This window comes from Centropristis striata, chromosome 9 (assembly GCF_030273125.1).
Source record: "Centropristis striata isolate RG_2023a ecotype Rhode Island chromosome 9, C.striata_1.0, whole genome shotgun sequence".
NCBI lineage: Eukaryota > Metazoa > Chordata > Actinopteri > Perciformes > Serranidae > Centropristis > Centropristis striata.
Window position 1 is genome coordinate 28904619 of NC_081525.1, and position 72089 is coordinate 28976707.

General features: G+C 38.6%; 2 protein-coding genes across 4 annotated transcripts; one reads left to right on the forward strand and one right to left on the reverse strand.

The window, feature by feature from the left end:
- Positions 1-542: 542 nt before the first annotated feature.
- On the reverse strand, positions 543-13933 carry LOC131978029 (intestinal-type alkaline phosphatase-like). Its single transcript, XM_059341527.1, has 11 exons — positions 13831-13933; positions 13029-13154; positions 9876-9991; positions 7240-7414; positions 6115-6287; positions 4956-5090; positions 4771-4846; positions 3374-3508; positions 2364-2555; positions 2009-2125; positions 543-817 (listed from the first exon to the last, which is right to left on the reverse strand). The coding sequence occupies exons 1-11, from the start codon at positions 13922-13924 to the stop codon at positions 543-545; spliced, it is 1614 nt and encodes a 537-aa protein (XP_059197510.1). The 5' UTR covers positions 13925-13933.
- Positions 13934-29416: 15483 nt separating this feature from the next.
- On the forward strand, positions 29417-36480 carry srek1ip1 (SREK1-interacting protein 1). Of its 3 annotated transcripts, none has more exons than XM_059341904.1 (5): positions 29417-29533; positions 30678-30725; positions 31948-32103; positions 34549-34627; positions 34737-36480. In XM_059341904.1, exons 1-5 carry the CDS (start codon positions 29521-29523, stop codon positions 34966-34968), a joined length of 528 nt encoding a protein of 175 aa, XP_059197887.1. In that variant the 5' UTR covers positions 29417-29520; the 3' UTR covers positions 34969-36480. The 3 variants fall into 3 exon arrangements, with proteins under 3 accessions (XP_059197887.1, XP_059197888.1, XP_059197889.1); XM_059341905.1 differs by having other exon boundaries at positions 31948-32094; XM_059341906.1 differs by having other exon boundaries at positions 31948-32088.
- The last annotated feature ends 35609 nt before the right edge of the window (positions 36481-72089 follow it).

Here is a 72089-nt window from a genome sequence, read left to right on the forward strand (position 1 = left end):
CATTAAAGCAAATGTTTAATAACTCTGAGTGAGCAGATTGCTAGTGTGAAATTAACTTTGGAAAACAACACAAGGAAAATAAATCTAACTAACTAATAAAATAACTAGTTAGTGCAAGTTAGTAGTCATGATGCAAATACCAGTCTGAGATAGTCCTTGTGAAGTAAATGCAGATGGCTCTACAATGGCAGCAGTTGCGTGTGAAATATTGTTTGCATATTTGTTTATGTTCTAGCCTGCAATGCCTTCCTGTTTGTTAGTTTGCATTTGAATAAGAGCTACTACATGCATGTGTAAGCTAGCATTTGGATGCACTCCAGGTTACAAGCTCATGCGATTGTGCATGCACACTGTGTGATTAAGATGTATGTGAGTATATATGTTAACGCATACAGTACTATATGTTATCCCTGTGTTCTGACTGGCCAGCCTGTGTACATACAATGATTGTGTGTGCATGTTTAGTGCATTAGGTGTCTGAATTGCTGCATGCATATGATGTATTTGTGTAGGTGTGTGGTGATGTGTGTGTGTTTTGCGGGTCATCTGAGTAGCCAGAGGAGAGTGAGCAGGCCAAACAGGAGGCTTGATGTTGCGTGCACACACCCGCTGGAGGTGTGGCTGTGGGGGTGAGGGGGGCAGTTCGTATAGGGCTCTAAACAGGCAGCGTAGGCCATGACGTGCGCTACATAGTTCTGCTCTTTCACCCCATGGAACAGGTGAGCCATTGGGCCTTTGGCGTAGATGGCTACATCCTCCCCGCCGTGCGTCTCAGCATCCAACGGGACGGCAGCCTGCTGCATGTACTCCTCATCGTCTGCAGAGAAATGAGTGTTACAAAACACTGTTTTAGCCTCGCTGCTTGAACTGTTTACACAAAACAGACGTTTTTATAGGCTATGTCACCATAAATAAGCCATGATGTCAGTCCAGATTAACTTCATTCTGCACTGTGACTGTGTCACCCACAACCCAGACTATTTACTGAGACATCATAAATAACCCTGTTTGCTCACATCACAGGATTCCCTTTGTTTTGTTAATCCAATGTCACCCACTCCAGAGAGCACCTTTGCATAGCATCAAGATTACATTCACCTCATAGATGTTTTTGTGGCTGCTGCCCATTAAATGGCTTCTGCAAATGTTCTGTAATTCAGCTAATTAAGTGTAATTGCAACATTTTCAAACCCAAAAGGTAATTTGAGTCTTTTTGATGAAATTACATTTATTGCCTGGCCTTGATTCAAAAATGTTTTTCCTCAACCAAAAACAAAAATACAAAACTGGAAAACAAATAGGATACAAAAGGGTCCTTGAAGCTGTGATGTAAACTGAATGTAGTCCAGATAAAGGGCCCTTTTCCATGATTTTGGATTCTGGCAAACATCTGTTGTAAAGCCTTATCATCTTTGGCATATCATACCTCTAGTTCTCTTTATAAAGGTTGCAAAAGCCTGGCAGCCTTCATCAGAATACAGTTACTGACTTTTACAGCACTTCATATTTCTCCAGATGGATACATTACGTTTTAGAAATGAATCCCTCACTTGTAATTCCATGTTTAGTTAAGGGGCCAAATGACGTGAGTGTGCACTTCCAAAAACATAAAGTGAAGTCAGTCCATTCAAAAAGACAAAATTGGGGGTTTTAAAAAAAGGTAATTCATCCCTGGGTGGAAGTATTTCCACCTTCAAGTATACACACTCATGCAATGATTAAAGCGAATGATGCAGAACAAGAGGAGGAGGAACCGGGTCATTGCTGTCCAGTGTTCCACAAAGAAACACAAATAGCCTTTTCTGAGTACATGGACACTGTAGGGCTTACGCAGAGAACAGAACAGAACAGACGACAGCACAGTGGATGCCATAAACATCATAATTCATCTTAGCTTTCCAGAGAAAAACACAGGCATGAGTCAGCCACAACCACATCACTTCACGCTGTCTGTACACACATCAGCACAGACCAGTGCCACATATGAAAGACATTAGTTTGTGCTTACAGTAATCCACCATTGTGATGTTCCCTCTGGTTCCATTTATATGGACATAGCCAGGGCCGTTGGCATACAGGATGCTGGTGAAAGGCATTTTGTCATCAGCTTTCTTTGGTGCCAGACCTGAATGACAAAAAATGGTGGTATCTTTTCACTTAGAGGGAAAACAAGTAAGGAGATGCACATGTATTTTATGAGACAAAATTTGAGGCTTTCAACTTGCAAGTTACATAACCACAATCTGAAATATTATGCAATCACCTCAAGAAACTGGTCATTCGAGGCTATTTCTACAATTGACGACATATGGTTTACATCTGAATATACATCTACTTCTTTTTCTTTGTGTTTTGAACCCTACCAAAAATGGGATTTCCTCGAGGTGTGTTACCACCAAAGGTGAAGACGTGGGAGTGGTCAGCAGTGACCACAGTGAGTGTATCGGATTCCCTGGTCAGCTGTGCAGCACGGTGAATGGCTCGGTCGAACATCACAGCTTCTGTCAGTGCCAGTTTGGCAATGCCGTCATGGTGGCCATGATCTATTCTCCCTCGTAACAGAACAGTACAAAACAAGTAAATTAGACCTGACCCAAAACATCTACTACACCGTGTCAACTCACAATTACATAAGTACAACACTAGACAATTAACAAGATTAATTAACAAGATAACACTCTCCTCATTATTGTACAACCCTTGGTTTTCCTTAAAATACAAATGTACAATACTCTGGAATGATCATTTTAATAGTTTTCCTCTCTGAGTACATACAAGAGCAGTTTAGTTGCTGCTCTGATTGCTCAGGTCACTAAGTAGCACACACACTCATACACAGGCAGACACGCATGCATGCACACACACACACACACACACACACACATTTCTACACTTTTGTTTTATTTTACTTTTAATATTATTATAATTTTGCTTAATTTTTATGTGTCATTATTTTTTTGTTCTATTTTTCTATTTCGTAATTACTTGTTTTTAATTTAACTTGTGAATTTTAATATAGGAAGGGGCCCTGTATAAGCTCCTTTTGTTGTTATCTCTTTATCCTTTTCTTTTGTCTTATTATTGTGCAAAATAAAAAAAACTTCAAACTTCAACTTCACCTCCACTAGACTCATTGTAGCACGAGCAGGTAGCAGTAGATTTTGTCTTTGACTGTTTAAAAGAAGGTGCCACAGACTGATCAATCTGAAATATCATTTTTTCCCAGAAAGCATACATTCTCTACATTTACATCAGGTTATAAATCAGGCCTCATAAAAGTCATAAAGTCACCAATATGTCCATAATTCTGCATGATTCTTTATTTCATGTTGGATGGTAATTGACGTTAGAGGACTGTTGGTATAGTACTCATCTTCCACAAACAGGAAGTATCCTTTGGGATTCTTGCTGAGGATTTGTATGGCCTTCTCTGTCATCTCCACAATGGAGGGGTCACGTGTGCTGTTCCGGAAAACCTCAAATCTCATGTCCTTTGGCTCAAACAGACCTGGAACCACCGAAAAGAGGCGAAGAATATTATGAAGGCACAGTAGAATTAAAATAATTTAATCTGAACTTCACAGTTAAAATCCAAGCTGCTTTCAGGATCACAAATCATAAATAGATCACAAATGACTGTGTATATTATTTCTATTTTGAAAAGCAGTAGTTCTGATTCAACATTCAAAATGCTCAGACAAGCAACATGCTCCAATTTTGCTCATAATAAAAATAATCCTTAATTACTGCCATTAAGTAAACATGAAAGAGCTCTTTTATAGAAGTTTACACACACACACACCTATTTGCAACACATGCACATGAAAGCAATACAACTGTGGATAACAATTATCTTGCATCTGTATCACTTTCATATGTATCATCATAGCAAGGAACAAGCCCTTTGGTCTTTATCTCTGTAGCGATAATTCCAGCTAACTGAATTTATAGTGTATCAGTGTAACTGCTTTACATGGTTGTAAAGATGAAAGCTGATGTTACTGGAATGATCTTTTTTCTGAGTCACTGAAAAGGTTTCGTAACCTAGATAAGAAGTTCGAGTAGTGCATTGAGTGTGTGTGTGTGTGTGTGTGTGTGTGTGTGTTCTTGTACTTCCTACATAGTGAGTTTTTAACCAACAGGGTGAGGACATTTTTGCAAAGTGAGGACATTTCGGCTGGTCCTCACTTCTTAAAGGCTTTTTTGAGATTTCAGACTTTGTTTAAGGGTTCAGGTTACAATTAGGTTTATGTAAAGGTAACCATGTATTAGGGTTAGGGTCTAGGAAACAAGGTTATTAAAGTTAACGAAAACGAAACAAAATAACAAAAACTAGAATTGAAAAAAAATTATCAAATGTATACAAACTTTATCATGTGGTTACAAAACTAACTAAAATTATAGTGAAAATGTCTTTTGTTTTCGTCTTTGTCAACTTTTCCATACATAATGAAGATGGATAAGACAAGGGAAATAAAGGCAAACTAACTGATTTTGAAAACAAAAAATCACAACCCAATTAAAACTAAAACTAATGAAAAATCCAAAACTATTATAACCTTGATAGGGAATTCACTTATCCAATTTGGGCCCTCACAAAGATAGAAGTACAAGAATGTGTGTGTGTGTGTGTGTGTGCGTGTGCGTGCGTGCATGTCAAAGGTTTTCCTGCTTGTTTAACAGCCTTGTGTGCCTTGTGCATGTTGTCAGTGTGTTTTATATAGTGTAGTAAGCTCAGCTTGATACCTGTGTTAACACATCTGTACCCACCCATGAGTCTGTCAGTAGCTTTCACATTTATCTCATCAAACTCCTTCCTGTGCCAAACATAGTGTGACTTCTTGTTCTGAAAAACAAACCACAGGACACTTGAATCAGTGACTCATCTATTTTTCTGTGACTCATCTCTAAAAGTATAAGGAAAATATCCAAAAAGAGATGTTCAATAATCCTACCGGTTTAGCCTTCAGCCACACGTCAATGAGGTTCCTCTTGTCTTTGCGGTCCCCTTTACGGGAGTTGGAGGTAGGGTACTCGGGATCTGGGGTGCCTTTTGGTGTCATGTACATCCTCCCTCCACCCAGGATCACCTTAAAGAGACACCAGACAGAATAGGTTTATAATATTTAGTAACCTATGTTGGTCATTTTAATGAGGAATTATACAGCCCAAACAAAAGATGACCATTTTCTAAGAACTGCATTTTTTTAATCTACCAGGTGTTTAACTACATTCACCAGTAATACCAAGTTGTGGAAGAAGTATTCAGATCCCTTACTTAAGTAAAAGTACTAATACCACACTGCAGAATTACTCCACTACAAGTTAAAGTGATGAATTCAAAATTGCCTTCAGTAAAAGTACAACAGTATTAGCTTCAGTAAAAGTACAACAGTATTAGCATCAAAATGTACTTAAAGTATCAAAAATAAGTTACTCGTTATGCAGAATGGACCCTCTCACATTGTTTCATATATTTCAAATATATTATTGCACTACTATTATAGATGCATTTATGTATACAGCATTTCACTGTTTACCAATTTTACTACTTAATACATTTATTAGGTTTCATTTATTAACATGCGTCATAATTTTAAATGTATCATATATTTTTCTAAAGTTGGTAGCTAGATGTAGTGGAGTAAAAAAAGTATAAAGTTGCATATGTGGAAATATTCAAGAAAAGTACCTCCTAATTGTACTTAGGTACAGTACTTGAGTAAATGTACTTTTATATTAGATTAGATTAGATTCCACTTTATTAATCCCACAGTGGGGAAATTTCTTTGTTACAGCTGACCACAAAAATTGCACACAAAATTATTTCCCTTTTAGATAAAGATAAAAAATAAACAATCTAATATAAAAAGAAATTTAACAATATTCAATACACAATATACTATATACAACATAGTGCAAATTAAGTGAAGTGTGTGCGGAGTGCAAATTATATGCAAAATGTGCAGAAAAGAAAGAAAGAAAACTACAACACGTTCAGGTTGTGCTGGTGTTTTAACAACTGGTAATACTCTATGAGTCCTGAGGATCAAGATGAAAAAATTTGTATGTATTAAAAAAATCAATGTGGCAAGCAGAATTGCTCTTACATACATCAATGTCAACATTGGTGACCATTTGGGTTGCGATGTCCACACAGCCCTGTCGGCGTGCACTGAAAGGAAGATCTGCATCACTGTACCAACTGCGGCTGACTGAGTGGGCGTAGGCAGCAGCTGGGGAGGCATGCTGGACACGAGTGGTGGTCACTACACCAACAGATTTACCTGGACAACACAGACAAACACACCCAAATCAGAGGACAATCAGACACAATGTAAAAGTTGCAGTATTCTGTGACATGAATGCAAATTAACCAAAAACAAATGACAGAGGAATCTAAATTGTGCACACTGGACATTTGCTTTTCCAAAATGTTCTTGGACATCCTGCTCTGCTGAAAAATAATGATCCTGACTCAGTTCTTATTGGGTGTAGCCACAGTCTTAAGTAATGCAGCCCAGCGTAGGGGTTCAGAGAGGTTTCAGTCAACTGTACAACACATTCCACACACAAAGAAAAGCATGTTACTACAGCAATAAATCAGTGAGAAATTGAAATCACTGCTCTTTACATTTATTGTTTAAAGTTTACTGGTCTAATTAGCAATTATCTTAAACTTGGAAAACTTGGAAAGCTTTTTTGGCGCCAACCTTTATCTTTACAACAAAGTACTACCTCCTGGAAACTTTGTACAGTTAAAACTTTATGGCTTTAAACTCCAGCACCTTATAAATTATTTATTTATAAAATAAAATAAGCTTTCCATGTATCTGTTACTACTATATCCATGGCACATGTAGTGCACTGACATAACGACACAAACAAGCATAAAAACTATCGAGGGGCCAAATAACATATATAGAAAACACGATTCAAACAGTAGATCTTGTTCCAACAGATTTATGACTATCATTTTTTTTTTCAAGTACAGACACCCACACATGAATCATAAAAATGCCTTCAAACATTGCACACCAATGATACAGGAGTCAATGCAGGTGAATGTCAAATGACATTTTAATTAGATGTATTCTGGACATCTGGCTTATCAGATTATTGTTTTATTCCTCCTATTATATTTTATATTGCCATTGCATATCTTGAGATGAGAATGCAATTTATACCAGTTGACCTTTCGATTACATGCGGTGCACCCAACCTACTTAGCGTGTTTACCTTGTGCTTTAGCACGCCGTAGTACTGAGTACACCTCATTCCCAAAGGTGGTGTTGCACTCGTAGGCCACAGCGTTAGCGCTGAGCCCCAATGTCTTGGCGTTGGCCTTCACCCCACAGTGGTAGGCTGTAGCCGTGCTAGCGCTGTCTGCTACCTGCTTGTCCACACTGTAGGTCTGTGGAGCAGAAAAAAGAAAGGGCAGGAAATAAGCATACTGTATATAGGTTAGAGCAGTGGTTCTCAACCTTTTTTCAGTGATGTACCACCTGTAAAATATTTTTTCAGCCAAGTACCCCCTAACCAGGGCAAAGCATTTTTGGTTGAAAAAAAAAAAGACTTAAAAACAAGCCATCAGTGTCTGATTTATTAAACTTTGGAACTGATAAACACATACAAAATTCAAACATTTGGAAAAAAACCTATTTTAAACATACTAAATGTAAATAATCCATGACTAAATTTATTGCAAACACTTCTCACCACTAAAATGTAGTGACTAATGTAGTAAAAACAGTGAGCATATAACCATTTAAAACTATAACTGCTACGCTTCAACCACGACTCCATCTTTGAGTTTTCAAGTGATTGACAGGTGATGCCAGGTGGCATATGACAGGTTGGGTCCAACCATCCTGGTATGGGGGAGACTCTGGGCTTTAAGGAGAATGACATTGAATAGCCTACTGAATATAAAATTCATTTTATGAACTTATACTTCTATTTTCCTAAAATATTTATTAAATTGTAATTTTTAAAGGATTTCTGTATGAATGCTACTTTTTAAATGTATATTTTAAAATCTCACGTACCCCCTGGAGTGCCTTCACGTACCCCCAGGGGTACACGTACCCCCATTTGAGAACCACTGGGTTAGACCACAGAGCCACTAAACATACTGAACACTCAGACTCATACTTCAGTTACAATAATTTAAGGATTATACTTGGTCATGAAGCTGAATCCATCTTCCATCTGACTTTGAATGAGTTTTTACCGTTTCTACCACAATGTCAGTAATTTAAACTAAAGTACTGTTTTTAGCTAAATCCCTTTAAACCGTCTTCAAACAAAGGTTTGAATACTTAAGTTGGAGCTGGATGGTATGAGGCAAGATTTGACATGTTAAGAGAACAAAGCATGTGAAAAATGGACACACAGTCATACACTAAGTTACTATGTTAACTCACTCTTTTTTATCTCTCCATGTGTCACACTGATACCAAGTACACAGAGCAGGGCTCATCATTTAAATCAATCCACTGATATCAGTGTTGATAGTGTGTGTGTGTGTGTGTGTGTGATATTCAGAGGCCACAGAGTGCAGAGACATAGTAAAACAGTGTAACTTTGGCCTCTTTCAATTTCTCAGCTGTAAAGCGTCTTGAGAAGCACCTATGTGAAAAGTTAGTAAATTACTACTTTGCCATTGTGACTGTACCTTTTCCCATTCAAACGTACAAATCTTCTTATTTAAATCAAATGTTTTTTAGTAGATTTAGTAGTAAAAATAGCAATGGAAAGATACACTATCGCCCATGAAGTTGGAATAATGTTGTTATCAGACACAATTCTCTGTTAACTGTGTTTTCATTTTCGTTGTGAAGAGATTGATAAATACAGTTTTGAGAAGATATACATTGTTTCTGTCAAGATTCAATCTCATTGTCACAATCATTTCATGGAAAGAGGTAAAAAATGATTTTATTCCAACTGTATGGGCGACCATGTATAATGAAAGATAATCCGGAGAGGAACATAGATAGGTGTTTACTGTTAAATGATAAATGTGTATATTTATTTCCCAACCAACTATCAAAAAAAATATTGTGGAGAGAAAATAAGTAAAAAATCTGGTTACGCCTTAAATTATACTGTAAAAAAACCCGGTTGGTTTTACGGTAAAAAAAAACTTCAGCTGTGGTTGCCAGAACTTTACTATAATAAATATGGTAGAATTGTTTTAATATCACGGTAAAATTATAATTGCACAGTTGATTTCACATTTAAGATTGCCATTTTATTCCATTTTTTACCATATAAATAAAACGTTTTTCCATCAAAAGGAACGCTGTTTGGCCATATAATTGACAAGAAAATACTTTATAAATGCTGCATATATTAAAGATTTTACCTATAAATATTACAGTATATTTTTGTTAGAGACAAGTGTTTAGTACATTTAACAGTTAGAAAAAGTATTTTTTACAAAAGATAAATGCAAAAATTACAGTGATGGCTTGTTATATATTACTGTATATTTGTACCAGTGTATTTTACAGTGGAGTAATGTTTTTGTTTTTTTTAAACTGTAAAAGATACTGTTTTGTCTGATATATACATTTACGGTGTTTTATTGTTACTGAAACTGAATTAACTCATTTTTCATTTTACGGTCTTCTACTGTCATGGTTTAGCAGTTTTTCACTGTAAAATCTACAGATTTTTTTTTTTTTACAGTGTATGCATATAGTGAATGAAGCTGAATATAAATAAGCTCTCTTTCTGAGAAATACTAAATAATTCATAAAACACAACTGAACATGCATAATAAAACACTAAAGACTCTTTCAAGTTAGAAATCTTATTGTAGTGCACACTTTGGTTATTGCTGTGGGTCAACAGGGTCGTGCTGTCACCTTTGACAAGGCCACGTATGGGAAGGTGTCCATGGCCAGCATTGTCTCCTCCCCTGATCTGCCCTCCATCTGACCTCGCAGGATTCGAGCTGCCGACACCGTGGACACACCCATCCCTGGGAGACAATGATTTACAGGTACAGGTACAGGTCACTGATATGGTACGTCTATCTATTTTTTTTTTAGCTTCACTATCTCACTCAACTGACATATTGAATGACATATTCTCTCAATCAGTTCAAATCACAACTCAAGACATACCTGTTCAGACTTGCTCACTCCACCTGATCCTCTGCACCAACCCCCCTCCTTTATTATAATGTATTTGTAAATGTTTTCTATGATGTATCCTATTGTATTTGGTTTTAATGTATTTCTAATCTTATTTTAATTTTTATTTAACAAATTGTATGATGTTCTGCATTGTTTTATCCATGATCTAAGGCAGCCTTGAGTGCCTTGAAAGGTGCCCTATCAAATAAAATGCATTATTATTATTATTATTATTATTATTATTATTATTATTATTATTATATCAAAGAAACAATGATTAAGAAATCTCTAATCTGAATGTATTCACGTAAGTAAAAGGTGAGGTTGTTTCGACCGGAATACTGTCCTCGCTCCAGTTTGTGAACAAAAATCCAAACCAAAAATATTAAAATGTGTTTGTTTGAAAAGCCCAGACTATATTTGTTGGATTGAAGGAAAAAATGATTCAGTAGTTCTCTAAACAAACATAAAGAGGCCATTAAAATCAACTGAATCCACAAATGGACAGGGGCATTCAAGGCAGTGGTTTTCTAGGAGAACCACATTTTAAACAAAATCCTCACACAGACCAACTCTGACTCTTCCAGGCAAGTATTCAGACCACTATTAGTAGAACATATGAAATATAAACATACTTAAAATGCTGCTATGTCACTATTTGGCATATGTGACACAAAACACTTGCATTGCCTTTTGATTTTCTTAAAATAATTAAGGGACCTGTTTAATCTCTTCCTGTGGTCCACTATTGGATTTCACCCCGGACTTTGAAAACTATACTTTATGTAGTCCATGTTACAGTGATGCACTTAACTCTCCCTTCAACATCACAGCCATAAAACTGAGAACATGCTTTGGGCTGGGCATTACTGGAAGGATGCACAGAGAAAACTCAGCCTCGACCACCCAGAAATGTGACGAAGCAGGTTTGATTTAAAGCAGATATTCAAGTAGTTAACAGGAAAAACACTTTTAAATCTCTGTGCCTTTAAACGGCTCCCCATACAAAAAAAATCCTTTCATGCCTCACCAGCTGTAAATATACCACACCAGTGACAATTAATATGAAAAATGTTCCAATCAAATCTGATCCAGATGGAAAGTTTCCTCGACTGACGATTACGTGTTCCGTTGGTAAAGAATACATTTAGTGAAAGCCAGACTACACTGCAAAGACATGTAACGTGTCAGGAGTGGATCTTAAGACAAACAGCCAACTCCTGTCACTTTAAAGACACCCTGTGAGGTTTTTGGTAATAACATCATGGTGCAATGTTTTATGCGTAGGACCTCATTTTCTTTGAATCATGCACCCATGAGGACACAGTTGTCAAAGCTCACGGGTGGTGTGACTCACACCCTGCAGTTGGTTTCACAGTTTTCAGCTGATTGCCAGTTCCTGGTGCCAGCAAATGCAAATATGTTAACAAAGGCAACAAAGGGGGAGGATGCTAGTAACAACACATGGATGTAAACAATTCACAATATAAAAAAACCTAACAAAAAAAAGCTTTGCAAACGTTTTGTGAGAAAGAAAATGCAGTCACACAATGCAAAGTTCAAAAAGATAATATACAACAACATTGACAATCTTTTGGAGCTTGTATCTTGCCACCTCCAAGCCCAATATTCACTTCCCCTCTGGGCTTAGAATGAAATATCTGGCTATGTAGCTACAAAATGTTCCACTCTGTTCACAAGCTGGTTCCTAACTTTACTAACCAAAACAATGGGCTGAAAGACTCAAAGGCTACATCCACAGTAATCCGTTTTCTTTCTTAAATGAAAATGATCTCTGTCCACAAAAAAACATTTTACTGTATCAGAAAAAATCTCTGAAAAACACACATCACATGAGCATTCACATACACTGGGCATGCTGCAGCAATGTCTACATTACTCTGTGGTGTTATGCCAATAAAAATACAGAAAATATGACACAGGAAGAACAGTAATGGCACAAAGTCAAACCAGAGATTTATCTCCTTGGACCAGTGAGGAGTTCGAACTGTAGCTGAAGTAACTTATGAGTTTAAGGCAGTAAAGGCGACAGAAAACATAGATTTGGAGGTGTTCCATAGCAAATACAGAGGAGCAAATACATGCGTTGGGGGCATGTAAAACACTGGAGGTAGCCGTGGCAATGAGAAAGAGGTCCCCATGAGAGGAAGAGATCACAAAATGTATATGGACCTAGCTAAAATTGCAGGTCATGACTGATTATATGGGTGTTCAAAACGTTTTTTTCCAGTTTCCAGGTTTGGAAACACAAGATTAGTGCAGACGAAAGGCGATATGTAGCAAAAGTTATGCATTTTTAACATTTTTTTTTTTGCGTGGATGTAATCCAAATGTCTTCGTAAAGTCAAATGGAACTGCTAAATTTCACTTTGTCTTTGATCCATTTTTAACATAGACATATCAGTCAGGGCATTTTTTAAGTTTCGGCAACTAAAACTACTTGGTTAAGGTTGGAGAAAAATCCCTTTCTTCAATTAAAGGGAAGCAGGGTTGGCTGTTAGTTGGAGATGAGATGTGAACTCTTTCCACTTCAGTCATTGCTCACACAACTCCAAGAGATTTCTGGTCAAGTCCACGTATACGTAATCCATTTTTAGCATTTGAACAATGACTAAAGCTGTCCAAGGTTTTATAACCACTTGCTCATCAGCCCTCTCAAATCCAAACACACCCCTGCACTGCCACTCACTCACAGTCTGTTGTCCCAAACACTTTCCTTCAATCGTTCCTGAGCTCTGCAAACACACTATAACTGAACATACTTGAGGATTATTTTGCATTGCACAATGAGGCTGAAAGTCGTGACATTTTCAGACTTCAATCACAACAAAGTCAGTGATTAATGATAGAACGGCCTACCGTCTCCGAGGAACAGGATGAGGTTCTTGGCCTGGTGGTCCCGAGGGCGGAGTTTCAGCGCAGCATCCAGTGTTGCCCTGGCCTGAGCATCCCAATAAGCTGGTTCCCTCTCAAGTTCATACAGCGCTGCTCCGAGGAAAAACACACATAGATGAAGAGTGAGATGTGTGTATGGGGAGCTTGGATCAATATGGGGGGATCACAGAGATTTTGCAGGTAGAGAATCAGGTATGTGTGTGATATTGACTGCTTAGTATGTGTGGGTGTGTGGTGTTTGCCTGCCTAGAATAGTAAAGCTTCAGTACGGATAAGCTTCAAGTGTGTCTGTGGGTGCCAGCACAGTCATGCATCTCTCTCTGCCTCTTTCTGACACTTTGAATTATATTTGGCCTTGGGTTAGACAAGAGCGGAGGTTTCTCAAGAGGTGTCAAAATGACAAAAACAGCCAAGAAGACACTTTGGTTTCTGTCCGTTCATGCCCTCTGAGAGAAGAAAGTCAAACAGGAACATTCCTCCGGCCACACGGCAAAACAGCGGAAAGACAAACAGCCCATCCCTCATTTTACATAAACAGGTAGACACAGGTAAAAATATACTCTCACACACTTTGTGCATCTATTACACCTACACACCTAAGTTTGTGCTCACGAACAGCTGAAGTTCTCAAGCACAAGTCTGTCCCCAAACATTTTCCCAGGCTGAGGTTACCTGCTTGAGTCCCTCTGCGCGTCCATTTGTCTGCCCACAAAGTGCTACTAATATCCCACCGCAGGCAGCAATAATAAGTCTGTCGTCTCCTCACCTTGGCTCTCCATAGCGGCCCGGCCCACAGCCAACAGTATGGGGCCCAGAAGGATGAGCAGGAGATTGGGGGCCCTGCGATGTGGCGTCTGCATCTCTAATCCGGAGCGACCTGGAGGCTGGAGAGGTTGACACAGCCGGGTTTTCACAGCAGCACAAGGAGACCAGAGGAGGCACAGGCAGAGAGTGTGTGTGGCTGCTAAGACCTCCGGCCCTGCCTTTTTAAAGCCCCGCTGGGTGTGTAGTAAGGAAGGGCCCACGCCAGCTCATAGGCTTAGAGCCACAAAAGTGGGAAGAGAAACTGTGAGTGAAGGAGGAAGAGCCAGGGGAGAGAGAGAGAGAGAGAGAGAGAGAGAGAGAGAGAGAGAGAGAGAGAGAGAGAGAGAGAGAGACCACACAAGAGCGCTGGAGCATCACAGCCCCTCTACTCACTTTGATTCCTGAAAATGCACCACCCCCATTTTATTGTTTTAAAAAGGTTACTCTTATTTAGGTCTCCCTCTCTTCCCTGGCTCCCCCACTCTAAAGCATGTATGATAGAAATTTGAATGGCCCTTTGATGTGGTAAATGTATAATGGGGCTTTTTCTGCAGCAGCCTTTCACAGGGAGAGAAAAAAATGGCTACCCAATTTGTGTTGGCATCCATCATGATACAAATCATAACTGTGTCTTTTTCCATTTCTTTCCCCCCATCCCCTGGAAAAACAGTCCAAGGGAAGAAAGGGAACGAGGTCCAAGCTATTCTTGAAAAATATCATGATAGAGTCTTGATGTGCTCTGCTTTTCATGTCAGGAAAATGGTCGTGTTTCCATTTCCCCCTCTGAATTTTTGCATTTAAAAGACCCCGATATTTTCCCTCTCTCACCAAGTTGTCTTGGCACTTTTTTCTGTGGGAAGTGAAGCGGGGTTAGCATTTTTCTTCCGTGAGGTAGTGGAGACCGCCTGCAGAATGAAAATGTCTCTCCTCTTCGCAAACACAACAGTTAATGTGTGAAATGAAGTGAGTTGGGCCAACTTTGTTCCACACGGCCAGAAGAATCAAATTCCCGAGGAACGGGTCTCGTCTCGTGAACCCGCGAGGCTGAATCTTGTTACAATTCAGAGCTCTGGAAGACCTCTGCTTTCTGCCAACCACTCACCCATTGCCAACAGGGGTTTGCAGTTAGTCACATGTGCCTAATCAAGACTGCAATAAAATCATAGCAGCAATCTGGGTAAAGAGGCCTCACATGATGCGGCCCACACCACATGAACTGGAAATACCAGCGGCAGTGTGGAAGAGCAGCAGATCTTGTGGAGGCATGTCTGTCTGTCCATTTGTTATGGGTTTGCCCCTGAGAGAAAGTCTATCTTATGTTGGGAAAGTCAAATTAGCTTCCTGAAAAACAAGTGTAAACACCTGGTGGCTGTTTTCAGTCTCAGCGTGGATCATCCATCCACCAAAGTGCTTACTGGCTTTTGTTGGCTGATTATATGGCAAGCTGTAATGATCGTGGGAAGGCGGTAAACTCCTGGGAATTTAGAAGACTAATGTAAACAAAGCAAAGTTCATGAAATCCAATGCTAATGTATACAAATATTCAGTAACAAAATCATTTTTTTATCTAACCAATATCGAAAATGAAACCCATATTATTGATCTTATATTTAGAGGTTATGCATATTTCTAACTTGATCTACTATATATCTTAAAGGACATGCACTTGTTTACATTTGTACCACCTACCCACCTCCAAAGGGTTGACATCTAACCTCCCTGCAAAAATATATCATGTTTTTATTCCCTGAAGCGAAGTAGCCATGACTAGTAATAACCAGAATCCATTGAAATAAATCACACGGTGCATGCTCGAATGATTGCTATATATATATTGCCACATTGCTATACATATAAGAATTCCCTCCCGTGGTCTCTGATGGAGAGCAAGTGAAAATGAGATATTTATAGTGTAGCAGATGGTGACTTGTGTACACTATTGAGAAGAGCAGAGGAAACAGTACAGTGGGGGGCTTCTCTTCATCATGTGGTATGTTCAAACTGATTTCCTGTTCTATCCAACCCATAAAAAAGCACCTGTTCATGAGTCTCAACATAATCCAACCTGGTTAAGAATAATCATAATCTATAATGAGTACTGATACTAACTCTTGCATTTGTATGTTTTTTTGCTGTTGTCTGCTCTGTTGAGAGTTTGTTTGATTCATTCATTCATAATTCTTTACAGATTATCCAACCTCGGGTCAGGGGGGGCTGGAGCCAATCCCAGCTGACATTAGGCGATTGGTGGGGTACACCCTGGACAGATACAGACACAAAACATTCAAGCTCTCATTCACTCCTACGGACAATTTAGAGTCACCTGTTAAACCTAAGCTGCATGTTTTTGGACTGTGGAATCTGTAGGACCCGGGGAGAACCCATGCTGACACGGGTAGAACATGCAAACTCATCAAAGAGAGGCCGGATTCGAACCCGCAAGGTTCCTGTGAGATGAAAGTGCTTATCTTGGGTGATTCTATCTTGTTTAATTCAAATCACACTAAATAATAATCTCATGAAAGAAAAGAGACACCACGGAATGGTGAAAGAGGCTGTGCATGATACTGGTGCAGGTCATTGTATTACATTTCTTGACTCTAAGTTCAAAGTTCTAACTTTCTTTCTTTCTGACCACAGTATAAGACATTGAGGAGCAACAGACCAGCTCTAGTGACTACAAGTTCTTCGGAAGGATTGGAAATTCTTTTGTGAAAATCTATCCTTCAATCATCCCCTGATGAACTGGTATTTGGCATTCTGGTGTGTAAGGAATCAAATGAATCTGTGCTCATTATCAAATAGAGGAAAAATGCTACAAAAAACATAGAAATGGAGGAATTGATCGTTCCGGTGGACAATAAACGCAACATCCTTGGACTTGTGCAGCTACCTAATGTCCACCGACTGAAAGAAAGCATGAGAATAATATAAGAAGCTTTAAAAAATCCTCACAAAATGAAAGAACATCCAAATCCCTTGGGAGTTCTTATGAAGAAGACCCTAAGGGGTTACCATGGAAGCAGGTCACCTACAGTAGGTCTTTTTAAAGCATATGGAAATATACAGTGGTTTATAGTCACACAAATACCTCTTGACACACAAGCACTCCATCGCTCCAGCATCTGGATCCTGAGTCAGACCCTAAAAGTAATGTTAAACACCCCTCTGCTTCCCTTCCATCTGCCAGGCCCTTTTAACCTATAGATTCTGTAAATTACAGTAGTTGGCCAGATTTTTGCGTCTAGATTACAACTCATGGAGGGAAATGTTTAGGTTCAGGTTGTCAAAGAGAGGATATACATGTGGGTGGTGCCAGGCCACACAACCGCAATTTCAAAGAAACAGCGTAATACTCTTTCCCTGGCTTTTTAAAAATGCCTTTTAAAAGGCATTTTCAAGATATGACAAAGATATGAGAAAGAGAGAGCGATTGGGCCAAGAATATTGATGGCAAAGTAGATGCTTGAGATGGTATCTTAAAGAAAGGGAGGGAGTCAGACAAGCAGCAGGGAAAGAAAAAGACAGAGGAGACAGACAGACTGCCAGATCTTAAAGAGAATAAAAACAGAGACAGCACTGCTGGAACAATTAAACTAAGTCTGCAATGATGCCTGTGATCTATTTTGGCCTCGTTACAAATATGACCCCTCCTCCTTCCCTCACACACACACACACACACACACACACACACACACACACACACACACACACACATTTGTAGAGTGACATCCATAAGACAGATGAAGAATATATCTAGATCAATTTAAAGAGGTACCATAAATGATGTAAGCCCTTTTTATGTCAAGCGCTGGTGACTGCGATCCTGTCTCAGAACAGTTGGACAGCCAGTCATAAAAGATTTTACTGCTGGCATGCAACTCAATTGGGGGACAATTACAAGAGAAGTGCAGAGAGCCCCACGTCCTGACTCAAGACGGCTCACAGCAGCTACGGCAAGAGATTGGTACCTCAACATCAAACAGTCTGACAGCTTTGAGAAGTGGCCCCTCTAAGTTTTTAATTGGGCTCATAAAGGAATACAGAGTTTATCCTAATGAAGTATGTGTGTGTGTGTGTGTGTGTGTGTGTGTGTGTGTGTGTGTGACATGGTGAGAGAGTAAATTAAAGAGAAGCAAGAAGTAGAGAACATGTGAGCATGAGAGATTAAAAAGAAGTCTCCATGTGTATGAGAAACAGTGTGTGTATGTGTGTGTGTGTGTGTGTGTGTGGTGTGTGTGCGTGCAAAACATGCCTGCCTCTGTGTGATGCGTTATAATTGTTCATGGTTTGTTATGTCTGACTTCAGACCTAAAAGTTATGACATGGAAAAAAGTAAACTGCAGTAAACTTCCAGCTTATAGCTTCAGTTTTACTGTGTGCATTGAAGAGTATATTGGATTTGACATCATGTCAGGAAAAAAATGCTTTCATGGTTTCCCAGTAACCACATCAAATATTTGCTGATGGTTGTTGGTTTGCTAACCTTTTTCTAGATCTCTAGGAAACATCACAAATACAAAATAATGACTCACCTGCACGGCCGCATCCAGTGAGGAGAAGTAAGGTTATCATCATGATCATGTTGCTTCTGAGCCTTAAAACCTCTTCCACTACCCCACTTATTTATCTTTTCCCAACACTTTTTCCTCTCCTTGTGCCTCCTCTCTCCAAAAGCTGAACAATACAATCTCCTTCCTTCTGCAACAATGGCGGGGAGGTTTCTCACCTCCAAGGTATCCAGAGAAATAAGAAATGACTGATGGGAAATTAAAGTTTTTTTCCTTCCACCACTACCATTTTGTATCCTTGGCATGCATCTTTTGTTTGAGGCAGAGGAGCAGGGGGAAACACACTTATTTGGACACACACACACACACACACAAACACACACACATATCTGCACCACCAGCAGCTCTCACCTTTTTTGCGTCAGATATATCCATCAAATCAGAGAGCGTTTCCCTCCCCACGCTGCCCATCTTCTTCCTCCACAAAGCATCAAATCAAAGTGTTTTCCTCTCTCTGTCCTTTGTGGACACATGTCTGTCAGCAGCTTGCACAACTTAGGGCTTTGTAGTTTGCTGCTGGAAATGTCTGAATTGGTTTCAGAGGAGTCAATGTGGGACAAAGGGTTTAAAGAATGCTGGGAAATAAACAAGCGTGTAGATGCTGTATATTACAAAGGCAGGCATGTGAAAGTAAACTTGTGCTAATGAGCTAAGTGTTGACTGAAAAGAGGGATTACGCAGGAAGACAGAATCTGTGGAAATCCAGGGAGATGCATTCGTATTCAGGATGGTCGAAGCGTGGTCTGACGGGAGAAAAACAAGAGTTTTAATCAACACACACAACCGCGGTGTACCTGCCTCGCATTCCTCGCCTCCCACTCAACTAAGCACTCTGCTTACCCCAGATCCCCCTCCACATCAAAGAGCCCTCATTACAGAAGCCATCAAACATGCACAGAAAGATTCAGGAAAGGGAGAGAGAGAAAGCCTGAAGGGAGGAAGGTAGGAGGAAAGTGGGGGTGAGGGAGAACAACCATACTCCTACTGCATACAGACGGATCATTCAAAACAAATCAATTCCAGCTGCTCTTTGCCTCACCTGGTAAGACCTTGGAGAAGACCAGGCAGAAAAGACAAGAGATAGATAGCAAAAAAAAAACTGCGCAAAAAAGATTCCCAAAAGTTTTTATTCTGATTCAAAGTAAATGAAGGCCAAGAAGATGAATGTTAATAATTCAGTGTGGTGGAACTGTGTGAAATCTCGCTCTTCTTCCTCACAGCTTTTGTTTTTACTTCTGAAAGGGAGCCAAAGAGAGTTCCCTTTTCCTACATGGCCACCCAGGCGTGATGCTCGTGCTTGTGGGAGGAACATTGTGTCAGGTGGTGAGGTCGGGAGACTCCGCGACTGGCGCTTGAGGTCAGACTTGGGTTTATTTTCCTAGGCAGGCCTCTGTCCAAAAACATCCTCCGCAGTGTCCTCAGTGTCCGCCAGGTGCTGACCAGACAGAGCCTGTTAGCAGTGTAAGAAGAACTGCTGTGAGATGGACTGCTTCTTTCATTCAGCTGGTTTGGTGGTATTCATTAACATTTACAGTTTAGGCACACTCATGCAGAGATTACCAATAAGGCACAGGGTTGACTTTCTTGATGACCACACTGGACCACCCATGTAGAAATGTGTTATTCTGTGGGTTTTAAGTAAACTTTCAGCTTCATCAATGACCTGTATGCACTGCAACAGCCTGCAGTGACCTTTATCTTTGTCTCTGGTGCATTTTCACAACAGATAAACAAGCTACCAAGTTACAAAACAAATGTTTCGTGAAAAGGTCTCAACCTTCACTCATCCAGAATAAATGAGGCAACATAGATGCATCAGTGTTATTCTTGTCTGCTTTATGTATGATTGTTTTCTGTTTCTTCTTTAGGTGCTACTCTCCTGATGATCCCAGCAAAAGATGTCACTTTATCTGGAGACTGATGAAGCCTGATAACGTAGGATCCTCTGATATTTTCTTTAACACAATCACTGGATGGACTGCACAAAGTGAAATTTAGAATTGTGGCATAAAAGAAAATGCGAATTAGGGATGATTCCATCAACTTGTTTAGAGCGAAAAAAACAACAACCTAATCATAAAATTGCTTTCGTCAGAAGATGGCAGTGTAATGTATAGCTGTAGGCTAATCTTTTGTGCTTTGTTTTTAATGGGATGGAGGTTCAGGGGTGGAGGGTTGGGGATGGGCAGAGGGTGTTTGTTTGTTTCTATGTTTTATTACTATTATTATTATTTATTTATTTCCTTTTTTATGTGAGGCACTTTGTGTTACATTCCACTTGTATGAAAAGTGCCATACAAATAAAGTCTGAATGATTGATTGACTGAATCTGTCAATAAATAGCAAAAGAAGAGATTGTGCAAGAGCAAAAAAAAAAGACATAAAAGAGTTTGCAAATTGGACAACTTTGGCTGATGACGAGAGAAAATGGAGAGAAGTCTTCAGTAATTAGATTCCCACACTCACCTTCTCTCCGGAAAAGACTTTGCCATAACTTGCAGGATTGCGAGCCGTTTTCTCGACGGCGATACAGTTTTCGCATGATGAGGAGGCTCATCATGACGTGACGGAGATGACGTGTCCAGTAGAATTGTCTTGGAAAGTCCGTTATTCCTTTTGCAGTGTGAAACCAAAACCAACAGGACCAAATGTATACAATGTAACAGAACACGGACCTTGGTTCGGACTTTCAGGTGTGAAAACGCCTTAAGTCACTGAATGAACACAAATATGGTCCAGTGGACGAACTTGCATGTGTAATGCAAAAAAATTGCTTCACATTTGGTATGAACACAACATCAGATGTTTGGCATATAACTTGAAGCACTGTTGTAAAGTATATACCCTTACAAAGCCACTAGGATCTGTAGACTCTTAGTTCTGCCTCTTTCAGATCAAAAAATGTAAATTGCTGCAGTATTGATGTAAACGTCTTCCCCAAGAACACATGGGAAAATGTCCTCCATACCTAAACATCCTGCTGCCCCCCAGCCCAATTCTCCAGATGCTTGTTGGGTTGACAACAACACCCAAGCTGGGAAAAAAGTTTAAGGCACCACCAGAGTACTTAGTGTGAGGCCGCTGTTTGAAGCCACGTCTTTGACGTGTGTTTGTGGCACGAAGACGTGAATAAGGAATCTGAATGAGAGCAAGAGCTGGCAAACAAGTAAATATATTTTAAATTTAATTGACTGTGGAGCGCCCCAGTGGAGTACAGATTGTTTCAATCTTTTGTTTTCAACTTTGCTCAAAACACATGACCAAAACTTTATTAAAGCTATTTTGCAATGAGTTGACCTTGGTCTACGAGGGCCATGATGCTTCTTCTCAGTTGGAGAAGTTCATGAATTCCCTCAAGGAAGGGAAACCAAATGTCATCATGATCCTTCTGTTTCTAATATTTGACTGTTTTATTGATTGCAGTTGCACTTCTTGATCAACAATGAAACATTATCTTGGTCTATACATATAAAGAATATAGTTAGTAAAATGAGTAAAAGTATTTCAAACATTAGAAAATGTGCATGTTTTTTAACTGACACAACAATCAAGCTTGTTATTCAATCATTAGTCTTGTCCCACCTTGACTACTGCCCTGCAATATGGTCTGGCACCTTAAAAAAAAGAACTTGCTAAACTCCAGCTCGCTCAGAATAGAGCTGCACGACTTGCACTTCACTGTTCTATTAGGAATAATGTAAATGCTATGCATGATAAACTCTCCTGGATGAAAGTAGAGGAGAGATTGGCTTGCAGTCTTATTTTGTATTTGAATAATATTTGTACTTTGCGTAAACCCAGCAGCCTGTTTTCTCTATTAGTACCTACCAAGATCACACATGATTATGATACCAGACAGGCCTTAAGCTGTCGTTTCAGACTACCTAGACCTAGGACAAATGCACTGAAAAGAACTGTATTGTACAGAGCTATTGTATACTGGAATGGACTTCCATACTGCTTCATCCTTAAGTGTAAGAAATCAGGATTTAGAAGGGAATTGAAAAAAGCGGTTTTGAGTAAAGAAATTAGGTAAAATTCAGTTGACTGATATCTGTAAAGCTGCAGAATGCCTTATTTATATATATTTTTTTGTTTAAACTTGTACAGAGACAGCTCTTAATGAACTGATCTCTGAATGTGTCTGTGTATATGTGTGAGTATATATGTGTAGGTGCTTTTACTATCTATGTATATACTTGTACTGTGTATGCATGATGCATGTGAATCTTACTGTTATGTGTCTTGCTTTTTAGGGATCCCAGGAAGAATAGTTGTCACCATGGTGACAACTAATGGGGATCCAATAAACAATAAACAATAAACAATGTAAACATGTGATCTCTTCTCATCTATATCGTCATAATAGTTGTGTAACTGATTAAGGTCTTGTTGTTCCTTGGGAATAATTTATGTCTGCCAAGATCTTGCAGTACCAATGTTGTTTTTGGAAATTGCATGCTCTGCTTTTAAATCTGACATTATTCAAGAACAATTCCCAGAAACTAAATGGCAGTAAGTCATTGTGACACTTGTTCCCATCAATCAAATTTTTTAATGTTGTGATTTGTTTGTATTGCCATCATAAGAACAACAAATAATCCCTCTTTCAATTATTTAGTGACTCACAAAGGCTGCAGGGGAAAAGGGAAGACATAAACCATATTAATGTCTATTTATGCCATTTTTAATACTAAGAAGGTGTTTGACGGTCAAGATGTTGAACAGAGGGTTTTTTTTAATTGAGATTCACTGGTATATTGGACATTACATCAACACAGATACAACGTCCTTGTTGCTTTGTTGTTGATTTCAAAGTAGAAAATAGAAGACCTTAACAGAGTGAAAAATGGACGAAAACATTGCAGGAGTGAGGCTCAGGTGAGGATGAAAGGAAAACAGCAGCAGCATAGCAACTGAGGAATGTTTTACCACAGTCTTATCTTTGTCAGGGAACTTTTTATGATATGCACAGAAATGCAGTTTGTGAAACAGCCTGTCAGCAGCTACCAATAAGGCTCTGCTTAGAGGCTCAATCCATTTTTGTGACGATATAAATTTGAGATATTTACCTACAAAGATAAAGGGTTTAAATCGAATTTGCAAAATGAGCAATTAGTGTTTTGTGTTTTGAATTCTAAAAATGTGACTGGGGCTGGAATCACAAAGCAGTTTAGCCAGCTAACTTCGGTTAGCTCACCTTTAACTAAGCTACCTTGGATCACCTTGGTAAACAAAATGTGTAAAACACCCCTGCTAACCAATCAGCTTCTGGAAAAAAGGCCTAATTTCTTCAGAAATCCAAAAAAGTGCGACACTTACAATAAACTAATCTTTAAAAACAGATATGTGCATAAAAATTCAGAATCTGTAGGCAACAAGATTATATTTTGGCATTCTGGTTCCTGTTTGTAGTGTGTTTGTATTCCAAGTACCAGTCATGCTTGAGTGGGCTTTGGTTGCATGCCAGTAATGCCAGAGGCATAAAGCACTGGTCTAGGAACCCATCATCATCAGCCAGTCTGACAATGATTTCTTTTTTTTAAAGTATCTTCATTCATAAAGACTCACAATTACATAAGTACAATACTAGACAACTGACAAGATTTCACCTGCCTCACTATCGTACTACCTTTGGGAAATTTTCCTTAAAATACAGAGGTACAATACTCTGGAATGATCAGTTTAATAGTTCCATACAGTTTTCCTTTCTGAACACATACAAGAGCAGTTTAGTTTAGCTGCTCTGATTGCTCAGGTCACTAAGTAGCACACACACTCATACACAGGCACGCATGCACACACACACACACACACACACACACACATACAGACGCACAGACATTTCTACAATATTATTATTGTAATTACAATAATATTATTGTAATTTTGCTTCATTTTATGTGTCGTTATTTCTTTTTATTTCCATTTCATAACTACGTGTTTTTAATTTAACTTGTGAATTTTTTATATAGGAAGGGGCCCTGTATAAGCCCTTTTGGGTTTCTTGCCGCTACCTTGCACCTTCCTTTTGTTGTTATCTCTTTATCCTATTATTTTGTCTTATTATTGTGCAAAATAAAAAACTTCAAACTGGTTTACACTGTAAACAGTAATCAGCACACGAAAGAGAGAGAATGGCTGAATATGTTTTATCCGGATATCCACCGGAAGCCCATAACTAATGGCTATTACCCCTAGAAGCCAGATCGCTGTTCGACCAATAGCCGACAGGTGCTGAGATTGACAATAAACTGACAAGTATTAAAGGGGATGAAGTGATGCAACTCAACTGGATTCCAAGAAGTTAAAAACTAGCTTTGCAAGATGTTTATCCATGGTGGAAAGTGTTGGAGTTAATGAAGCCAGGCATCCAAAAGATGCTGAACTTGAAATGCATGAAATGCAATAAAGCTTTGAAGTAGAAGCATTGTTTTTAAATGGAATGATTATATTAGACAGAGGCATGTAGGTCATACGACTAAAACTTGTTAAAAGACATCTGGAATAACACTTTCAGATTACTCTCAGTCAAACTATATTAAAGTGAATGTAATATGATATATACAGTAAATTAGCCAGCAGACTGGCGGTATGCATTTCTTCCACTGTGTTGGTGCAGACAGACCAATAACTTATATAATTATAAATGTTATTAACTGAGTGTGTGTTATACAGATTTCTTTGTTGGGCTTGAAACTTACATTCCTACATGCATGTGACATTGTGTCATATAGTCCGACCTTATTGTCTGTGCTGCCACAGCAGTTGCAGCCTCTTCCATCCAACTAATAGTATTTATTGTCATGCAAAGGTTGTCTCTCAAAGGTCTTGCTTCTAAGTGTTCTTTGCACCTTCCAGTGGCTGAAACGTGAATTTAACAATTCTCTACAGCACAGAAGTCACCTGATTCTAATAGGTTTCAAACTGCTACAACGGTTTCTAACAAATACTCATTGTTTTAATCTCTCACCAGAGGCAATAAACCAACACTAAGAGATAAGCACCCTCCTCTGAGCTGTATCTTAGCCTTGTTAAATAATCTGTGTGTCTTAACAGCAAGCCAAGATAAATGAAGTTTGTTTGCAAGAGGATAAACTTTACTTAAGCTGAATACTGTTAATATGAAACACTATAATTGCAGTATTTTGACCAAAAATAGATCCCAAGTGTCACTAAAATACACTCTATTTTAAGGTTAATTTAACAGTTGATAATGAAATTTGCCTTTATCTACATCATGGGAACCAAATCCTAGGAAATTCAATTATTCTTTAAGCAATGATTATCAACAGTTTCATCACATTAGTCATGTTGAATCCATATTACTCATATGTGATGAGAAAGATGTGATAATGAAACAAAGTTGAAATGAAACAAAAGGTTTTTATCATTATCAAAAAGCAAAATGTTCTGCTATTTTGATAATGTAACATAACACAAAGTGTGGTTAGGGGCAGGAAATGGGGTATTTCTCTCAAAAACAGAGTAAGGTCATGTGTTTATGAGCATGTGAGGTGACGGTGAGGTGCAGTGGATCAAAGTCCTCTGGCTGAGTCGAATGTCAGAGCTGTGATGCAGCTTATCATGTGCCATCAACTGATTAGGTAACACCGACTGTAATAATGCCCGTTTTTATCGTAAATAAGGATAAAAGGAAAAGCTCTGATGCTAAGATACAAGTAAAAGTTGGATGAGTATCACAGTGAGTGAGAGACAGTCGTAAGAAGAAGGAGAAGGACTTGATATGTGACAATGAGTGACTGTGAAGCTCTGTGCCGAGTCAGACACAAGGCTGGTTTCAGCTGTTTGTGAGCCCTGTTGCTGTGATGGAGTGCTGTTGATGACAGCACTGTGCAGCGGTGCCAGGTCCAGATTAGAACAGAGAAGAAACAGAAGAAGAAGGGGAACAGGAAATATAGTGGCCATTTTTACTCCTGGTTGCTACTACTTTTCCATGGCACCTCTGTGGCATTTCCACTGTTCTGGTGGTACAGTATGCCTGTTTGATATAGATTACAGTGGTTGATTGTGCACTTATTAATAATTTAATGAGATTGCATGCATTTTAAGGCATTGTAACCTTACTGTTGTTTAGTATGTATTAGGGCTCAGTGATATGACCAAAATCTTCTATCCAAATATATCTTGATTTTGAAGAATATATATCACAATATAGGGCTGGGCGATATGGACCAAAAGTCATATCCCGATATATTTAGGCAGAAAATTGATATGCAATATATATCCCGATATTTTTATCACAAAGCCAAATATGACATGTCACAAGTAGTTTTATTTTACTCCTTCGGCAGCTTGTTCAGTAAAATGTTAAAATCAATCCTGAAAACGAACAGGGAGCCAGTGCAAAGAAGATAAAATTGGGGTGATGTGATCGTCTTTTACAACCAGTAAGAAGTCGAGCTGCTGCGTATAAAGTACATATATTTGCATTACCGAGCAGATGAACAGCTTTACATAATAAAGTGGCAAGTGAGTGTACTGTATATGTAGGCAAAAAGTACAGTGGGGTTAAAGGCGTTCCCTGGCTTCAATGATGGTGCAGAGACACAGAGAGTGCAGATGCACACCACCTTAAAATATTGAACAATCACAGGAGACTGTTAGTTTTGGAAGGAAGGCTTAAAGAGACAATCACTAAAACAGACAGGCAGAGACATTATGAAAAAAAATATTTTTTGTTTTAAACATTAAAACATATTCATGAAACCCAAAATGCAAGCGTGAACCTGAAGAACAGCACAGTTGTGTGTGTGTGTGTGTGTGTGTGTGTGTGTGTGTGTCACAGACGCGATGATGAGGGCATGTCTGGGGGCCCCACATCTGTCGACATTTTCCATCTGCCAGTCTGACTCTGGCTGCCTTCAATTAACCCCTGACAAAAACCACAACTGGCTTTAGTGGGAAAGCAATCAAGCATGGGGCAAATATTGTTTCTTAAAAATTCCTGACATTGTTTTCGTAGAGTAACTTGATGCATAGAATCACTCATAATCAGGGAAATTCAGGAAGCTTGCATGCAAAATAGATTTTAATGTACACTCACTATGTGGGCACACATTGCTCCACTGAATGTGGCACCCCGTGCCCATACAAAAAAACTATGAACATCAAAAATACACCAACACATTATACAAATTAGTTAACCCCCCCTGCACAGTTATTCAGATATTTATGATTGGAGTATAGAGCATTTTGCCTCTTCACATTTACATCTTGTATAATTTGGTTTTTGGCCTATATTTGATATTTTCTCAATTTGTTTAGATTTTTTTGCCATACAACAAAAGTTATTATGTTATATCTTACTGCATTATATTATATTGCTTAATCAATATACACATACTAACATACCTGTTATATTGTTGTACCATTATTATACCGTAGGCCTATATTATATTATATACTACTATATTACTACTGCCACAACGTCACCTTATTCAATGGCTCATATCCCATATTTCCCATATTATGTCAGTATTTCACATTGACTCTCTCACTAAATGCATCATATAAATACAGACAAAAACTTTAAGTACTCTTATCTTAAATCATATATCAGCCTGGTGCACACTGTTTATGGCACCACACTTGTAATTTGTCTCCAAATTTCTAATTTTAGTGTATTCTATTATCATTTTCTGTTAGTTTATGTAACTCCTATTATTTAAGCCTATTTTCAATACCTTCTAAAGGCTATTTGTCTGTATTTATTTAATTTCTGTCCTTGTGCAGCTGCAAAAACCTAATTTCCCTGCTGGGCATCAAGGTGTATTTTATCTTAGATTTTAATTGCAGTTTTATACAAAACACATCTACACCGAATCCACATAAATATGCAACAAAGTGTCTTTCATCTTGAGATTATTTGCTCTAATTATTGACAATTTAACAGCTTATGTTTGTTTTATCAGCTAATCAAAGCCACCTTGGGATGCATTTGCTGTTACTGGGAGGGAAATGGATTAACCCTCTGGAGTCACCAAAAGCGCCACATCCACATCACATCACGACGTAAAAACAAAGCAGCGTGGAGCCCTACTGTAAATTGACCTCTAAAGTTCTGGCTGTAAACTCCATGAGGTTTGATGATCAGTTTGATGATGATATACCAAGTAAAACTGGAGACAAGGTCAAATATATTTCGTATAAAATGATAGAACTGGATGTAACCCTCTTATATGTTATATTTGCAACCTTTGTTCACATTTGCAACATTTAAAATTCTTTATTGAGCATGATAGTGTTTTGAAAGTAAAAAAAAAAGGTTCAAAATCACAATTTATGTTGGACTAAAGGACTATAAAAACAAAATGATGCAAAAAAAAAAACACAAAATGAGAAGACAAAATGACACAAAAAACACAGAAGACACAAAATGACCAAACCCCCCCCCCCCGACACAAAAATGACTTTAAAAAAAGACACAAAATAACTAAAAAAGACACAACAAAAGAAACAAAATGACCAAAAAGACACAATAAGACACAAAATGACCAAATTTGTTATGCTAAACACACAAGACACAAAAATACAGTCACACTACAAGAAAAAAGAGTTGGATGACACACAATCACAAGATCACATTTTTGTTGGTTTTTCTTTGTTACTTTTTGGTTCAAAATGTTGATCCAGTAAGTCAGAATAAAAAGATAAATTATTATTAGGTCATATAGGGGAGGTAGATATACTAACATATATATATATATATATATATATATATATATATATATATATATATATATATATATATATATATATATATATATATATGTTACCTATAACAAAATAGGTCAAGACTACATTGAGTTAAACCAGTGCTACTTTAAACTCCAGTCCAGTTGTGGGCGGTAATGCGCCAACGATGAGGTTTTAAAGCCGCCAGTGAATGGGGAGAGTATCAAAACAAGAAGCCGGAACCCAGTAGTTTGTGGAACAAACGTTTGTTTCCGGCCGACGGTATTTTGAGTGAAGACTGGTGGGGAATTTGGTTGTTTGGCGCTCTAGCAGCCATAGATATATATATAAGTCACCTTTTCGGCTTAATCGTGGAAAACTCAATGGCAGCCCCAGGTCGGTATTAGATTTAATTTTACACTTTCAGATTCATGACTCATGGAGTTTACTGTGAAAATCAAATGGCACATAACGTGGTTTAACGAAGTGTTGCTAGCTTTAACGTTAGCATAAGGCTAACTTAAACAACTTTTAATAAACGTTACAGCCATTTAACGGCATCACACGCACCACACGAGAAAATGATTAAGATCTAAAATAGACTGGGTTGTATTAGTTTTGCCACACATTTCTGCACAGAGCCGTAATATACATGTACAACATTAAAAGTAGTGCTAGCTGGAAGAGTGTGCTCCAATGTAACGAACCCAAAACAAAGAAATGTAACGTTAGTTTACGTTACTGGTAGAGAAAAGCTTCAGTCAGTTGTCGGTTGTTGTAGTTGGAGTATTAAACGACACTCCAGACATATTCTATATGTTTTAATAGGAATTAAATGAGATCCTAACGTTGATCTGTCACTTTACAAATAATTCTGACTGTTAATATTTTTAAGAGCTAACTTGAAACATTTTTAGAGATTTTTCTGCTCATGCATCTTAGTGTTATAACATCTTCTTATTTATTTATTTATTTGCTACTATTTATTAGGGTATTCATATATATATATATATATATATATATATATTATCATGCTCTACTTATTTATGTATCGTTTTATCTTTTTTATCTAGCTTTTTTATGTTATTATTTACTTTTATTTTTTTATTTTATTTGATCTTACCTTACTTAATTTTTTTATTTATTTAATTTAATTAATTTCCAACCTGCCTCCAGTGTTTCCTCACTGCTCCACGTCGAGATGGAGCTTCCTTAGCTTATGCTTTGTTTTTAATGGGATGGAGGGTCAGGGGTGGAGGGTTGGGGATGGGCGGAGGGTGTTTGCTTGTTTCTATGTTTTGTTATTATTATTATTACTTTCTCCTTTTTATGTAAATCACTTTGTGTTGCATCTCTTTTGTATTCTATGTATACAAATAAAGTCTGAAGTCTGAATGATGATTGACTTTAAATGTAGTTATTGAGCCAGAAGTAGCGAATGAACATAACACGTAGTTATTGGGCATTCATGTATTATTACAAACATGTAATTAGACCTACTGGCAAAACTAAGCAGCTTCTACTTCTTTTTTCCTCACAGGTCCGAATAAGGACAACATCAGAGCTGGGTGCAAAAAATGTGGATACCGTAAGTAAAGCTTTCATAAAGCAGTTCATGAAGTCAGAACGCAGTCTACTTTCCCTGAACCCTTTTTTTATAGCCTGACACAAGTTTTCTAAGAGTGTAGGTTGATCTCTCAAGAAGGTGCCTCCTTTAGATCCGCTGATTTGTCAGTTTATCCAATACGTGGACACGTCATGTCACCAAGCAGAGAAGTCCGATATTTTTCTGCCTAGCACATCATGTCCGTGAGCTGACCTGCAACAAACTTTTAAAGTAAATTAGGGCTGCAACTAACAATTATTTTCATTATCGATTAGTCTGTGGATAATTTAAACGATTAATCGATTAGTTGTTTGGTCAATAAAATGTTGAAAAATATCAATCAGTGTTTCCCAAACCACAAGATGACGTCCTCAAATCTCTTGTTTTGTCCACAAACCAAAGAGATATTCAGTTTATTGTCATAAAGGAACAAAGAAACACCAAATATTCACATTGCAGAAGTTGAAAGCAGAGAATTTGCACTTTTGTCTTTAAAAAACTGCTCAAACCAATTATTCGATTATCAAAATAGTTGACCATTAGTCTAATAATCGATTATTGTTTGATTAATCGATTAATTGTTGCGGCTCTATTTTAAATCACCAACTCCTGCCTTGATATGACCTGCAGAGATATTACTGGAGACACAGTTTTTGCAACAAACATGTCTATATAAAATATATCTTTTTGTGATAATGGAATCTGCTTTAAATCGGGTAGAGGAAGTATAAGCAGATGGAGCAAATGTATTTAGTTTTCCAATAGGTTAACAACAATATTATCACATGAGCATTATAGCTAAGCAGCTTGTATGATTAATCTATCAAGTGAATTACGCACGCATACGCTATGTCCACAGAGACAGAATAACAGATTATTCTAACACACACACACATTTCCTTACAAGTTAAAGGAGTTTTTGTGTTGTGTTGTGTTGTCTTTATTAACCTGGTTAAATGCAAATATGACATATCCCGCCCCTTTATCTCGTGTAAAGCTCCACTAAGAACTTTATGCGACTCTTACAAATACAGAAATTATTATGGTAAGTGTGAATAGTAAAATTATATGTAAGTGCTTGAATATGTTTGTTAAATTGAGCAATATTCAGTGATGTATATTCCCTTATAGCAGCTGAGAGCATTTAATTCTAATATTTTCCTACTTTGTCATAAATGTTTATCCAGTCTCTTTGATTTTTCAGCGGGTCACTTGACATTTGAATGCCGGAACTTTGTCAGAGTTGACCCCCAGAAAGACATTGTTCTGGATGTAAGCAGCACCAGCAGTGAGGAGAGTGAAGATGACGTGCCTGCAGCTCAGCGCAATGAGAAGCTGGGGCGAGGTAGAGGTAAACAATGTAATTTACAGATTTACTGTACAGTTTTACACACAGGTGGCAATTGTGAGATGAAGCAATTAGAAAACTTGAATGTCTTAATGTATGTAACTTGATGATAATAAACTCCATAAACAAACACACAAATGTGTGACTGAGATCATGACATGACCAAGACATGCTGGTTACTAAAGTTTTCTCTACTTACAATAAAGTTTATATATTGTTTGTAAGTTCCCAAATCTTGGACAGAGTATAATTTTGGAAAATACTGGGGCTGGGCGATAAGGACCAAAAGTCATATCCCTTTATATTTAGGCTGAATATCGATATACAGTGCATACGGAAAGTATTCACAGCGCTTCACTTTTTCCACATTTCTTTGCTACAGCCTTATTCCAAAATGGATTCAATTCTTTGTTTTTTCCAAAAATTCTACACAAAATACCCCATAATGACAACTTTAAAAAAGTTTTTTTTAAATGTTTGCAAATTTATTAGAAATAAAGAACAGAAATATAATATGTACATAAGTATTCACAGCCTTTGCTCAATACTTTGTTGTGGCACCTTTGGCGGCAGTTACAGCCTCAAGTCTTTTGGAATATGAAGCCACAAGTTTGGCACACCTATCTTTGGCTAGTTTCGCCCATTCCTCCTTACAAAACCTCTCGAGCTCCATCAGGTTGGATGGGGAGCGTCGGTGCACAGCCATTTTCAGATCCTTCCACAGATGTTCAATGGGATTCAAGTCTGGGCTCTGGCTGGGCCATTCTAGGACATTCACAGAGTTGTCCTGAAGCCACTCCTTTGATATCTTGGCTGTGTGCTTGGGGTCATTGTCCTGTTGAAAGATGAACCGTCGCCCCAGTCTGAGGTCAAGAGCCCTCTGGAGCAGGTTTTCTTCCACAATGTCTCTGTACATTGCTGCATTCATCTTTCCCTCAATCCTGACTAATCTCCCAGTTCCTGCCGTTGAAAAACATCCCCACAGCATGATGCTGCCACCACCATGCTTCACTGTAGGGATGGTGTTGGCCAGGTGATGAGCGGTGCCTGGTTTCCTCCAAACATAACGCTTGGCATTCACGCCAAGAGTTCGATCTTTGTCTCATCAGACCAGAGAATTTTGTTTCTCATGGTCTGAGAGTCTTTCAGGTGCCTTTTGGCAAACTCCAGGCGGGCTTTTACTAAGGAGTGGCTTCTGTCTGGCCACTCTGCCATACAGGCCTGATTTGTGGAGTGCTGCAGCGATGGTCGTCCTTCTGGAAGGTCCTCCTCTCTCCACAGAGGAACGCTGGAGCTCTGTCAGAGTGACCATCGGGTTATTGGTCACCTCCCTAACTAAAGCCCTTCTCCCCCGATCACTGTTTAGAGGGACGGCCGGCTCTAGGAAGAGTCCTGGTGGTTCCAAACTTCTTCCATTTATGGATGATGGAGGCCACAGTGCTCATTGGGACCTTTTTAAAGTAGCAGAAATTTTTCTGTACCCTACCCCAGATCTGTGCCTCGAGACAATCCTGTCTCGGAGGTCTACAGAAAATTCCTTCGACTTCATGCTTGTTTTTTGGTCTGACATGCACTGTTAACTGTGTGACCTTATATAGACAGGTGTGTGCCTTTCCAGTCATGTCCAATCAACTGAATTTACAACAGGTGGACTCCAATTAAGCTGTAGAAACATCTTAAGGATGATCAGTGGAAACAGAATGCACCTGAGCTCAATTTTGAGCTTGATCGCAAAGGCTGTGAATACTTATGTACAAGTGATTTCTTCGTTTTTTATTTTTAATAAATTTGCAAAAATCTCTCTCTTTAAAGTTGTCATTATGGGGTATTTTGTGTAGGACTTTGAGGGGAAAAATGAATTGAATCCATTTTGGAATAAGGCTGTAACATAACAAAATGTGGAAAAAGTGAAGCGATGTGAATACTTTCCGTATGCACTGTACAATATATATCCTGATATTTTTATCGCAAAATCAGAGCAAATGTTCAGTCAAAGCCAAATGACATGTCACAAGTAGTTGTATTGAAACTGTTCATTTAAGTGAACATAAATACTGTATAACAATAGGAGTAACTTCTTTATAAAATCAAAGCTCCATAATGTGCATTAAATTAAAAAAAAAATCTTAAATAAAAATAGCCTCTAAAAAAATTGGCCAATTTTTTTCTGAAATTAATATATTTATATGAGAGAAGAATATCAAACATTACAAAAGAACTAAATATGACAAACCCTAGTAATGGCAGCATATATATAAAGAAAGAAAAAAAAAAAAAAAAGAAAGTATATCAATATGTGCGATATGGTCTAATTCCATATCACATTTAAAAATATATCGATATATTTATTATATCGATATATCGCCCAGCCCTAGAAAATACAGTAATTCAATGGATTATGAGCAGCTGCTATTCCAGTAAAAATGCCATGACTTTTCTATCTCCAAACCTGTGTAGGTTCCCATGATGATGACAACAATGGTAGAAAAGAGAGACACAAACTGAAGAAGACCAGGGACAGAAAGTCAAGAAAAAGGTAATTTTTATTTAAAATTTGTTTTAAACTTTCATGGTTTGCTTTTTCTTTTTCTAGATCAGATTACCCTACTATTGGTCATTTTACATATTTTTATTCTACTCTTCAGATCTAACTCGTCAAGTGATGACGCCACAAAGAAGAAAAAGAAACGCAGCAGCTCCTCATCTGACGAAGAAGAGAGGAGGAAGAAAAAGAAAGGGAAGAGCCAGAAGAAGAAAAGCAAAAAGAACAAAAGGGAACACGGCAAGCATCAGAAGAAGAAACTGAAGAAGAAGAAAGAAGAATCATCTTCCTCTTCCTCTTCTTCCAGCTCCAGTGACTCCTCAGATAGTGACTGAGACAACTGTGCAGTGTCTCCAGGTCCAATATATTTATTCTCCTTTTCATGAAAAGTCTCCATTGCTGAGACAATGGTTTAAATGATAAAACCAGACTGTAGAGTGCATCGTACACTGCAGATATTAGTTTTATACCATCATGCAGATGAAACAAACGTGTTTGAGTTTCATTAAAACATTGTAGAAAACATGTACAAAGCCAGGGAACATGGTTGTATCTTTAAGGAATCTTTTTTTTTTAAACTTCAATTTTTATTGAAATTTTTCAGCTCCACATGTAAACATCAAAGTAGATATAGATCCATGTATTAGGTCCTATGGGTGAAGTGGTCAGAAAATCTGATACAACTGAAAACAACAACAAAAGAAAGAAAGTACAACAGTCATGGCTACATGTGTCCATTATTAAATTACACTGTATACTGTCTTCTTCTTCTATACAGATATAAGAGGAAAGAATATGAATAAGATACATTTCAGGTATTCCTAACTTTCCCATCGCGTCCACTTCTCCCATTTAGTCAAAAAGAATTTCCTTCATTCTATGTCTATATATCGTAGGGTTGTCACGGTACTAAAATTTTCAACTCGATACTGATACTCAGGAAAATATTCGATACTCGATACCATTTTAGATACAAGGATAAAAACAAAGACCCCAAATTTAACAAATATTTTTATTAACAAGAAAAATGCAACATGTAAAAATGAACAGAACCACAGGTTAAATATTTATAATAAAAAACACTTGTGCAAAAAGAAACTGCGACTATGATAACAAGCTTCAGGTCTGAGGTAGTGCAAAAAATAAATTAATAAATACAATAAACAATAACAATTAGAACAATATTTTGAGGTTGTATGCTGTGCACAATATTAGGCAAGCTTGATAAAAAAAAATAACAATGACTTAACTTAAGTGTTCATTCCTTGGCTAGGTATCGATACTTTTGAAAATGAGTATTGTATCCGGATACAATGTTTTAGTATCGATACTTTTTTGAGTATCGATACTTTTGACAACCCTAAGGGGAAATAGCTTGGATATCTCAAGTTTCCAGATGCTGTCCAATTGTTTTTCTTCTTTTATACACTTTGTTGCTTTGATACTTTGAAACTACTGGCTAATGTCAGTAGACAAAAAAGAGTTGTGGTCATCCTTTACCTTTACAATTACGGATATGTTTATACTGTGCTGGGATGGCTTTATAGTACGATAAAACTCCTGGTTTTAGGTTCCTCCTAAGACAGTGTGGTTGCGGTTTTAATAGAAGTATTGTGAAAGAATTACTTATTATTTAACCAGCCACACCTTGTTTAAAACCATCTGGATATTCTAAGAGATCATTCCCAAACACTGATGTGTGTAAATTCCAGTTACTGTCATGGATTTAGCCTCTTTATACAGCTTTGTTTATTTCTAAGACACAAATGAATTTTGCTTCAGTCTGTCTCTTTTGGTCCTCCACATTGAGTTCACTTTCATTGTAATAAAATATATATTTTTATCTTTATTGTCTCTGTTACATTTTTAAAATAATTTATAATTACATGTGACACAGTAAAAGAAAATCCCAACTGTCAAATTCAGGATGCTGGAGAGTCCTGCTGTATTTTAAATGGGAATGAAACATTTAGAATTACATGTTTCTGCCTGTAGAGGGCAGCAACATACCTTAAATATGACAGAAAGGACTATACTTGAAATCTTTCTGAGAATTTGGGATAAGGAATTGTGTGGCTGAGGCAAATGTACATCAACTGCTACTATATGTAGCAGAAATATTTTATCTATATATAAATATAAGTGTCAAAACGCTCTGGAAAATCAGAAGCATTTCAGCATTTTGTTTGAAGATTATGCAGCATGATTTAAAGATCAATTTTTATCAAACTTAAAAGGCTCAGTTGCATTATTTATAGGAGTTCTAATATTTGTTGTAAGAGTCAAAAGGTGTTGAGGTGTGAGGTACAGTAAGAGGCCACTTCATTGGCTTGTACGAACCATTTAAATGTTACTGTATTTTCTATCAGTGTACATAGTGGGTTCAAAACTGGACTACCAATGAGTAATAATTTTTCAAAATTACAATAAAAAAAATACACTGTAAAAAAACAGTGAATGGCAAATTAAAACCTAATGTTAACTCCATGGAGTCTTGGGGTACTTTGTCCATTTTTTAAAATCATTTTCATTCTGCCTGTATACACCACCTCAAAATGTTTAAATGTCATGTTGGTATATATTTTTCCAGCTCAACCTCGCCGATATGACCTAATAATAATTGATTTTTTTTATTCTGACTTACTGGATCAACATTTTGAACCAAAAAGAAACAAAGAAAAACCAACATAAATGTGATCTTGTGATTGTGTCATCCAACTCTGTTTTTTATTCTAGTGTGACTGTATTTTATTTGTGTCTTGTGTGTTTAGCGTAACAATTTTGGTCATTTTGTGTCTTTTTTGGTCATTTTTGTCTCCTCATTTTATGTCTTTTTTTTTTTTAGTCCTTTAGTCCAACATAAAATGTGATTTTGAATCTTTTTTTTTAACTTTCAAAACACTATCATGCTCAATAAAGAATTTTAAATGTTGCAAATGTGAACAAAGGTTGCAAATATAACGTATAAGAGGGTTAAATCCAGTTCTATCATTTTATACTAAATATACTAATTGTCTCCAGTTTAACTTGGTATATCATCATCAAACTGAAACTGGCCTCATGGAGTTTACAGCCAGAACTTCAGAGGTAAATTTACAGTAGGGCTCCACGCTGCTTTGTTTTTACGTCCGGATGTGAGGAATAAGTCATGCTTTGGTGCTTTTGGTGACTCCAGAGGGTTGAAGTATACACCTATAATAATGATCTACAACTCCATATCTAGACTTACAGTATCCATCTTTACTCCACCTAGTGGTCCTGGTGTGAATATATTGAGAGCTGAATCCATTCAAGTTGCTGCCAGTGTTAAAAAACTTCCTGACACTTGTGTGATTTGCCAAATAAATCATGAATAGAGAGAAGCTGCGGAGCAACAACAACAGTCTTTGGCTCGACTCATTAATAATGACAGAGGCACCTGTGTCAAACATCAATCTCTCTTGCTGCAGTAAATGTTTGGGGGGAAACATTGTCAACAGATAGAGAGTCACGTAGACCACGTCCTCATGGAGAGGTACCACTCATGTTCATGTACACATGGACCACCTCCTGCTCTGACTACTGCTGGAGGCCTGTGGCTCTGGGCTGAGGCACCATGGTGACCCACAGCCAGGTGCAGCACACCATGATGAGACATCGGTTTATGTCAATTATTGCTTCCATCCCACTACCTAACTCACAGAGTCTACAGACCTTACAAACCAAGGATCTTTGGAAGCCCTTGTGTTTTGTTCGATCTGAGCTGTGTGACAGATGTTTATGATAGCACCATTAATTTCACTTTGCCTTCGGGAAGGGGATATCTTTTTAAACATCTGCAACATCCTGACAGCTACGTGCATGGCTGCTGATCAGAGCCCAGCATTGTGACAGGACATATCCCGCCCCTTTATCTACTCGAGGTCCAGAGGGCAGATTCGTCAAAGAAACATCAACACTTGGTTATCTCTGACAGCGAGCAGACATAGTCAACTAAAATTCTCAGAATTGGGAATGAGTGATGTCTGGTTCCTGTGGCAGAAGATGGAATTTATTTCACACATTGAGCCCATGTCCTCAATCAGTGTCTGGTCATGTCTGAGAAAACTCTTCACAGGAAATGGTTTGAGAGGATCTTGTTATTAGGTAGCAAAAGCAACACTCGCCCCACCATAGCTAAATAAAGAAAGGAGAGCCATGTACAGACACAAACCTCTTTAAAGGAACATTTTGCGAAATACGCTTATTTGCTTAGAGTTAGATGAGAAGATTAATACCATTAAGAAAAAAATCCCCATATCCAACAGGATGGATGCTGGATAAAATAAATATCTAACCGAATTGAAAAAAAAATAGATCCACACAAAAAGTAGCTCCCATTAGAGGGATTTTAACGCTGTGTAGCATTTCAAGCACCAGACGTTTGAGATACTGTTGCTTGAAATGATATGGAACATTAAGATCAATACCATTCTCATATTTTACCCTAAATATGAAGCTACAACCAGGAAAAAAACAGCTAAAAACAGTAGAAACAGTTAGCCCGGCTCTGTCAGAAGTCAACAAATCCAGCTACCAGCAACGCTAAAGTACCATTACGATACGATACGAAAACTTTATTATCCACTGACTTGAAATTCCTCTTTGGTTTCACCATAGACATGTCTCAAAACAACAGAACAAATAGTGACACAATAAAGAAAACACTTCAAGGATAGAAAAATATAAAATAGCCTGTAGCAATAGCTGTACTTCACACATCACCCATTCAAGTACATCATTTCATAAAAGCACACCACAGTACAAATCAGTTTACAATTTTAGGTCTAAGACCTGCCTTATTCAGAGAACCTGCTGTGCAGGGAAACCCTCAGCAAAGGAAAAAACAGGAGTAAACAGGGTAAGTAATTCATCAAAAAGACAGCTCAAATGTTTCTGTGGCTTCCCTAGAATCTTTGAGGCCATGTTCACTATTTTCTGCAGTTTGTTTCTCCATTTAATATTCAGGTTTCCGTACCACATGATCATATTAAATGAAAATACTTTCCACCAGACTCTTATACACTGTTTCTAAAATACTTTCACTCACTCTAAAACTGTTAAGCTTGCGGAGGTTTTAACATCTTTTAAAAACATGATCCGTATTGATTTGAAAGGTAAGACTACTGTCAATGTATGTGCCCAAATATTTAAAATCATCGATCATTTCAACCATTTATCCATTTATATTCACTGGCCTCATAATATTTTTGTTATTCTGTAGGACTCCTTGGTCTTAAGATCATTCATTTCCAAGGAGCTGGCTGAACACCATTTTTGAAAGCTCAGTACATGATTGAAATACAGATTCTCTCTCTCTTAAATGATTATAACTTAGAATTTATCTCATCTCACAACAGAGAGACTCCATAAAATGTACGGTACTATTTCTGAACTTTGTCCTAGGTGTAAGATCATAACAGGAAGTCGTATCTATATGTTTTGGGATTGTGTATATTTGAAACACTTTTATTATTGTGGATGTACTCAAGGGCATCACAGGGCTTGAGATTCCTCACTCACCTAGATTGATTTTGCTAGGGGATTTATCTGTTTTACCCGCTAACAAGATAAGGAAAACACGTTTTATTAGGCTATCCCTAATTGCTGGAAATAAATGTACTGCCATACTGTGGGAAAGTGAAAACCCACCCACTGTCTCAATGTGGCTGAAGCATCATACATGGCCTCTGAAAAAACTATGTTCAATGTGAAAAAGAAACCCCATCTTTTTGAAAAATGCTGGAGTGACTTTAAACATATCAGGGTAACTTCTCACTGTTAACTATTTGAGTACTGTCAATGGTGTAGTGATAGTTGTTGGCTGTTGTTGGTTGTTACCACACCTGGAAGACCAAGCCAATATCATGACCTTTATTGAATGTAATTTACTGTGCTTTGTACTTTCTTCATATTTTTTTATGGTTTTAATTTATTTTTCTATTATTTACTTCAGTTTTGTATTTATCTATCATCTACTTTACTATTACTGTTATTATTATCCTTTATTATTATTATTATATTGATTTATTTTTCATTATTATTATCATTATTATTATTATTATTATTATTATTATTATTATTATTATTATTATTATTAGGGATGAAGGCAAGAGTTGGCCTTTTGGGCCTGATTTGAAAGGGGTGTGTGTTTGGGTTGAATTTGAAGTTCTACTGCCGTTACTGATGCTGTAAACTGTATGAAGAAATGTTAATAAATAAATTGTTTTTAAAAAATTATTACACCTTACTTTAGTACAACAGTACCATTATACGCCTGCTACACATATGCTTATTAATACACTTGATGAAGGCTGTAGTAAAGTGTTGACAAAAGAAACTTGAGGAGGTAAACTTCATAATTGCCCAGATGGTAAGAGGACAACTCGATACAGAAGAGCAAATGAAGTTGGAGGAGTGCTGCCATGTGCAGCCACACTGATCAAACCATATGCTGTTTGTATCAGACAACAACTAGGTTTTCCTCTTTTCACCAGCTCATTGGCTTTTATTGAGCCTGTTGGGCTGTCGGAAAGCAGCAAGCAAATGGGACTCCACTGAGCCATTTAAATGAAAATGAGATGGTCAAAGTCATCATTTAGAAACTTTAGCTGCAGAAGAATGGCGATTCAGCCTCCACGTAAACATCTCTGAGGCATTGATCGCAAAATCCTTTTTGCAAATTGGCTGACCAGAATGACCCCATAAGGGTAAATGATCTCTCATTAGCATAAGGTGTGATTTTCAATTTGTTTATATAACTTTAGTGGATCAGTTTCAGGCTTGTGTGGACAGCCTGTGCTGGTGTCTGTTTTTAAACCTTTCTTAGGGATTTGAGCACACATGCTCTTTTTTTCCAGCAACGCCCTGCTTCACATTCACACACTTACATTCACCCAACCTGGGAGCGGCCCAGTACAACCACAGTCTCCTGCTGGAGCCAGTGCACAGCTTCACTGGAGATACAGCTAAATGCTTGGCTCCACTGGTGGACTCTGGTGGAGAGGGGGAAGGGGGGGTCAACTGCCCCCTTAGTGCTCCATGTTCAAAAAACGCAGCTTAAGTGCACTCTTTGATGCCCCAATGGCAGATAAAACATGATAATGTGTAGGGGTGTGGCGATACACTCAGCTCACGAGACGAGACACGATATCGGGTTCACGAGAACGAGATGAGACAAGATTTTAAGAAAACTAAAATGACACAATATATGACTGGACCAACAGACTTTTATTTGACCAAGTTGCACATGCATTTTGAAATGTTTTATCAGAACTCTTTACATGCATGATGTAAGCATGAGCTTTTAATAAACTTCTTCTTCCACAAATTGAAACTAAAACTAAAATTTATAAAAAATAAAATAAAATATTTCTTTCTTTTCTTCAATTGCAAACAATATAAGCCGTGTTTCCTTTAGGGGGAAGAGTGGCCACCGGGAAAGTCTCAGGCCACGCCCTCTCAAATGTCCGCTCACTCTGCCTGTCTCCATTACAAAAAGACCCCCAGAGGGATTTAGAGACTCTGGAGGTGACGTTTGGTTTTCCATCGTGGCGTGATCGATTAACGACAGTTTCGACCGTGATCACAAACGCGGTGGATTAAACATGGGAGAAGCAACTGTGGCTGCCTTTGCTAACTGTGCACAACATCAGCAGCTGATCAAAACAAAGCAGCATGGCTAATTATGCACAATGTCTCCGCTGATCATAAAGCGATCGTGAACTAACCGGCATCGCTAACTGTGCACAGAGTGTCCGGTGCTTGTTGTAAACAAGCAGAGATCGCTAAGTGAACACCTCCTGCAGCAGCAGCACATACACACTGTACTGCTACAGAGCTAACTGTTAGCCTATTAGCAATTTGCAGACTCCAGCTCTGCAGCTGGGAGAGACTGCTGCAGGAGGACTGTGCTGCTTCGATTCGTTCTTACTCTTCTTAACGAGCCGCCGGACCCTGCGTCTTCATTCTGGCTGCTTGCTGCTTCCCCTCCTTCTCCTCCTCTTCTTCTTCTTCTCCTTTTACTGCCCCCACAGGTCACAAAAACAAGTTTGGATAACTCACAAATCTCGCGAGACAGACTAACGCAACAAGAAATATTGTCGAGTTTAATCTCGATCTCGTGGCACGAGATCTCGTCACACCCCTAATAATGTGCCCTCTACGTTGCACTTCAAGTGAAGAAAATGTGATGCAGTGCCCTCTAGGGTGACTTTCCAGGGAAGAAAACGCCAGGAAGGCGGTGCTCTAAGTGGGCTGGTGTACAAGAACTTCTACATTTTACTCTTTGGCGTAACGTGACTTTTTGTTGTGCACCCTCACTTCTCAAGATGTACCCTTTTCTGCCCTCTCTTTGTCAGAGTCTTTGGGTGATTGATAATGGCCCTGAATAAAGTGCAGTGTTCTTAGACATTTGGCAGATGTCAACCACCAATGTATTTCTATTTCTATCTAGTTTTAGATGTGCAATCACAGTATAGTGGGTGCAGACAGACTTCATGGTGCATTCAGGTAAACCTCATAGATACAAGCCTATTGTGACCTGGCACCTGAATTTTGTATCCTTTACATAAATAAATAAATTCCACCAAAAACTGATGCAAAAAAAGCACACATTGGTGCATAACAGAGAACATGCAGAAGAGAGCACAATGAGGTTCCCTCCATGGTCTCCATCCCAGAAAACTTTCTCTGCTCAGGTGCCCCTCTGCATGCAGCTGGTGCCTTTTTTATTTTTTCTTGCCCCTGCCCCTCAGACTCAGCCTGAGTCCGCCACTGCTTGTCTCAAAGGCACCTCAATGGTATAGTTGTTGAGGGAGGATAGAGATCATTCAGCCTGGGAATTCAAACCTGCATCCTTTTGGTCATGAGCCTGCTTCTCTTAACCTTAAGGCCACCACCACTACACAGCAAAGCATAACATCTTCCCAGAAATAAAATGAAAATCCCTTATGCTGCACTTTGGTGGGAACAACCCAAGCTGAGAGATGGCGCCGGTTTTGCGTCTGTAACCACTGTTGAAATATTATTTCAGAGGCAAGCCGTCCCCGCATCTTGGAGCACGGTGAGCGGAGCACTTGAAAAACGCATTGGGGCCAAGGGGCAAGTTGGAGGCTATACATTTGCTACCAATTTAGTTCCTGCATCTTAGATTTCCTTCTTCTCTTCCTCCCCTGGCCCCAAAACCTGGCCTAATGTAGTAAATGACCTCTAGGATAAATAGACAGCAGGCTACATGACCCCAGCCATCAAAAACGGAGGCTGTAATAAATACTACATCGCTTTACAGGAAGCGTGTTCAACATTCTCCCAAAACCTGCAGGGAAAGAAAACGAGGGGGCGAACGGGGTGAGTCTCTGTTCACCACGCTCTTTTTGGTCAAAACCTTTTTTCCTGAGGTCTGTTATTACCGGCCTGGGTTCCCATTCAGAGTCAAGCTTGTTCATATAAACCTTGAGGTTTTGAGGCATCACTGGACTGACTGGGTGGCTTTCACCAGGGAATTAGCACAGGGTCGCATTGGATCACGATCACTAGGCCCTCGACGGCTAACCTGTGTTGGCTTGAGCTGCCTGTGGAGGTGGTGGTGGTGAGGACAAGTTTCCTGGCTCTGGAATATGGGTCAGTCAGAACCCAGGATGTGTAGGCCTCGATCCTGTATATCATCATCCTTCTGATGCTTTTCTACTTACTGTATAATTTCTAAATCATTTTATTTAACCACCACTTTCCATATTAGTCTTGATGAGATTGGGAATTTTTTTCTACTTTATGATTTATTTATATTTTATAGCTGGAGGAAGTGCAGTGTATAAAGTATTGAAGAGTCTGAGGTCAGAGAGGACTTGATAAATTCTATTAATAATGAGCTATTACTGACAACAGTGATGAGAATGATCTTGATGTGTCTGAGTTCTACATTTATTTGCATCTTCATGTTAAAAGTCCAGTGAAAGGGAAGGAGATATCTGATTTTCACATAGCTTGGTGTGTCATTTCATGTTTGTTTTTTTTAGCATCACATAAATTTCTGTTGAGTTCACACTTTTTTCTTAAGTACTGCATGCCCTTGGTGATCAGTAATAATGGTGGTTAAAGAAAACATGGCAAAGAAAGGGCTTTTTTCCCTAAACAACACAATGTCATATCCTGCCTATGCAAAATCAGTTGTTACCAGTGTTGGGATTGACACTGAGAGAAACATACATTACTCATAAGTTAAAAAAAATGTCTACATGTCAGATCAGATGATGACTGATGATGAAAAAAAATTAAACATTGTTTAATGGAACATGAAATTCATAATGGGCCAAACACACTCAAAATAAAACCAAATCAAATACTCCCTCACCAAACTATGGCTTTATGGGAAACAAGGCCATCTTATTTGATGTGTTAAAGCCTGCTTTAGTAATAAACCACTAATGAGTGTCAAACCTGTTCCTCCTCAGAGTCAGCACAAGACTACCCAGGCCCAAGAGTCTCCTGATGGGCATACTAAACGGTATTGCTGTGCTGAATTTTAGGACTTATGTAATGCAAATAATAACATAATTACTTGATTTCAAACTGTAATGTGAGTACTTAATTTGTCTGTAATGCAGTGTTACATTGCTGCGGTACACTGTTGGTTACACTGCTGCAGTACACTGCCACGTTACATTGTTGCGTTACATTGCTGCAGTACATTGTTGCGGTACAGACAAATATAATGTGATTTCAGTGTAAGAGTCTCTTGATGGGCATACCAAACGGTATTGTTGTGCTGAATTTTAGGACTTATGTAATGAAAATAATAACAAAATTATTTGATTAAACACTGTAATGTGAGTACTTAATATGTCTGTAATGCTGCGGTATATTGTTGCTGTACATTGTTGCGGTACATTGTTGCGGTACATTGTTGTGGTACATTGTTGAAGTACATTGTTGCAGTACAGACATATAATGCGATTACAGTGTGTGCGTAACTGTGAAACTTGTTATGGAAAAGACTGGCTGTTACTCACTGTGAGCCAGGATTGAACATAGTTGGATTAGGTTATGCCAAATATTAACATGACCATTATAAGACTATTGACACACAGATTGAAATGCCATAAAACACCATTTAGTCAGGTCTAGTCAGAGCATCAGAGAAGACCCCACGTTTCTTGTAGTTAAAATAAATGCTGTAGTTTGTCTGTACCTTTTGGATGAGGTCTCTTGTACACACGCTGTTGTCTCTTACTCATTTACTGACCCAATCCATCCGTCCCACTGAGGTCCAGAAGGTGGCAGGAGTGGCACTGCTGACAACACACAGACAGGAAAAAAAAAGAGAAATTACCACCCACCCAACAGCTTCAGCACCACTGAGCCTTTCCTCTCCGCTCCTCGAATGACGGTAGACTTTTTTTTACATGTCCCCAACATCAGACACATGTGGCTTTTTCAAAGACAAACGACATGGTGTCATCTCTGTGCCGGAGCACATCTGCTCACTCTTACTCTGGTTTTAGTGTTCTTTCCACTCCACATTTATATGGAAAGTGTTGTGTGTCTTTGTTCTGTTCTGTGGGGGGTTTCTGTCCCTTTGTTTGAAAAAGACATCAAACAGGGCCAGAGGGGCATATGACGGCTTGAACATGATCGAGATGGTTATTTTTTGTCCTCTTACATCGCCATTAGCCTTGGCTCTCATTTTTCTTGTTTTCTTTCGATGGAAAACTTTTAAATAAGAGAGAAAACAGGTACAGATGCCACAGATGGTTGCTTCAAGTGATGCTGAAGGTGTTTAATCCTTGCTTAGTATTAACTGATGGGCATACAGTCTTTCAAAGTTGTTGTTTTTTTATTTAAAAAAACCAACTGTTTACAAAAAACAAAATATTTTTAACACACAGGGAGAATGATCTCAGCAAATTATTGTTTATATTTAGATATTTGTGGAAAAAATTACAGTTTGCTGTTTTCTAAGCAAATTAGATTATATTCTGGTCAGGAGTGCTATCGGTTTGTATGCTCAATGTAATGCTCTCATGGTTGGGGTGATTCACAATTTTTCACCCTTTCATTGACAACATCACATAGCAAAAGGCATTTCCAGTAATCGGCTTGGCTAAAAACAAGACTTACCTAATCTATCAAGACTTACCTGTTCGATTTCGAACTAGAGCATCTGCAGATTAATTCCATACCTGATATGTTAAGAATTACTAACGTTAGGCACAATAGAAGATGAATTTCTGTTTTTGTTATCTTCAACGATAAGGAAGCTAGAAGGGATAATTGAGTGAGATTCAACTATTCTTTGTTTGGTAGAGATGAGGTCATTAATGCTGAATTAAAACACTTAAAAAGTTTAAAGTTTTGATTGAACAGTTTTTGTTTTTTTAGTGAGAAACATTTATAAAAAATAATGTTTTTTAACAATTTAAAAGGGGACACACTTCAACTTTTAAATTCCCATCTCCAGAAAAGTGCCCTCTGGTGGTGTTAGATATAAAAACCCAAAATTCAGCATCTGAAGAGCACTGACGTTTGTTTCCATAAGTTTTTTTTAGAGCTCAGATGATGTTTTCTGTATTAATGTTAATAAGAGGAAAGAAAAAAAATACAGACAAATGCATGGAATGTTCCATAATGTTCTCTTTGCCTTTTGTAAAGTCTATCTTACATCACACACAAACTCTCAGTGATCCAAAAGCACACCATTACTGTTGCTTCAGAGCAATATCTCTGATAATATTCATCAATGAAAAAAGCTATGAGTTGACCATTTACCTCAAGGTAGAGGGCCTTGAGATATCTACTCTACATGGAGCACCAATTTATGATCTGCTCTTTCATGACTATACCAAATTGTTTCTTTTAAAGTGCAGTATCTGGCTCATAAACTGCCAAAAGTTCCCAAGGCAAAATGGGCAGACGTTTGTAATTGTCTAGGTGGTCGGGCGTGTGTGTGTGTTTGTAAGATTGGAAAAGAGAAAAAGAGGAGAAGGCAAAGGGAGGAGGAGGAGGAGGAGGAGGAGGAGGAGGAGGAGGAGGAGGAGGAAGAAAGCCTATTAGGCAGTGGGAGAAAAAGAAGTCCTGTGTGGGTGTGTTTCAGCGTGCGGTTGCTTGCTAACGTTTTATTCAAAGGGTCAATTAAAATTCACGCCTGTGACGAGCTTAGCTTTCAATTGTGAACATCAATGCAGCTTCATATTCTCGCAATTAATAGGCACATTCTGGACTAATCACCTCTTTTTTCCTTTGCAATATCACAGAAAGCAGCTCTGTTGGAATATCCCTGTGGTTCACACAGAAAATACTTCAGGGGGCTTCTTCCATCAGCAGTGGCACTGTTACTAAGGAGCACAAGTCGACCGCGGTCACGCTCTTTATATGGTTTTAAGTTAAAACCAGGACACATAGTGTAATTCATGTAAAGCATTCAGAATCAGGTTGAGCCAACGGCAGGTCTGACCTGCAGTGCCTACAAGTTATAGAATAGCTGATCTCTGCTACATGGTCCATTTATACCCCTTTTTGTCCAAAAGCAGTTCCAGGGCCGTTTCGGTGCTGCTGCTAGAGTCCTGAGTGTGATAATAACGGTAGACTACATTATCTCTTCAACACATCTGTGCTGTTCATCTTGATCACTATGGACGCCCAATACATTCTTATTAACACTGAACGTTAGATGTTAATGTTGGACTCACCGATAGCATGCTAATGTTAGCACGCTAGCTAGCCCAATATCCTGCTCAATCACATTGCAGCTAAAAAAAATCAAATAAATTAATTATACACGTTTCAGTTGGTCTCTCCCAATGGCATTGAGTTGGTCTTGTTGGTCCGATAGCCCCGCCCCCAGCCCCTGACTTAAGCAGTTCAAGGTTCAAGACCAGCAGAGAGTTGGTGCCGCTGTGGAACCAGTTTTCCTGGCTGAGAGCCGGTTCTTTGGCAGTTGAATACCAAAGAACTGGTTCCCGACTGGGCACCTGCCGGGAACGGGCTTAGTCGAAAGGGGATATTCGTAGCTCTTCTTGGGCTTTTGACAATCACATGATTTTGATTAGCAAATGGCATTTGCCCATTCGTCAGTTGGTTTAAAAGTTGAGATTGACAGTTCATTTTTGAAACAGTAGCTGGCAAAATACTAGGATACAGAATTAATTTCCAAAAAGTTTTAACTAGCATTCCATGAGGGGTGAGAGAGACATTTTATATAAATATATATATATATATATATATATATATACATATATATATATATATATATATATATATATATATATATATATATATATATATTTGGCTATTTTACACCCACCAGTGTTTAGTGTGACTCTATGATTTCAGCAGGAGTCATCCTTAAAGGTTAAAAGTCCTCCAAATTACAAAATGCAGTTTTTGTAACTGCCCTTTAAAATGAGACATGATCTGACGTGCATACTGGCAAAACAATGTCAATTGTCTGTGCCTTCTGAAACTGGCATAGCTGTCTTACATAGCTATGGTTACGGTTTGGTTTGATTTCGGGAAAGCTCATGGTTTGGGTTAAAATAACCCCTTAGTGAAGGTTAAAACATCCTGTTTCGGGTTAAAATTACTACATTGTTAAGGTTACAAGACATTCATCATCATGACTGTTACAATAATGACCACATGGTAAAGGTCAGGGAACAATCAAAGTCATAGTAGAAAGGGATCAGTGTTAAAAGTACAAATGGTTAATTGTATTCAAAGTTGCAGCCAGAAATGTAATTTTCATTTCAGGCCTGCCGACTGCAGTACGGTGCATTTAATCATGCAATATTCTCTATTCAGACACCGTTTTAAGTTTAAATAAACACTTACAATTGTTGTACCAGACTTATTTAGTTAAGAAATAGCAAATTTAACATTCTGTGCCCACATAGCGCCAGGGAAGGACTTAGTTTACTCTTTCTTGAGAGCTTTTACATGACCTTAATTGAGGCTTTGATCATAGAAGTAAGAAGCAGGAGACTGAAGGCAGCCCAGCGCTTGCATTCAATACTTGTGTGAGGTTTCTAATTGCCAGTGAATAGAGCTCACCAACCTGTTTTTTAGGTCAGAGCTAGAGTATTGTCATTTTTCATTCATGACTTCAAACGGACCAGTTGTAAAAATTGGTAAGGAGCATAGCCACAGAGACGGAGGTAACCAGAGATGTTTTCTCAGCAATTCCCTCTTGGATTTGGGTATAACCACGCCTGCAGCGCATGGGAAAGGCAGTTCACAGCAACAGTGAGAAAGGGAAAAGAGACAGAGATAATAAAGAGAGCTGGAAGAAAAAAAACATGAAAGACTGGAGCGAGTGAGCAGATGATAAAGAAAGAGTCAATAAGAGTGACTGTGATGAAAGTGATGGAGAGATGGTTTAATTCACTTCATGAACTTTTGCACTCACACGTGATGCACACAAGTCCTGAGTCGCCATCTTGTTTTTTGCAACCAACAGATCGCGAGTCTGGAAGGATGCTAAACTATCAGCTAATGCTAGCACTAGCCGAACAGTAAAGACATTTTACTGACATTTTTAAGCAACCAAAATCTTACATTTAACTTTGCTGAACTGAAAACACACTGTGAAAGGGTCAAAGTTCTAAGATGAAAGCAGTATCTACCAAGGTTATTATAGTTAACAAAAACGAACAAAATAACAAAAATACATAAAACATAAAAAAACGCGTTTTAAAAAAATGATAACTAACTGAAACTGTATTGTGTGGTTACAAAACTAACTTAAACTAACATTATAGTGAAAATGTCTTTAGTTTTCGTCTTTTCAACTTTTTTCATACATGATCCAGTGTTTCTATTTATCCGCCACTGAATGTGTGTATTCCTGCTTTGTGGGCTCCCAGGAGAAGTGTGAGTAAAATGATCGTAATAGATGGCTGTAAAGAGCAACTTCTCAGCTTTCAGAAAACATTGGAATTTTCCCAATTTGCAAACTCGCAAACTGTTTGATTATTATGGTAAACATGTCGCCGGCGCAACACTGTAAACTTTGGATGTTGTGCTTTCACTGTGTGCAAGTGAAAGTCTTCATTTCAACCATGATGTTACAAATCACATTTTTTTTGTGTCGGCGCTGAAAATCGAGTAGCGGGGAAACACGGCATAATCCTTTTTGGTTGATATGAAATGTATTTATTTAGTTCCAACTAAATAGCTGCTGGTTAGTGAACATGCAGGAACACATGGTAAATATGTTTGCTGAGACTGGGATGTCTACACTTGAACCAAAATTCAAAACACCCGGAAATGTAAGAGTTAATAAACTTATTGGGGCTAACATGGATAAGCCAAAGGAAATAAAGGCAAAATTTATTATGACCTCTTTGAATTTCGCACCCAACACATAGCCCATTACAGAAAAACTAAAACTAATAAAAACCAAACTAAAACTAAGCATTTTCACAACAAAATTAAAACTAAAACCAATGAAAAATCCAAAACTATTATAACCTTGGTATCTTCTTACTCTAGGCACCATTATTTACAAAATTAATATCATGCTGTATTGAAGACGACTTGAAACTAGCGATTGAGCCCAAAAATTCATTAGGAAAATGTTTATGGATGTCATGAATCAAATGAGATTTAGGATACTTTTCCTATTTTTCCTACTATCTGCATTGGCTTCACTTTTCAAATTGCTGAGGTTGCTACTTCTTTTGTAATACTTACGCTAATAACTTACTCTGATACAGTACACAGTACCTTTTTTGGAAGTTGTATTGCTAACATTGAAGCTTTTACAGCCCTACTAAAAATATCACATATATCTGGGACAGTATTTTGTTTAGAAATAATAAGAGGCTTACTGGTAATACTTAATGACTATTATGAAAACATGAAGCGCGTGTCTTATTTATGTTAAGCTTTTCCCGATTAAAAATATCCACTTCCAGCTGCCAAGTGTCATGTTTTTTCTTCCTCTGTGGTGATTAAAGGGAAAACCACTGTGAATTGAACAGGAACCAAAAAACCTTCAAATGATTCAGCTCCTGACTTTTCCACTTCGTGTGTCACCTGTCAGGAAAATTGAGGGAAAAGAATAACACAAGTATCAGATTACCAGAAGCACTGTGCAGAGAGGGAAAAATGTATACACAAACACCTCCTTACTTGACATTAATCTTCAATGACTGCTTTTGCTAATAACGATCAAACTATTGCACCACCGTGGAAGTGTGAGGGCTGAGATGTTCATGTGCCAATTTAGTGTGGATGTGGGGAGAATGTGGGTGGACTACTAATAGAAGGCTTTCTTGCACGTAAATGACCCACTTTGAGAAATGGCATAAAGTTATGCATAATTAAGCGTGATCCATTTGATTGACAGGTGGTCGCGTCACAGACGGCTAGCTGCTGTTAAGGCCCTTTAGAAATCTATGGCCGACACATTTGAGTCTACGTCAATGTTTGGTCGGGTTTACAGTTTTATTTTATTTATTCAATTTATTTAAATTGGACTTTTCAACACATTCTCAACATAAGCATCCCCCAGAGATTTATTCAGTCCAGTGAATGCATTAAAACAGGATTTGGATCATCCTGTTCTGCAAAGAAAGTGTAATGATATAATTTTTTAAAAACATGTTTATTGCAGATCTTGTTAATTTACAAACGGTGAACAACATAGAAGAAGAAGGCACATACAAGAAAACAACAATAATGATAGCAATAATGATGATGAAAATACAATTAATAAATAAATAAACTGGAAGGAAAAAGAAAAAAAGGGGGGGGGGGGGGCATTTATCAACACAAAAAAACCATGGTGGTAGATGGATAAGTAAATAAATAAATGCCTATATCCACATACACACACACACACACACACACACACACACACACACACACACACAGAGCTCTAAATGTGTATACTAAATCAAGATAAATTAAAAGATAAATAAATCTTCAGTTCAGCTCATCATTTCAGCCATCTACTTCAATATCATTGTAACGATATAATTAGCTGAATATATGAAATATGAATAATCCCAATTTTAGAGAGTAGTGACCTTAGTATTTCTAACATCTTAGCTACTACTCTGCTGAATCAGAGTTAAAGAGGCATCGAGAGGATGTGAGCAATTCGTGATTTGTAAAAAATAAAAAAAGGAGAAAAGCCAGGAGTATGAGTAATTTAAGTTCTTCCTGAAAGATGTCTTTGACAGTGGATGTTGAGTGTCCCTGCTGTTCTGACAAGTGCTGGATGGTTTATTCAAATGTGTTCGTATGCTACCAGAGTTTAGACTCTTCAGCTTTTAGGGGTAAGGGGTTCAGTTCCCACCAGGGTTGCTCATGCACTCTTTGGATAAAAGAGACTACGAAATGGACTTGTATTATGTTCAGCATCAGCAACAAATTAGATATATTTCTCTACTGGACTCATTTAACTGCTTGGAAGGTGGGTGGGCAGCAACAGGTATTTGTCAAGTCAGTCTGACTGTACTGTAGAAGCACATGTTTGCATCAGGTTTGTGTGTGTGTGCAGGGGGTATACTGTAGTCCAGCTCATTCATCAGTTCAGGGGTGGCCTGGTGCTGAAAGAGCCAGTGTTGAACTGCTTTGATTGATCTGTGCAGGAGATTGGCCATGGCCTGAAGAGGGGCATGTCGTTCCCTGCTCCGGCTATGGCCAATTATATCAGTGGGGGTTTTGAGTAATGCAGTAGTTCAAAATACAGCCTGTTTTTCTCTTACTGGGAAAAAGGACCAAGCTGGACCTGCAAATCCAGCTTAATTTTTACTCTGTGTCCGGTCATTTTTCATTTGATTCTTGTTGACTGTTGCATAAGTAACCTGCTGCTTTTGGGATCAAAATGTGCAATTTTCTTGGAATTTTCCTGGAATTTGATTAGACTGGTTTGTCAGTTTTCTTTAAAAATTGTCGTACATCACAAATCTGTTTCACATATGTGATTTATTTTATTTTTATTAAATGGTCATTATGCAACAATGCTTTGTAATGTAACGGTTGTTTCCTCAAAAATTACACAAAAAAACATATTCATTCTTTGAATACAATGTATGTGTACTGTATGTATTTTCCCCATGCATTTTTGAAAGAAAGCATGAGTACATCAATAACACAATCTGCCGTGTGTCTACAGACTTCACTTCATTCAGTGGATTTGAATGAGAAGACAGCGGGACAAGTGGACACCTTGAATTTGAAATGTGAGGTGGCGGTTCAAAGTGTTGGTTCCACAGGCTTTATGAACTGCATTTACATTTTCAGTGCTTTGCTTTTATGTGTGGCAGCTGTTGTTTATGTAATCTCTGAATAACAATATGAGCTGACGTAATTCTCCGTCTCCATTTTAGTCCTGTCCCCATAAAATCAGGAACGGCAGCACATCACAAGGAAGCGTGAGAAATGGGAGAAAAGGGGGGCTGCAAGGTTGAATAATAGGACTGGAGTAATGGATGGCTGCTGTGTGTGTGTGTGTGTGTGTGTGTGTGTGTGTGTGTAACCAGGACTTTCGGCCTGCTGCGCTGACATTGTGCTGGATGTGGGACCTCTGAGGGCCACTGCCAGAATGGACACACTCCTACACACTCTATTCCTCCTCAGCTTGACGTTTGCTCTTTAGGCCGCACCGGATAACAAAAAAAAGTTACAAAACAACAACACGGTAAGTTGATTATATTTTGGATAGAGGTTGATCCAGAAGCAGAATAAATTGTTGATTCATCTTCTGAGACGTCAGTGTTTGGAAAAGGTCACGGTAATTGGAAACCAAAGCAGTCAACCTTGAGTTTTTTCCATATTGCTGTCTTCCCAAAATCAATTTAAAGAATTTTAAATTGATGATGTCACTATTTTGACCACAGCAATAGTTTGATCTTCAGGAGTCAAGCTGCCAGCTCATACTTTAAAGAGAATTCGGCACTCAGAGAGGGACAAAAGATTAAACCTGTTTCCTTTGGACCCCCACTTTCATAGATTGAAGTAGATTTCAAAGCGGTTGGATGAGGGAATCATTTCCCTTTGGCGAGACTGAGCAAATTGAAAACCTGCATTACTTGGTTACCTTTTGACAGGACCTCTGATCTCAGTTTAGGTGGTGGATAGTGCTGTGACCTCCTATCCCAAAAAGTTCAATCAGGGGACATGAAGAACTGATCTGCAAGTACAGAAGGGTGCTTCCTGTTGAAAGACTTTCATCATTGTTTTTTAGAGTTATTCAGGACGTAATGCCTCATTATCATTAGGCTTTTTTCCCGAAATGTGCCTTTTCATTTAACCCTTAATAGTCACTCATTGAAATACTTGCAAATTCCAAATTTCAACCCTAGAGAATATTGGAGGATATTACATACAGCCAGAATGTTTAAAAAAACAAAACAACATACGGACCTGGGGGAGGGGGGTAATATTTTGAGAAAAAAGTTACAAATTTATGACAAAAAAAATCTCAAATTAACGGTTAAAAAAGTTACAAATTTGTGAGAAAAAATCTGAAATTTGTGACCAAAAAATCTCAAATTAATGGTGGAAAACTTGAAGAGATTGAAGTGGCAAATCTACGACAAAAAATGTGCAGATTTATGAAATTTAAAGTGGTGAATCTGCGAGAAAAAAGTTGTTTTTCCATCACGTTTTTCTCATAAATCTGCAACTTTTTTCTTGTAGATTTGCCACTTTAATCTAGTAAATTTGCAACTCTAAAAGTCAAGTTCCTGTTTCTTGCATATTTTTTTTCAAAATTTTTCATTTTTACATTGGAGGTCAAGGTCAACAATGTTAATATTATTATATTATTATCATACTGATTGGTCAGATGTCATGGTGTCACCGTCTGTGACGTAGCCTGATCTTTGCTGATTAGCTAGAAGAAATCTATGTGGTTCTACGACTTCACAGAGAGACATGGGGACCCAGTTTTGATATCCACTGAAGTTACCAAATATAGTTCTCCACCCGACAAAGGGTTAATGGAATACATAATACGATTTTGAGGGGGATTTGGTCATACTTAGAGGTACATAATCAGCAAAATCTACTCTCACATAAGGCTTTAGCTACAGTGCTCTGTACTGAATTTAATAATTCTTTTTTCCTGTACACACTTAAATAATCCAGGAAATCTTCTTTTATGAGTGCCCTTTGTGCTATCTTCCCAAAATGTTCTCGAAGTCCACAATTGTTCTCAAAAATCTACTTTAAACTAGTTCCCGTTCAGGACTAAAATAATAGAGACAGGAAACTCAACTTAACTTCTCCCTCCCACTCAAACTGGGATGGCGCGGCGGGGTGTGGGGGGTTAAGGTGGAAGCCAAGGTCACTTTCCTCTGATAGCAAGCTTGTGATCTGCCCATTCCAAACAAAGACAGCTGAATCATATTTGAGGAAACTGTGACTGATAGAAGGACACACATCAACCCAGGAACATTACGGTTAAACACTGACTGTAACCCAAACAATGACTTCATCAAAGGAAGGAAGTGGCGGATGTTGCTCTGTGACATTAAATCAATGTCATATTCAATTGGATTTGAAAGCAAGAGAATTTGCCTTTTAGACAAAAACTTTGATTGCAACTGTTAACAAACCATACATACCATACAGTCAACCATCAGTTATTAAACCCAGAACGTTATTTTCCACTTAACATCACAATGCTGGTGTTTTACGGTGTTTTACTTAAAAAGTCTACTTAAAAAGTAAAACCCTACTTTGGCCCAGATTGCAGCAACTGCAGTTGGGTCAAAATATTCACAAGCCTCTGGGCTGGCATCCAATGCAAAAGCACCTCCTGTGCAGAGGCAATTTTTAACAAAGCTCTTAAAATATGTTTTTGTTGTTGTTGTTTTCTAACACAAGGTTATGATCTTTAATTACCTTTCCTGGATGAGTGCTCCATGATTTTTGGTTTCCAAACAGAAACAGGCGTGTTCATTTATGCATTTGTATACACAGGATGAGTCAATTGCATCAGTCTCTCCCACGCTCCCTCAACCTTTTAATAAGAGTTTTATATTAGAGGAATCAGATCTTCACAAGAACAGCGAAACAACTGGATTAGCGTGATGGAAATTGAGTACCTCCTGCTACACACACTTACATAACTTTAAGATATAAAAGATTTAATTACAAGCCACAGATTACATATGTTGTTAACATAATCTCTAAAGGCTGTATAAGGCTAAGAAGCATTTAGGAAGTCTGGTGGCATCACAAATATGAATTTATATATGTATTTATTTATTTCAGCCTTGGATAATCTAGTGACGTCAGGCTTCAGATGACACATATCATATCTCATTATAATTCTCATCCCATGAGAACCAAACTGTTTGTAGTTTACTGGTAACTCAATAATGTCAAACTTATTTTGGGTGAATTTGTGGTGGATGTGCAATTTCTATTTTTCACCTTTTCTGACAAATAAAGTCAGTAGTACCATCCACCTAAAAACAAGTATATATCTTTGGTCAAAAGGTGACAATTAACTTCAGAAGTAACTGATTAATTGCCCCCCACCTCCCATGGGATATGCAGGAGAACTTCCCAGTAAACTGCATCATAATACCACAATCCTCTAAATACACACATCCTCTCTCCCAGCTATGTTCATGTACCCTTTTAGTTTAAAACATAATATAACTACCCCCCTCACCCCGCCATGAAAACTCCTACCCCCTGTTCTTATTAACCTGGGGCCTAGATGTTCATCATGAAGTCAGCATCTGTCCAGCTTTCCGCTTTAACTGCCAAAGAACAAAGGCTTTTCCATTACGGCCCTGGGAAAGTGAGCAACTATTTAGGCATAAGCAGTACACATTTAATGCAAGAGATATTTAGGGCTTTGGGAACTTTTTCAATGCAATGCATGTCTGTTAGGTATGAATTTAATACTTACAATCTTGTGCTCTTCCCTCATATGACTACAGGCAATTGGATAAGAACCCAATAGTCTCAAGTTGACAGAGAATTTCCATCTGGGTTAGGAGATAAAGGAGATGCCCTTGTGAAATCCCCTTGTGTGATAAGTGACATCATTGGTTATGTTATGAAGTCAGTCTGACGGATGTAGTTATATAGGATCGCACTCATCAAGGGTTCACTGTCTAATTATAGCAGTGTATTACCATGACTGTCATCTGGAGACGATAGGTGATTCCCACATGCTATCCCACCATTAGCAGCATCAAATTAGCCTGCTAGCTCTTAGCCAAACATAAATCACCCCAAGTTGAAAATGAGAAGGCAAACCATTCTTCAATGTGTCTGTACAGCACCCCAGTGTCCATGTCTGGAGATTTATTGCAGGTACCATTTGCTTTTCCACCTCTCCAGGACCCCTAGTAAATCGACAGGCAATGGTTTGAGTGAAGAACTAATGATCAAACATGAAAAGAGAAAGAAGAATTATGTCATTTGAACCTGGCTCAAAATTGTTGACTGGGAAACCTCAGGTGTCCACTAAAGCTTAGGAGGGCAAGAGAAAATCCGCCGCCAAAAGACAGACGGGTAGGCTGTACTTCCTGAGCCATGGGAAACCCCTTCACACAGTGAAACATCCTGAGGATTCCCTGCTAGCATTTACCTGCCCAGCACTTAGCTGCTTCAGGGAGCTGGTTTTTATTGTGAGATCCCATGTTAAAACTACTATGCTGGTTTCTATTTTTGGGGGGCCCATACTGGGCTGGGTATTGCGATGTTGCAACCAAAATAACTCAATAAACTTTTAGTGGGAAAGTTTAATACCTATGCGGCTCTTGTGTGGTCTCCTTTTCATGATAAAGGCCTCATTTTCCACTAAAGCTCTGGAAACTCAAGCTCTAACGCAAGCTCTACAGTAACTTCAGTGGAGTTATTTGGTTCTGCATAGAGGCCTGGGGCCAAGTTTCTGGAGAAAGCCTGCTACTGGACAATCCCTCTGCTGGCAGACATCCTAACTAGGCTGGGAAAAGGTTCTCCCTAGACTCCCAAGGCCTAAATATGGTATTATGATACTGTGGGATAACATACACGTACACATTAACTTCATTTTGCATGCAAAGTGCATGCAAATTCTTCGTTTTTAGCACTTATCACTTTCAGTTAAATGCATTAGGATTTTTTTATGCATACAATTAAACCTTTGTTGAATGCATAATGTGTTTAAGTTTGAAGAATCACTAATATGGTTTATATTTACATGCTTGTAGTCTTATTTTGCAAATAACAAGACTTTTCCCTTACGCATCATTAAGCAAGATAATGTAAAATAGAATAACAAAGGTGATACTGTTAAGTAAATAAGTGCATTTAATGTTCTGCATTACAAAGAATGTCATTAAAAGCACCAAAGGAAAACGGTGCAATACACACGGTATTCTGTTGGATCTCATTTTTATTACAGAGACAATGATTTATAGAGCAAAGACATACCACTGAGATGCAGAGATAATAGCCTGTAACACTGTTTATTTTGATGTTAAAACATTAAATCCGTCAGACGTGTCTTCACTTGCTTATCATAACAGCCGATTAGAGAGAGGTTGGAAAAATGCAACAGAGGTGTCTTTCTATCAGATAAATAGACCACTTATCATCAACAACATGTTGGCGCCACCTACGCTGAGGACAAACTTGCTCTTTGAAATATTTGTCAGAACAGGTATAATTACATTACAGTGCATCACAAAATAAATGGGAAATAGATAGTTTATTAACAAGTTAAGTACAAGAAAATTGAAATGTGTTTGTGGGTTAGGAGAAATATTTGGGGAAAGTAGGATTCACCAAATTAAGGAATTAATTGAAAATAATTATGGTTATTAACTCATTGATACAAATGATACTGCGGCCTTACAGTTCTTCTGTCCACAGACGTTCTTCTGTTTGTGTGTTTGTGTGTTTGTGGAAGAGCCCAGATCCCACACAGAGCAATGGAGAGAGGCTGCACTGTAATAAATTACACAAAAACAATTTAAAAGAACTGATAAAAGAACAGTCAACATTGAGGCTTAATATTATGTTCTTTAATAACGTTGTTTGTTTTATACTGGCTTTTAGAAAAGGTGTTCATCCCTATTAGCCTACTTTAGTGTTATAAGTGATACAAACCAGATGGAATCATTCAATCACTGTCTCCAAATGTGAATCCTAAAAATGCATTATCTACTCACTTATCTTTCAAAGCTATTGAGAAAACCCAATCCACCTATCTTTTTAACTTTTCAATGCTCACTCTTCTGTTAGGCTGCATTCACCTATTAACGACCAACAGGCCTCCTGTTGTAAAACAATTGCCAAAATAGTCCAGAGGATCGCGACCATGATAGGAAAAGAAGACAAATAGCCTATTCATTGCAGTGAGTAGTAGGGTCACAGGTATTATCAAGATGAAACTTTGATGAGCCACAGTGTAAATAAAAAGATTTTCCATCCATGCATCCATCCATTCTCGTCCACTTATCCGGGGCCGGGTCGCGGGGGCAGCAGGCTAAGCAGGGCATTCCAGGCGTCCCTCTCCCCAGCCACAACATCCAGCTCCTCCTGGGGGACCCCGAGGCGTTCCCAGGCCAGGAGAGAGATGTAATCCCTCCACCTTGTTCTGGGTCTTCCCCGGGGTCTCCTACCAGTTGGATGTGCCCAGAACACCTCTAACGGGAGGTGCCCAGGAGGATCTTTACCAGATGCCCCAACCACCTCAACTGGCTCATTTCGACGCGAAGGAGCAGCGACTCTACTAAAACCTCAACTGGTTCATTTCAGCCGCTTGTATCCGTGATCTTGTTCTTTCGGTCACTACCCAAAGTTCATGACCATAGGTGAGGGTTGGAACGTAGATGGACCAGTAAATGGAGAGCTTTGCCTTCCGGCTCAGCTCCTTCTTCACCATGACGACCGGTACAACGCCCGCATCACTGCTGACGCCGCACCAAACCGCCTGTCCATCTCACACTCCGTTCTACCCTCACTAGTGAACAAGACCCCAAGATACTTGAACTCCTTCAAAAAGATTTTATTCATACAAAATATAAGTGCAGCTAATATAATGCGATGTACTAGTTAAAAAATATATAATACACAAGAATAGTTTCCACAGACATATGATTATCTATATCCAAATCTAAAGTCTGGCACAGTCCAAAAAACTTTAAGTCCTGCAGACTACAACAGTGGAGCACATAACAAACATGACTAGCCTGAGTAATTGCCCCCAATAATGATCTTCTTCCATGCTGCACAGTGCTCCACCCTGACCTGTCCCCATGATGGTCTAATACTCTGATCCAGAATCATACTTCTGGATGATGGCTTGGCTCCACGCCTTACCCTCGATGTAAACCCGATGTATGGGAAAGTGCTATTTTACTCCACTCCACTCCTCTGTGTCACATCTGTGCAGATAATAATAAGGCAGGAAACGAGTCCCTGTTAAAGTGTGCTGCACCCATAATTGGTTTCCTGTCTATAGCCTTGATGTGTCATTGTCCCTAATGTCTTATTCACACAGACTTCTAATGGCGAGGGCTGCCACCTAATTGTTGATGATTCCAACAATCAGACAAGAAGACCTCCCCCAAGTCTAGTCACATTTTGTTGGTCAAATTAATGCACTTTTATACACAGGATAACAGCATGGCAGACTTTTATGAACCGTGTCTTGACTCAAAATGACCTAACTACAAAACTAACTTTCATGGAAACAAAGACAGGTGATGAAATTCTACTACTGATTTGGTTTTAAATGGTTTTACAATATTCAGCTATGCTGCACTAAACTGTAATGCAATGCCACATGCGCTCAGTTGTCCCACAGTTGTATCCATAGCAAGACATATTTGAGTCAAAGCAATAACCAAATGCTCAAGCAGACCTGTACCTCATACATTCCGCCCATCAGCATGCATTTGTTTCGATCGCCTTCACAAAAATAAAATAAAATAAATACAGGCCACATTCTATTTTAGATCTGGTTCCTTTTCCATTTGTGAAACTAACTTTTGCCACAACCTTGATTTGTAAAACAGCCCTGTAAACTTTTACAGACCACGAGTAACTGTGCATGAGCGTGCATTGATGGATGAATTTTCTTAACTACTTCACCTTTTGACGAAAACAGCATCAACACTAGTTGCTTCTAGTGTTTAATGTCAGGATCTACCCAGTGTTTTTGTCAGAGGCTCTCCACACCTCGAAGTAAGTTTGCAGTTGCTCAATGGATTTTGACTGCTGCCAACAACTTCTCTGCTCTGCTGCAGCCTGTGGGGGGTACTGATAGGCTGCGCAAAAGACCAGCATTTCCACTCTTGTTATCGTCAAAGCCTTAAAATGCTTTTCATACCTGGGTGATTGTCAGGCTTCATAAAATCAATGCTTCTTTCATCCATATACCTGGATATGGCAAAGCATATAGAATAGGAGGGAATATTAAAAACACTCCCAGGGGATGATGATTCCTGGCGTTTGCTCCAAAGCGCTCAGAGGGGTAAAATATTGGCTTTGCACTGGACCTGTGCTTAGGTTGCAATAATTATTATGCATATATTCATAAAGTGCTTTATATATTGGAGGCAGCCTATAGGCTTTGAGTCACAGACTTATTGGATGGCGCTCAATCTGCTGCCTTGGGGTTCAGGTTGCCAAGGAAATTAGCATTACCTCCTGTAAAGCCTTTTCATGTGAAATATGCACCTAAAAGCACCCTAGATTACCTCATCTGCAGAGGGGCACACACACCACATACATACACATACGCTCCATGTAAAAATTTCAACATGACAACCCACTCCCACTCTAAAACCCTTACACCATAAGACTATTGTTACATTATAGTTGCCTGCTGATGCACTGACTGCATCACTCTATTCAAAGTGCATCATGTCCCTTTATCATCACAGGAACAGGAAGGGGAAGGGATTGTCCAGACTGTTACTACAGTATGGACAAACTGTTCATACACTTCAGAATAATGGAGCCTATGATGAAGTTTGGTTTACCTGAATTAATTACCCCAAGGAAGATATGGAGTGATGCCAGCCCCAGGATCCTAAAGGGTAGTTCATAAAGTGGATGAATCACCCAACATGAAAACACACATCCTTATTAAGGGTGAGTAATCAGAGGAAAACAGTTCACAGGAAGTGAGACCTTGAGGTTTTTGGGTTCACTTGCACATGTTCTGACTGGTATCACAGAAAAAAATGCACATTTATCAAGAATGTGACTAAGCGGGTGTAGGCTGCTATTTGTCACTTCTTTTGAAAAGCTTTCTCCCTCCCCTGCCACTATCTATGTTGCAGGGTCACCATTGCTACACCCAAGTTTAGTGCTGCCTAAGATGGCAATGATTGGTTTAAAGAAATACAAATGAGCCAGAGGTGCTATTTTTTTTTACTACAGCAGAATTATAATGGCTGCAGCCATTCTTCAGTGCTGACACATCACTGGGGAGATGAGTCTATCTATGCAAGACTAGGAAGTTTCTTTGCCATGTATAAAGCAGACTTGTGATGTACTTCATTATGTTACTGCCTCAAAAATATGGCTGCGATTCATCAGTTTTAGATCTTAATTACGTATTTGTGTAACCCAAGAAACCTTTTGACCATTTGACACCTTTTGAACTACCACACCTTAACCACGTGTTTATATTCTGTCTTTCAACATATTTTATCAGCATGATGTCATCGCAATGGTCCGAGTGAGGGCACAAGAAGTTAGAGGGCGATATACAATTAAAATGGGCTTAAATTAGATATGAAAAATGAAACTAGGGTTAGTTATTTACATCATATTTATATATATATATATATATATATATATATATATATATATATATATATATATATTATTATTATTATTATCTTTTTTCAAATATTATCAACACTAAAAATTGCCTCTTGCAGTATGGTCTCTTGTAGTTCAAAGCAACTGTAAGATAATCAGGGTTATACACTGACTATCACTGGAAATATTGTTTATATATAAATGTTTTATATATAATTATTTGTGTACCTGTGTGCATGTATAAAAGCGTCTTAGTATGAAAGTGTAAACAGGGAGTTAAAATTAGGCAATTTTAAAATAAAGACAATAGATTGATACCTGCAGGGAAACAGTTTCTCTTGCCCTCTCCACAGAGATGTTTGAGGTCAGGTTCAGCAACCACAGTGCTGTTAGGGCTTCAGTGTATTGCTTTAGGAAACTTGGGCAGGTTTGAAGCAAAAGTAGGTGTAATGACATGCCAAACAAGGGGAATGCATCTACAGTAAGTACACAGAGGCTCCTTTGTAGCTGCAATTGACGTCCCTCCTCCTACGACTGCCTCTCCTCTGTCAGGTGTTGCAATGCTGGGCATTTCTGAAACCTGAGTGTGTGGGCTGAGACAGTATAGAAGTAGTTCATAAAAAGATTTACTGCTGTGTGTTAATTAACAATCCAATGCATTTTTTTTCTGTCCCACAGAGATGTGCTGTGTTGTCCATAATTGAAGGTGGAACCTTTTCTTGCATCTTTTTCACATGCCCAAATAGAGTGAACTTTTGCACATGAAAACTTGGTTAGCCTCCTTGATTAAATTAGCTGTTGCATGATTGAGTCACAATGTTCCACATCACTCAGGACCAACACAAAGAAAAATGCCAAAACCACACAGTCAAAAGGCAGGGTTTACATGACCTCTGATATGAGTAGCTATAGATATTCCCAGCACGCACCTCTTCACAAAAGGAAACGAGGGAAAGAATCCCAGCTTCTTTTACTTGGGGACCACTAGGCCCTGGGTACAAAACAAGGCGACCAATAAAAATGAATGCCAAAAAAAGGAAGGAAAAAGGGGGAAAATGCGGAGAACGGGGAAAAATAGCCATTGACATGTTGCGCCAGACTGAGAGAAAGTAGCATTGTTTTGATCTTTTTGTTTGGAACAGCAGGGGTAGGCTTCCAGCGAGGAGCGAGGCACATCACGTGCATCGTTTCAACCACTAAAAGAGCACAGAGAGAGCACAGAGAGAGCCAAAACTTGGCCTGAACAGCTCTACGAGTCTTTGAAGTCAAATAAAGCCACCTCATCGATCACTGATTCAAAGGCCTTTTTTTCTTCTCCTTTCTCCCTCTCTCTCTTTTCACTCTTGTGAAGCTTTTGTATATTGTACAAATGAAACTATTATAAGGCTCCTTCACTTCCCTTGGAAAAAAAAACAAAAAAAAAAACAGTCAAAACACAAATTCTCAGATGGCCTAGATTACATAAATCAGGCATTTCAATGTGAAGGTTAGTCAACATATAAAGATTTACACAAACCCCAAAATAAACGCAGTGACCCAGTTGAAATATGCCTTCCTTAATATTGAACTTCAGGCAATGAAACCACTGTCATACTGGACAGTGACTTCACATCTTTTTTACATGGAAGTAAATTGTTCAAAGATTTGTTTACATTAGTGTTTGTGAGCGTAGAGTAAAACTGAGCTGCTGGTTTATGAAACTGCATTCCAGTCTACAAATGAGACTATTAAACCTAAAGTTTAAGTCTATTTTTAAAGATCAGTTACTACAAATTATAAAAGTCTCACTGTGATTGAGGCGTATCATTTACGACCAAGTATTTAACACACCTTAGTTTTTTACGATGACAACTTACTGGACATGAGAGCCAAACCTAAGTGTATATTTTTAGCAACAAGGAAACGATTAAGTGTTCTGACGACATTAAAAGTCGGTTTAACGTGGAAAGATGTAGGTTTTGAGAGCGGGTGGTAGGTGGGAGTGTCAAAGTGCTTTAATGATGTGTTAAATGATTTACTAAACCATCCTATGAAAATGGAGCCCAGCTGCACTGGGTTACTGCAGCAGCATGACAACCTGTTGGTAGGCAGTCAGAGAAGGAGAGTTATGAAATAACTGCATTTCTACCAATAGTTCCAACACGCCATTTAATAGTTGCTGAACAAAGTATTGTTGTGACAAACAAATGATGCATCAGCATGCTTAATTCTGGCTTTCAGTTTGAGTACTACCTCAGGGGCATGGCAGTGCTCAACAGGTGTGATTTTACGCCTCGTCTATCAAGTTCAAAGTTCAAAACCTGACTCAAAATTAGGAAGAACGGGAGTTTGGGCCACAAAGTTGTCAGTGCACCCCATCTACGCTATACACATGATTCTTCATCATCATCATCATCATTGAAAGAAATAAAGGTTTTCTTGCATTTTTTACTCATTGTCTGAACCCAAAAAAGTTTCTGTCGTGGCATTATTTTGTGTTATTTATTTATTTTTCATTTTCACTTTTGGGGGTATATTGTGCATAATGTTGTATAGTTTACAAGCTTATAATGTTGACTGATTAATTGAAGAAGCAAATAAGAAAAGGGGACTCAGATAAAAATCAATGAATGAATGATGCAAATGTTAGGCGATTATGAGCTGGGCATAGAATCAGACCCACTTAGAGCTCTTAGATTATCACTGCGGGTCTGTACTAACAGTTCTTCAGGACTGAAGGAAAATTCATTCATTCTGCCATTGAGAGGAAAGACATTGGGCCATGATCTAATACTTTCCATACTTCCTCTTTCAGAATACTCTCACAGGACTGCCGCCAAAGATTTAACCATTTTTAGAAAGGCAAAAGTGGCACCTGAAACCCACAGTAAGCCAATCGGATGCAGTGGCTTAAATTCATTTGCAGTGGCTTTGCCTTCAGGAACTGCTCCTTAGCCCTTTGCTGATGACCTTGACTGGGCTGTTCACAGTTAATTGCTTAAGTCATGTTTTGGTAAACCTGAACCTCTAATCGCTCTTGCTCACTCTGTCTCGTTCTCTCTGTTTCCACCCCTCCCCTCTGTTTCGATTTCCCCCTGCCTGTGGCTTCTCGCTCTCTTTCACTCTCTTCCCCTCTTCGGTGTTACTGCAGTTTTTTGAGTGCTCCCCCACCCTCCCCCATTTCCGCTGGTGCAAGTTGTTGGTAGGAGAGCTCAGCCAAGGGTCACTGGTGTACTCTTGCTAGCTCCGTCCCCATGCACCTCTTTTACTCCCTCTTCATCTTTTGCCGCAATCGTCCTCAAAGATCTGAGCGATTTCACCCTCAATCACCAGCAGCCGAGCTACTAAGGACACACACCGTCCTCCCGCTTGTGCAACACATCATACAGGTGACAAAAACCCTAATCGCTTTTAGACCGGAATGACACCAACACAGAGTCTTCTCAAGTGTTCACAGGGAGCCACATCAAACATCTCATGTCAAAGACCAGGAAAGTAATAGTTGTAGAACTCAAAGACGAAAGTAAGGTTTAGATTTTCATGGGAAACCACTTAAGGTTAGGACCCTGAAGACGTTTATGTCAATTCATCCTTGGAGAGGCCAGGTGCTGACACAATGGTTTGGACAGAAAACTCTCATAAAGACTTAACATGACAAATATTGTATCAGTTACTGCACCATATATGGTGTGCTGTCCTTGTAATGTTTAAAGATAGCAGACACTTGTGCAAATCTAAGATATGCACTTCAGAGTTCTATACAAGGAAGGGAAGCTCATTTTTAGCTGGAGTTTTTGTATTTTTTTATAGACTTTATTACCGTATGTACTCATATTATCTAATGACAAATGTTAAAGCATGACAGCCTAAATCATTGGAATTGTTTAAATGTAGACTCTATTTTTTTTACAAAAAAAGGCTTTCCAAAAAGATGCCACTGTAAGACTTGGGGTAAACACGGTTTGGCACGTAAGATTATGGTTTGATTTAGTCCAACATGTTGCCAGATGGCCTGGGATCAGAATATGGGTAAATACAATGAAGTCCGGAAAGTTTAGACAACCACTAAGAGATGTTTAAAGGTCAATTTCATATACTTTTCCAAGACTGACAATTTACCTGAGGCTATCAGAGTTGTTGTTACACTGTAAATATCAGCCATCTGGTAGGAGGAGGGGAAGAAAATAAAGTTTCCTTTCATTTGTTCAATTGAAAGGTTTCATTTCCATAACTCATGTTGACTGCTTAAAAGTCAAAGCGACCAGGCCTCAATGGACATGTCTGGAATTTGGATTTCCTTGTTTGTTACATTTTTTTCACATGAAATCTCTTAGTTTTAATAGAAAAAAAAGTAGAAATTACAAATAAGGGTTTCAGATTTTATGTTTTCTGCTTCACCATGTAGAAGAATATAATGTATTTGTGTTGCTGTTGTCTAAATCTTAACTGTCGTCATTCAAAAGATATATTTTTCTCTTCGTGTTCTGTTATTACTAGGGGTGTGACGAGATTAAACTTGACGATATTTCTCATTGTGTTAAAAATCAGTCTGGCAAGATTTGTGAGTTATCCAAACATCTATTTGTGACCTGTGGGGGCAGTAAAAGGAAAAGAAGAAAAGGAGGAGAAGGAGGGGAAGCAGCAAGCAGCCAGAATAGCAGGGGCCGGCGGCTCATTAAGAAGAGAAAGAACGAATCAAAGTGGCACAGTCTGCAAATTGCTAATAGGCTAACAGTTAGCTCTGTAGCAGTACAGTGTGTATGTGCTGCTGCTGCAGGAGGTGTTCACTTAGTGATCTCTGTTTGTTTACAACAAGCACCGGACATTCTGTGCACAGTTAGCGATGCCGGTTAATTGAAGATCACTATGTTTATGATCAGTGGAGACGCTGTGCATAATTAGCCATGCTGCTTGTCGTGCACAGTTGTGATCCATCAAAAACAAACATAAATTGGGGCAAAAATAGGTTTCCCTGAAAATGTAATTGACAATGCAGTTTCCTTGTATGCAAGTGTAATCTTGAGTCCCAGGGTGCCTGTGAAGAATATTAAGCTGGCCAGTTCGATCTGCTTCTTCCTTCCTTTAGCTCTTTTTTTTTTCAAGCATCCAAAATTTTCATGCCTCATTCTCCACTTGCCCTGGCACCCACCAGGATATGCCACACATCATTTCTGTAAATAACTTCATTACATATGTTTTCATTTTTGACCTCCAACCTTTAAGTCTGCCCCGCTTTATCTGAGTCGTGAGCCAGTTCATAAAAACTAAAAACGTTTGCTCATTTCCTCTATCCTCCCATCTTTACATGGTGTCTCTCCTTAACTGAGGAAAATGTTTTTCATTACTGTTCAAATGCACATCAGGAGGTGGTGGAGAGATGCACCGTCGAGATGTTGGAGGCCATCTTGAAATACCCAGATCATCCGCTACATAAAACCTTTATGGAGCAAAAAAACAGCAGTGGACGGCTCCTCTCTCTCTGTTGCAGGACGGAGAGATTCAAAAGATCCTTCTCTCCTACAGCCATCAGGCTGTCTCATTCTAACAGAGATTCTACCAGACTAACTGAATTTACCCTCGGCGATAAATAAAGTACAGTATAAAGTATATAAAGTATATACAAAGTATAAACGATGCAGTACGTTCAGTTTGTTTGTGGTCCAAGCTGTCCCAAGTATAGAACTGGCACTATATAGAAGTCTTTTGTTTCTGACAAAGTGGGTTCACAACTCTGTTTTAAATAAACAAGAAGGGTATGTGTGTGTGTGTGTGTGTGTGTGTGTGTGTGTGTGTGTGTACTGTGGAGTAATCAGTGTACCAGTTGTGCCCTAATGGCTCACATCTGTTTGAAGCAGACTTCAAAACATGAACCCCTCAAAAATCATCCACTAATGTGAGTAAATACAGTTTTACCTACAACCACTTCTGGCACAAAGTCTGATATGTTGGTATCTTTGGTTGGTAATCTTTATGTATCTTCTTAGCCCAGACTTACAAGTTTCCACTTTTATCAATATTTTATCAATATTTTTTAATTTGCAACAACATTGTTGCATACCATGAAGAGGTGTGTGTGTGGCCACTGGACCTTTCTGCTCTCTCCATCTTCTATATTTTCTGTGGGGATACACTTGCTTCAGCCATGATTTCACACTAACTGGCAGGAAATCAAACAGTTTCGATAACGTCTGTAACTGTTGCTTTAACACTGCAGAAGAGATAAGGGTATTTTAGTGTTGTTTTTGATAAGATTGCTGTACGTGCGTTATCCTGCATCTCTTTTGGCTGAGCTGACAATTCTGAAAACAGGTTTGATGAGGAGTGCTTACAGTTGATTAAGAAAAAAAAATCTGGTATGGATTACTCAAAAACCAATCAGACGGACACACACATACAGCCACATAATAAAAACACTTGTGCACTCACTCACGTAGCACATGGACATGTAAATATTTTCAGGGCTGTGAAAGATGGCAAAAAAGGCTTATTTTTATTGTTTCATACTGTCCTCTCATGACCCATAGAAAACAAAGTATCCAAGTTAATTTGTGATGACGTGTTGACAGGTAGCCATTTGTATCCCCAGTATCTTCAATTAAAACAAATAAATTATCATACTTAATGTTCATTTATGAGCAACCCATTACATAAAGATATTTATGCCTGTCTCCATCAGTTTTGAGCACCATCATCATCATCATCTGATGGAAGTAAATGGATGTTTCAATCAGTAATTCACACCTCTGCACCTTCCAAAAACGCAGTCCCACCATCCAAAAGTCATTAAACCAAACCAGGAACTTGGCAGAAGCTGCACAACTGTTAAACATTACACTTGCTCTAGGAAAACTGTTTATGCCCTTACAGGGTGAAATACAGTCCAGCATGACATCTGAGGACACGCTCCAGGTTTCAGTCAACATGCCGTAAAACTTTGTGTAGCTACAAACGAGCGAAGTTTCAGCAAGGATGTTTCATGTGCTACTTTGTCAAGGTGTGGGGGAAAAGTCACCGTTAAATGGAGGCTCTTCAGTATGCGTCATTTGCATTTCGTCATAGTTATAAATAAACATTCGGGTGTTCTGCAGCCAGATTGCCCACAAAAAGGAACAATAGTTTGTCTAGATGGAGGCCAATGCATGCAAAACCAATCAGCAAGGATAATTAGAGTTATTGTTCTTTCCTCCACACCTCCTCACCCATGTGATTGGCTTCTGATTGCTCTGTTAAGCAAGCAGTTGTCTAACACTTTACACACAGATATACTGTACATGCATGAACTCTCAAATTTGCATCCGAATGCTCTATTATGGTGAAATTTTATTTTACTTTTTTAACAAAATCCATGATTGTTAACATAAAAAGTAGAAAAAACACGGCCCTTTTTTTTTTACATATACACCACAAAAAGGCTCATCCTCTTTGCTTTTTCAGATTCACCAAAACATTAATATATATTTCATAAAGTACCTGATGGGTTTAACTCATTGTCATAACTACTAATGTTTGCTTCTGCATGAAGATGTTGTTTAGCACAGTTTTCAGCCAATAAGGTGGGGACAGCACAGAACCCAGTTTCCAGTCCTATAGATGATAAAGAGAAAAATAACCACAAAAAAGGTAAAAAGAAGGCGGCCAATGAGCTGCTGATAATGTCCCCTTAAGGTATGGACATTTAAGATTGGGTCTTTTCCATTAAAATGTTGTTATAACAGTTTAATGTCAATATTAAACACACGTTACTTCCTTGATAACTCTGTAGTTTAAATTAAAAAATATAAAAGGAAGTAAGTAACCAAGCCCTATCCCACCCTCCCCTTGTAAAACCCAGAATCATCATCAGACATTCACATGCTTCCTTTGTCCAAAGGTAATTAAGCAGGTGGGTGGCAGCAGCTGATGTGGTGGTGGGAGGTTAATGCCTGGACAACAATGACCTGGAATGCACACTGACCCTTATCATACAAGAGCACACACAAGCTCTGCTCCCACACCGGCAGCCCCCCTTCAGACGTCACCGTGACGACATCCCACTGTCCTATTTGTCAGTGCAAGGCATCGTGGGAGTGATGCATAACCTCCGGGGACAACACCTTTTCTGAATCTTCTACCAGTCTGTCTTACAAATTGGCGCAAAAGGTAGGAGGTTCATGTGACACTTTTTAATATGAAGTTTAATACGATTTGTGTGAGTTAGCAATCCCTCCTATCCCTGATTCACCAGGCTCCTCAATGTTGCCCTTGCAGCCATTTACCTCAGCAGTCTCTTGGGGGGGTCTCTGGATGGCAACGCCTTGGATTTATACTGGGGACTTGACTATTATTCATCCTTGCTCATTCCAGATAGGCAGCCTTTTAAAGGTTAATTGCACTGGCTAATTGCTCTCCCTCCCTCTTGCTAACGAGGGCGCACTCCACGATGATGTCATTGAGTGGCCGAACCAAAATACCTCTCCAACTACTTTGGTGATGGCTCCTCACTTCAGAAGGGCACAGCACAGCAGTGTCTAATCGGTTTCCCTGCAGAGAAGCTGACTTTGGCAATGTGAGCAAAGGCTGCACAAGCAAAAACAATATTTCGTCTTCCAGGTTACTTTAATGGATTGCCTTCAAAAAGGTCTAGATGACATTTAAAACTAGCTAGTGCCATTGCTCAGTGTCAAAGGAAAAATAACATGTGCACATCATCATCGGTAACTCCGAGAGCACAAACACACAT

Excerpts from the sequence above, each read along its gene's own strand:
- LOC131978029 (XM_059341527.1), bottom strand. The coding sequence starts at position 13,924 with ATGCAGACGCCACATCGCAGGGCCCCCAATCTCCTGCTCATCCTTCTG. Across the intron at positions 5,091-6,114 it reads TCACCAATGTTGACATTGAT|GTGATCCTGGGTGGAGGGAG; the intron begins GTATGTAAGAGC and ends TGTCTCTTTAAG. Across the intron at positions 4,847-4,955 it reads TGTGGCTGAAGGCTAAACCG|AACAAGAAGTCACACTATGT; the intron begins GTAGGATTATTG and ends TTTGTTTTTCAG.
- srek1ip1 (XM_059341904.1), top strand. Across the intron at positions 32,104-34,548 it reads GCGAGGTAGAGGTAAACAAT|GTTCCCATGATGATGACAAC; the intron begins GTAATTTACAGA and ends AAACCTGTGTAG. Across the intron at positions 34,628-34,736 it reads GACAGAAAGTCAAGAAAAAG|ATCTAACTCGTCAAGTGATG; the intron begins GTAATTTTTATT and ends TCTACTCTTCAG.